The 72089-nt window shown below is 36.1% G+C and overlaps 1 protein-coding gene across 2 annotated transcripts; it reads right to left on the bottom strand.

Moving 5' to 3' along the window:
- Nucleotides 1–2686: 2686 nt before the first annotated feature.
- Nucleotides 2687–53941, bottom strand: LOC149823477 (mitogen-activated protein kinase homolog NTF6-like). Of its 2 annotated transcripts, none has more exons than XM_090018859.1 (6): nucleotides 53595–53941; nucleotides 21255–21384; nucleotides 7368–7505; nucleotides 5147–5479; nucleotides 4843–5026; nucleotides 2687–3017 (listed from the first exon to the last, which is right to left on the bottom strand). In XM_090018859.1, exons 1-6 carry the CDS (start codon nucleotides 53735–53737, stop codon nucleotides 2935–2937), a joined length of 1011 nt encoding a protein of 336 aa, XP_089874985.1. In that variant the 5' UTR covers nucleotides 53738–53941; the 3' UTR covers nucleotides 2687–2934. The 2 variants fall into 2 exon arrangements, with proteins under 2 accessions (XP_089874985.1, XP_089874984.1); XM_090018858.1 differs by lacking the exon at nucleotides 2687–3017 and adding an exon at nucleotides 3135–3488 and having other exon boundaries at nucleotides 53595–53908.
- Nucleotides 53942–72089: the final 18148 nt, after the last annotated feature.

Here is a 72089-nt window from a genome sequence, read left to right on the forward strand (position 1 = left end):
AATCGTTTATAGAAAAATATATTCTGGGGTACTGATTCAAAAACCTGCAATAAGGATATTCTTGATAAAGCAAAAGTGCAGCTTTGCAATGAATGAATTTATTTCCCACCCATTTCCAATCGGTTATTGTTGAGTCAAGATTCATGAAAGGTTGAGTTAATTGTCTTAAATAGATATCCATCCTAGATTACTCTCATCTCGTCAATGTTAGCTTTTGGAATTGTGGACTGATCCAATTCGAAGATCCAGATTGAGTCGTTCATCTCTTGATCACGTGGAGTTATAAATAAATGAATTATAAGAGAAACCCGTGAACCAAATGACTTGGTTCAAAGCTCCATTGTGGGAACTTAAAAGAAACTTTGTATGCTGCTTTCTCTCCCGAGTTCCTAATCTACGGACTATCAACGAAAGGGTGATTTCTAGACTTTTACTGGATTCAGGACGAGTGTGGCCTTCACTGAATCTGACTAATCGGATATTGGCTAATTGGGTTCGGATTAGAATGGAGAAAGGATAATACCCAAGGAATATTCACATGTAATCGGATTTGGATATCTGTTGGAATCAGATGTCCATCAGATTTGGTTAGAAAATTCTATACCAAATAAGAATATGAGTTTTAAGCAGATTAAGTTTTATTTACCGATGTTTAGAAGGTAGATGCAGGATCAACAACCAGATTAGTAATCTGATTCAGCATCTTAAATCATTTGATGGAATCATTATCTGTTTTGCTCCAAAAAAACTCAATGTTCTTGCGAGATCTCTGGCGAGTTTGGCAGTCACAGAAGACAAACAATGGTGTAATATGAACCCTGAATAACAATGTAAATATGCAGATAATCTTTCTTTAATAAACAGGTAGGGGTCTGCCTAACCCCAGCTTTCTTATGTCGAAAAAAAAATCTTTACAGAATCCGACTAATCTAGCCACATTTGGGTTGGATTTGAATGACATTCGACCCGCATCCCCTAAACCCCGCCTGTCTAACCTTATCTCATCTGCCCTCTCTCATCCCTACCCCTTTCTCCTTCATCGGCCCTCCCACTTGTCCAACGGCCATCCCATACCGCATCTCCCATCTTTCTCACAGTCCTATCTACTTTACTTCCTTTATATTTGCAATAACTATACAGAGAGCTATTCATAAGATGTAGTCACGTTTGTAACATTGATTCTTGGGTTTTGGATTTTCTCAGCTTCTTTGATTGCAAGTCACAATCACAGCACTTTGACAAGTTTTGTGAAACATGAGAAAGTGCAAGTTGTTATTGTGATTCTAAAACGATGCCGTAGTTTCTGTTTATTTTTTGTTATTCTACATAGCTCTTGGGAGTTTCATAGTGAGCATTCATCAGGGCTTTCTTACGTAAATCTTATTAAACATCTTTGATGTAAGCAACAGTTTTTTTTTTCTGTTTATTAGTAATCTAGAAGCCATTAGTGATTAATACTCTTATCTTTTACATGATGGGGCCATGGTCTTTTATTAAGGAAAATGGTCATACTGTCATTGTAAAATGGTGCGGTTTAAAAAAAAATGCATCGCAATTTGCTGAAATTCTCTTCATGCCCAAAATTCTGATTTTTGACATTTTTATCCTATGTGAACCTTTTGGCGATCACATGTGAACCTCCTGACATTCGCACTAATGCTAAAGTCAATGTGACCAGGTCTTCATGCCGAGTGTAATTTTTTTGGGTTACAAATTCAAAAAAAAAATGCTCAAACATGTGAACATCATGACATTTGCAAAATATATTGTGAACCTTATACTGTTCGCATAAATATGTTGTCAACCTCTTGACGTTTACACAAATTATGTTACGTCAAGAGGTTGACAAACATATTGTGAATCTCGCGCCGCACAATTATGTTACGAACCTCCACACAAATATATTGTGAATCTCGCAACATTGACACAAATATGCTGACAAATAAATTGTGAACCTCCCTATGTCGCATAAATATGTTGTAAACCTCTTGAAATTACACAAATATATTATGAACCACCCGATGTTCGCATAAATATGTTGTAAACCTCCAAAATTTACACAAATATGTTGTGTGAATGTCAGGAGTTTTGCATGCAAACATCGAGAGATTCACAGAGAGTAAAAAAGTTATAAAATTGTCAAGAATCAAAATTTTCAACATAGAAAAAAAATTCAGCAGGAGTTTTGCATGCAAACATCAAGAGATTCACAGAGAGTAAAAAAGTTATAAAATTGTCAAGAATCAAAATTTTCAACATAGAAAAAAAAATTCAGCAAATTGTAAGGCATTTTTAAAATTATGCCATTTTACAAGGACAGTACAACCATTTTTTGTTTTTATTAAGGATGCAACTGGGTTGAAGGTTTTGCAATTTTTGGCTGTTCTGGGTCCAAATCCTCATGTATAAGCTGTTCAGATCCAAACCATTTGCATCCCTATTTCTGATCCAATGATGGCTGTCACTATGAATGCCACTTCACGGCAAAATTCAGGCAACATTTATATACCCCAGTGCACTTGACAAAAATGAACTGTAGAAGGTCGAAACTGGATGTATACACTGACGGGCAGGGGAGACCTCAAGGATTTTACCAACCAGAGACCTACCAATGTGCGGTGGTTTAGACTTGACCTAAAAAAACTGACCATATAAAAGTCAAACCAATACTACCAATGGTTTAGGGAAAGGTTACAAAGCACTAACCTTTTTTTGGACATACCAACCAGGGCTCGCTTGTCTGGTAGGATCAGCTAGTGCATGTCACCTTGTGTTGAGATGTATAGTTGTATAACTGGTAGGGGTCTGCAAAAAAAAAAATCTTTTTTTTTTCGACAGAGTACAAAGCACTAACCTTTGCTTATGAAAATGTTATGAAAACAGTGTTTATTTTGTTTTGATAAATACTGCCGGAGGATTGCCCCCCTCTTTCATTCAAAAAATACGCAGAGTACAATCAAACTCCCCACAGATAAGGCATCCAGTCGGGCGGTTATCCTTCCATAGGAGACAGACTCCTATTTTATGAGAACACAAGAGTGCACGGAGTATATTAGGGAATGGATTACATAGTTTGCAGAGAGAGAGAGTTTCAAATGAAAAACCAAAAACATAAATTGCAAAATAGAACATACTCATCAAACGAAGAATGAACTTCGTCCATACAGAGAACTAGGGCACTCAAACAAAGTTGAGACAAATCATGTACAGAAGTTGAATCATATGTAACATTTTTGTTCACGATCCAGAAAGCAATAGCTTAAACAGTACTTCGTAGACGAGGCATTCAAAGATAGATACAATACACTATAAGGGTATTTCCATCATATCAGGGTTGAATTTTAGAGATTCTTGATATATAAGCTCCTTTATGTCTTCTTCACTGAATGATAACCGTTCAAAGTCAAAGCTGAAGGGAGTAGAGCACACGGGCTCTTCATTAATCTCGTGAAGGCTTGACAGAAACGGATGCTTCAATGCCTCGTCAACTGTGCAAGAAGCAATCAGTATTGTACTTTTGCACAAGACACTTGGGGCAAGTTTGCTTTGGTCATAGGTAAAGAAGCTGTGATTGTCAGTCAGTCATTTGCTCAACCTTGTGATGCACATTCACAAGATTCAAGGCAAAATCAATCACAGTTGGCAATCACAATCACAACTTTGTACTTTTTCATGTTTCACTAACCTTGAAAATTTAGTGACTATATTTTACAATTACAGGATCCAAGAATCGCAGGGCATAGGGCATTGCAAACATGTGTTTGGATGCGCCAATCTCAATAAAAAGTATTTGTGGGCAGTTGATTTTTAGCGTTTTAAAAAACACATCTAAACATCGAAAATCCATAATCCAAAATATGCCGCTCAATAAATGAATGATAAAAATCCGATCGATGAAAACTCAATTGTTAGAGAAAGAACGTTGTCGATTATCATCGGTTGTAGATTTTGGACCTTTTGTTGGACGGTCCCCTTCCCTATATATGAAAATAGAAACCTACAAAATTGGCACAGTGCTAAATGAAATATGCTAGGATTTTCGGTGCTTTTTTCGAAATTCTGACCCCATAGATGCATTCAGCATGATTAATTTACTAGAAAATGACACTTGCATCATGCATTCTGAATGAAAAAAAAGGTATTTAGAGCCTCAAAAAATTATGAAAATTGTAGGTCGTTGATTGTTGAAAGTTTGAAACCTTATAAAAACTTATCCAAGCATCGAAATCAAATGCTCAAAGAAGTGATTCCTATACAAACGAGCACATAGATAACATCTGTACGGTCAGAATTTCGAAAAAAAACACCGGAAATCCAATAGCATGTTTCATTGAGCACCATGCCCATATGGTAGGTTTCCATTTCCCTATATATATATATATATATATATATATATATATATATATATATATATAGAGAGAGAGAGAGAGAGAGAGAGAGAGAGAGAGAGTTTATCTAACTTTAAAGTAATTATATATCAATGTTTTCTATAAAAAAAAATATTAAAGCAATCAACTGATAAAATGACCAAACACCTTTAAAAGCAAAGGCATCTAAAAGTACATTCACCTTTCAAATTCAAGATACTAAAGCAAGTCACTTAAAAATATATTTTCACTTTTCAAATTCAAAATGCTAAAGCATACTTTGTTAAAAATGTATACTTTGTTACCTCTTGAAAAATATGTCAAACTTTTTTTCTTACAAAATAACTCACTATACTCTTAAAAATAACCATGTATTTTAAAAAATGTCATTGCTCTTAAGGGTGTGTTGGTCATTCCAATTGGTTGAACATTGACATAACTAGCTTATATATTTAGAAGAGAGAGAGATCAATACCTGTGATGCGCTTGCTAGGATCAAAGACCAGCATCTTTTCAGCAAGATCAAGAGCAGCAGGTGGTGCATTAGGAAATTTCACAGAAAATGGCTGCTTTGGGAACTGTGGAAGGCGCTTAACATACCTCCGAGCATTATCACTTCTTAAAAATCCAAGGTCTGAATCATCTGGTGACCCCAATAGCTGCCCAAAGGAAAATCTGATGGTTGTTAGGTCCTGAGATTTGAAGGAATAAGTACTCTAACTGCTTCAAAGAATTTGACAGAATCTGGCAACCCCAGATTATGCCAAAATGAAGTTTACCTCAGTTATGAGTCCCAACTGCTGAACATAGTCTTTACCAGGAAACAGTGGCTCTCGCTTTATAATTTCCATGAGTATGCAACCCACAGACCATATATCAATAGAAGAAGTATACTCTGAACAATTGAGTAGTAGTTCGGGTGCGCGATACCATCTTGTCACAACATATTCCGTCATAAAATCTGTCTCAGAGGTAGTCCGGGCAAGTCCAAAATCACATATCTTAAGATCACAATTTGCATTTAATAGCAAATTGCTAGGTTTCAGATCACGGTGCAAAACATTGGCAGAGTGAACATATTTCAGCCCTCTTAGCAGCTGATAAGTGAAATACTGCAAGAAAAAAATAAAACCATCCTTGAAAAGGTAGAAAACAGATTAGAAGAAATCAAGAACGGCTGTGGTCTTTGTTCACATAATAAAAATGAAACTCCAAGCAAGGAAGCAACCTGATAATGCAAATAAATTAACCTGAAAAGTGCAACTATATCAAATTTTATAGCTTCTTAGTAATTTTGTAATGCACATCTAGAAGGCTTTCAAGTCCACTGTTAGTCCCAGGGCTCAACCCTAAACAGATGGTGGAAACTACCAAGCTGGACTGCAGTAGAGGCAGAGGAAATTTTCGATGGAGCAGGGAAATGCGTAAAGGTCAGAAAGAAAAAAAAATGGTGAAAATGTAAAACCATGAAGAGAAAATGAAACCATCCTTGAGAACGTGGAAAATACGTTAGAAGAAGAAATCAATTTAAATGCAGTCTTTTGTTCTGTAATAATAATGAAAGTTCAAACTAGGAAGCAATCAGACAATGCATGTAACAATATCAGCCTCAAAACTGTTGTGTGCATTTTCACATTCAAACTCATGAAAGCACCTAAAGTTAGATTCCTCACTCATGCCTAAACCAAAAAGTTCAGCATTTAGATGAAATTTCAAGTAGGTTTATGTGAAGGTATCTTCCATAAATTAAGACGTTATCTTGCTCTCCTACATTGTTAGGATCACATTACACAATTAAACATCTCATCTTTCTATCTAAAGAAGACATTCACTTTCTCTTCTTGCCACTTAAACTCCTACTAAGCCCTTCCCTGTAACATCTTCACCACCCAAACACACCCACTGCATCCCTCCCCACCCCCTAGCTGAGGGGGGTCAAATGCTCAAAATCCCTCAATGTAGAGCTAAATCCATTTCTAACTAATTTCCACGTTTTTGTTCTGATAACTTTATATTGCTGACATGACCCAATTTGTCCTGTCATTATACTGCTGACATGACCCAATTTCCCTTATAAAGGAATCTGGGAACTGCAGATAGGGGTGGACAGGCTGAGCTACCCCAGATCAACCCTGGGCCTGTTAGGGCCAGACAGGCCCAACCTAGACCAATGCCCGTTGAAAGCCCAGGCTGGGTTCTTGTAGGGTTCGGGCCAGGCCCGAGTCAGATCAGTCTGGGCCCTTTAAATCCAAATAACTAAAGGGGTTTGGTTGGTTGGGACCCTTTAAGTTTTCAGCTTGGGCTGGTCCCAGTGTGGGCCAAGTCAGGTCTGACTCTTAACAGGCTTGGGATGCAAAAGGCAACCCAAGCCTAGCCTGCTTCAGGTTGTGTACCTGAAAGCCTGAAGGGTACTCAGCCTGATGTCCACCCTTAACTGCAGAGCTAAAACGAACATGTTAAATTGTAATTACGGTAATTCTAAAGCAAAGTTCATCTATCAACTGCTTTTCTTCGTCACTAGAACACCTAAGAAACAAACATGAAAAGGGAATAAACAGTTTTTGGGTTCTCTAAGTCATAAAGGAAAAGATCAATGCTGATTTTCCCAACCTCAAACAATTTCTTTTATGTTGCTAGAGTTTCAAGTTTCAACCAACAGCTATAGACTCCAAGTAAAATATAGAAAAACTCCTCTATAGTAAGAGCAGAGGTACACGAGACATAAAATTTAAATGCAGCAGAAGAAATGCCATAATGTGATGAAAAAAGCATATGGTGGACAGTTTGTATGAATTACAACATATTTGTAGGATAGAAAACCGGGAATAATCCTACACCTGATCTTTCTCATAAGGAAGTGTAGGACTTGGTTTCCATTACAGGTAATTGATTCATTTTTCTTTTAAGTGTAGGACTAGGTTTCAATTACAGGTAATTGATTCTTTTTTTTTTACACACATCAATCTGTAAGACAGAAGGAAAAGTTTTAAAAGCACATACCTGGCAGTGCTCACTTGTCAATGACTGGTTAGAACGGATGATTTGGTGAAGATCTGTATCCATAAGCTCATAAACAATATATACATCATTAAAAATTTCTCTTTGAGGTGGCCGTATGATGTCCTTAATCTGTACGATCTGATAAGTAGAATCAGGCAGCATGTGAGTCCATGTGACTCCAAATCACTATAATGCATGTTTGATAAAGTGTGAGAATAGTAGCACATTTCATCCAAACATATCCATGCATGCCATCGATAAGGTTAATGGACATGTTAAAGGCTAAAGCCCAAATAAAAAGCTAGACATGATTCTATAGCCATAAAGAGAGCCACAACCAACAAATTTTCTAGACAATTTATGTAAACTTATAGCATACCAAAAGGTGTCAGATTGAGTTAACTCGGTTGTATTATATACAAAATCCTGAGAAAAAATCTATGGAACTCCTAGAAATGCTTGATCCGCACAATGCAAAAGTGCTTTAGTTAGGAGGAAATTAAAGGCATGTTTGAATGCTTAGGTCTAAAACTTGGATTTGAATTATTAGAGATGCATGTATCTCTGGCCAAACCTCCCTCCCCCTCCCCGTCCCCCCCATAACCACAAACAACACCTTCGAGACGGGTATGTGTGTCAACTAAAATGTGAACCTCGGATCTTCATTTTAGGAAGGATCTAAGGCTCGGTTTTTGCTCACTTCCATTCTTGGTGTGGGCCCCATGAAAGTTTCAATATACAGATATGAGATCCAAGGTATTCAAACAGATCCTAAGATATGAATGTAATGAAGTAGGTAAATGAATTCATCACTTACCTATATGCATTACAAGAGCTCCAATAAAAAGCAACAGATGGAAAAAAGTATCAGAACTATTCTCCCACTAATTCACAGAACACAGAAATTAAATGAAGAAACAAATGCCACACAATGAATAGATCAATCTATTCTTCTCTTGACTATATATATATTAGAAGATTCTACTAAGTGATAGACACAAAATAAATATTTTTCCACTAAACACATACAACACAAAGAACTATATAAGAAATCTGCCTCATGTTTAGGACCCTCCATGGGAAAATGTTTTTCCATTTTTTGAAGCAAGTGAAAACATCAGCAAAAATGTTGATGATGCCCAACTTGCTCAGTATCTTCAAGTTTGGCCGTCTGTAATAGCCATGGTGGAGATAGCTTCCAAATTTCTAAGATGAGTTGAAAACTGTCTCCAATCTTTTCCTGGCCATCTTACAAAAAGAAAAAGCAATAGATTTTATCATGCTTTTGTGATTTGGTGATTTATCAAGATAGCAACAATGACGATGGTCACATTATTATTATAGTTTCATGTGAAGTTCCAGTTTCACATCCATGGCTTCAAGAACTGACTTAATTTGAGGTTCCACGTACTCCTAGCTCCATGAGTATATACTTTGCCTGGTGCTAACGTAGCTATAACATTTTGCTTCATAGTCCTCTGTATCATGAGTTTACCATATAGTATAACAAAATAGCAAGAGATGTATTTCCCATCATAAGTAGAACGAGTGCAATCAGGGTCAGTGTATTGAATCAAAGAAGAATAACAATGGGAAAAGGGTTGTTGTTTCATTCAAAACTATTTCTTTTGAGATGGTTTTTACACTATAAAGGGTTGAGCCCTCTTCTTACAACATTCATTTGACTAAACTGCCCTTATAACCTAAATAAAATACATAAAATCCAAAGAGTCCAACCCTGGACAGAAATAACCACCTAGGCTATGACTTTCATAAGTATTAATACAAGACTAATATACATGACTTCTAACACTCCCCCTCAAACTCGATATGATGAAAAGAGAATCATTTCGAGTTTGGTGAGAAGTGTTACAAAAAGAGGAGAAAAGCTGTTCGTGAATAAATCCACAATTTGTTGTGTTGAACCAATATATGACAAAGTAATAATGCCTTTCAAATGTGTTCTCCGTGTGAAATGGCAATCAATCTCAATATGCTTGGTTCATTCATGAAATTCTGGATTCTTTGCGATGTGAATAGCACTTTAATTGTCACAATACAATGGAGTTCCTTCACTCAATTTTACTCTTATGTCTTCAAGTAACCATCTTAAACAAATTATCTCAGCTGTAGTTTGTGTCATAGCACGATATTCAGCTTCAATAGTAAATAGAAATACTCTTTGTTGTTTTTTACTCTTTCAAGATATCAATGAGTCTCCCAAGAAAATGCAAAATGTTCTCTCTTTCTCTCTGAAAAAGGTGAACAGTGTTTCGGGTCTGGATCCTATACCAGACCCGAGTTTATTCATGTATAAGTCCTCTGTATTTTTACTTGTATTTTTACTTGTATTTTTACCTTTGCTCCGGGTTCGGATATTACGCCAGACCCAACCCAACCCACAATGTAAACTTAAGCATATTAATACAGTCATTAGGTCACGATTTCATTAAGAAAATCGTGACAGCCGCAATCGCCATTTTGGGCTCTCTCTCTCTCTCAATCTCTCAATACAGGTACAGATGAAAAACTTTCATGGTATCAGAGCCTAGATCCCCCTAAAGGCTGAAAAAGAATTCCGGCAGAGTCGACGATCTGAAATCCAAGGCTTTTCGTTCCTCTCTTACTCCCCTTCTGTCCTTCATCTCATTTCTTCTTTATCTATTCTCTTTTTTTTTCTGAAGTCCCCTGCGTTCTCACACCTCGCGTGGGACTACTTCTATCAATTTGTGATTCACGTGAAATCCATTCACGTGAACCCAGATCGTGCAAAAAGGGGGGCTACAGGATTTCACGTGAACCGATTCACGAGAATTACTTTTATTCATTGTTTGATCTTCTTTGGCCCTACCTTTCCAAATCTATCTTTGCATATTCGAATGCTACAGTTTTTCCCATGATTTCTCATTGCCTTGTTGTGCAATCTATCCTTTGATTACTCATTTCTACACTTGTCAAAAAGGGAGAGATATATTTAACGTGTGAAGGTGTTTTTCACACGTTGAATATCAGTTTTCACAAGTTGAATATTAGTTCCTGCATCCTCTGATTCTGACAATTTACGATCCTCTGTTCCGCAAAAAAAAAAGGGAAAGAGGGTTGAAATTTTTCGTGGATACTCCTGTTGATTCTCATTCTCAATGGATTCTTATCACTCTCAATCAAACCTTTCTTCAAGTTTTCTCAACCAGCTTGTTTCTGAAAAGTTAAACACCTCAAATTTCTTGATTTGGAAGAGACAAATTATTCCTTTCATAAGGAGTCAAGGTCTCTTAGGTCACCTGAATGGAACCACTTCAGTCTCACCAGAATTTGTTCCAAGAGAAGAAAAAAATGATCAAGGGGCGAGTTCAATCGTGTATGTCAAAAATGTTGAATTTCTCAATTGGAAAAGGAAAGATCAATCAGTTGTTGCATACATCACATCAACTCCGTCTCAAGAGATTCTTGTTGCCATTCCTGACAACTGTACAATGCTACAACTATGGGAACGGTTGGTTCAGACGTATTCGCAGGTTTCTCAAGCAAGGGTGGTTTTTCTAAAAAGGGAATTTCAATCTCAAGCAAGGGTGGTTTTTCTAAAAAGGGAATTTCAATTGCTAAGAAAAGATTCTATGACCATCATGGAATATTTGAACAAGATAAAGATCATCACAGACCAGCTTGCAGTTATAGGGTGAGCCGTTAATGATAACGATATGGTGCAACAAACTCTGAGTGAATTGGGATCTGACTACAATATGATAGTCACTTCACTATTGTGCCTTCCTGTTCTTCCTACCTTCGATGAGCTACGAGCCAAATTGATCCAATATGAAATGACTCTGAAGGGATTCTCTGAAGAAACTCATAATCATCCAAATACTCAAAAAGTTTTGACCACAGGAGTGACTTATGGTAGAGGACGGGGCCAAGGAGGACAAGGGCGAAGTGGACACGGAGGGCGTGGTCTGCTTCCCACTCCAAACATGTTAGCTCATGCGCAGGGACCAAGATCCATTCCTACTTGCTTCCTTTGTAACAAAAAGGGGCATATCAAGGCGAATTGTTGGCATAATCCAGAGAATAAAGGAAAGGGTCCACAGATAGAAACTAAAAGAAAGTTCACAAATACCAGAGACACTGGAGAGATTAAAGATTTGTTGATATCTGCCTTGTCAGAGTTAAATTCGAAGCAGAGTGATGAAGGCACATGGTTTGTCGATTCAGGGGCAGCAACTCATGTAACCGGCGATGCAGGTAAAATTTCTAACCCTATTCCTTATTTCGAAAAAAGTAAGATTGTCACTGGAGATGGATCCCACCATCTTGTTTCTCATGTTGGAAAGACTGTCATTCCCATGTCACATTCCACTCTTACTCTTTCTGACGTTCTTTATGCTCTTGACATTAAGAAAAATATTGTCTCCGTCTCCAAACTTATTGATGATAATAATGTTTCAGTTGAATTCACTCCCTTCTCTGTGCAGGTCAAGGACCTACGAACGAGGAAAACATTCGTTGAAGGAAAGAGACGAGGCAACATGTATGTCTTTGAAGAAGCTCCATGTCATGTTGTTCACCCTGCTCACCTGATTTCGAAGCCTTCATTAGAGTCGTGTTCATCCTCTTCTGCCAGTGTTTTTAGCATCTCTGAATGTAATAAGTCATTATTATGGCATAGTCGGTTAGGACATTGTGGGATTCATTTTATTGAGAAACTTGTCTCTAATAATCTCATTCCAAAAGAAAGTCTTAACGGGGATGAGAGCAGTCATAAATGTTCTAGTTGTCTTTCATGCAAGAGTCATGTATTGCCTTTCCATTCCATTAATAAGAGAGCTTCAAAACCTTTTGAGATTATTTGTTCTGATGTGTGGGGACCCGCCCCAATTGTCTCTGGATCTGGAAGCAGATATTATTTAATCTTTGTTAATAGTTATTCTCGATACACTTGGATATATTTCATTAAAAATAAGTCAGAAGTCTTCTCTTTGTTTCAAAATTTCCTTTCCTTGGTCAAAAATCAATTTTCTAAGTCCATTCAAGTGCCATGAGTATGCTTCATGACAGTAATTTTCCCATCAACCTATAGACAGAAGCCTTTCATTCTGTCGTGCATGTGATAAATAAATTGCCCATGGTCGTTCTGGAAAATAAGTCTCCTTATCACTGTCTCTTTGGAGTTCATCCTAGTTATCATGATCTGCGTGTTTTTGGATGTGTTTGCTATGTGCATATTGATCAGTCCCTGAGAAACAAGTTTCAGGACAAGGCCCAGAAGTGTAGGTTTGTGAGATACGCAAATGACTACAAAGGATATAGGTGTTATGATCCCACCAACAAACGTATCAGAATCTTAATAAATGTTGTCTTTGATGAACAAAATTTTGATGACAGAGCTGATGCAACAAATATACCAACTGAAGTTTACTATCCTTGATTGAGTTCAGAACTTTTTGTTGGCTCCAATGAAGCATGTTCATCAGATTGCGTGCAGCAAGAAAAAGAGATGTCTGAGAACACTGGGACGTCGAGGCCACAGAATTCAGAGGAAGTACCGGGCAGATACAAAGGCATTGTCTATTCTAGATAGAGACCGACAACATCAAGTCATTCAGATCATGTCTCAGTCAGCAATCTGACTCCTCATACTCTTGAGGTCAGAAAATCAAACCGCATACGACATCCCATTGACAGGTGGGTTAGCTATAACAACTTCTCCTTGGATCTTCAACTCTTTTTAACTGCCCTCAATAAGGAAGATGAGCCCACTATGTACTACCAGGCAGCCACTTCTACCAAGTGGGTAGAAGCCATGAATGATGAAATGCAAGCCTTGCATGAATATGAAACCTGGGAAGTTGTTCCCAGACCACCTGACAAAAATGTTGTCGGATATAAATGGGTCTACAAGATAAAGTACAAGCCAGATGAAACCATTGAACGATACAAAGCAAAGCTCGTGGCAAAAGAATTCACTCAAGAAGCAGGGCAAGACTATGATGAGACTTTTAGTCCGGTTGTAAGAATGGGAACAATTTGAATTATTATTTCTCTGGCTGTTGAACATGGATGGAAGTTGAGTCAGCTTGATGTAAAAAATGCTTTATTGCATGGGGACTTGAAGGAGGAAGTGTACATGGAGCAACCCCCTGGATATCAAGAACAAAATTGTAAAACTCATGTGCGCAGGTTAAAAAGATTTATCTATGGTCTGAAGCAAGCATCTCGCTCTTGGTATGATAGCTTCTCGCTAGAGATTCAGAAACATGGATTTTCACGTTCCATGCTGGACCACTCATTGTTTATTTTAAGAAGTCAGACTCTGACCACTCTGTTATTAATTTATGTCGATGATATTGTTATCACAGGAAACTCTGCGGCCCACATCCAAAAAGTAAAAGACTTACTAGGTCAGAGGTTCAAAATGAAAGATCTTTGAGTTCTACTCTATTTTCTTGGTGTAGAAGTTGATAATCAGGCTCATGGCTTGACACTCACTCAGCACAAGTACACCGTAGATGTTCTTAGCAAGGCAGGCATGAAAGACTGCAAACCTTTGGGAACTCCCAGTGTGCTTCATCAAAAACTTAGCGCTCATGATGGAGATTTGTGTGATGACCCCACCAGGTATTGAAGCATAATAGGAATGTTACTGTACCTCACATTCAATAGACCTGATATTGTTTATTTAGTCAATCAAGTGTCTCAATTTATGCATGCGTTACGTACTGGACATATAAAAGTTGTCAAGAGGATCCTTAGATATCTGAAAGGGACTATTGGGGATGGATTGATATACTCACCATAGCCATATGGCAAAAATGAGCACAGCCTCACTGTATATTGTAATGCAGACTGGGCAGGAGATCTTGATGAACGAAGATCTACATCAGGATATTGTGCTTTCATTAGAAGAAGTTTAGTCTCTTGGAGCAGTAGAAAACAAAAGGCTATCGCTAGATCAAGTACTGAGGCTGAGTATAGATCTATGGTTGCTGCTATTGCCGAAGCCACATGGATCAGGCATCTACTAACTGAAGTAGGAGAAAAGATCTCCCACACTATCTTGCTATGTGACAACCAAAGTCTATAAACATGTCATTCAATCCAGTATATCACAGTCGTGCTAAGCACATTGAGATTGACCAACACTTTGCGAGACAGAAAGTTGAAGAAAAAGAGATTGAGCCTGAGTTCGTCAATAATGAAGGACAAGTTGCAGACCTATTTACCAAAGGGTTAACAAAGGATCGTTTTTGGATGCTTAAAGGCAAGTTGTTCATGGTCCATAACCATGATCAACTTGAGGGGGGTGAAAAAGGTGAACAGTGTTTCGGGTCTGGATCCTATACCAGACCCGAGTTTATTCATGTATAAGTCCTCTATATTTTTACTTGTATTTTTACCTTTGCTCCGGGTTCGGATATTACACCAGACCTGACCCGACCCACAATGTAAACTTAAGCATATTAATACAGTCATTAGGTCACAATTTTCTTAATGAAATCGTGACAGCCGCAATCGCCATTTTGGGTTCTTCTCTCTCCCTCTCTCCCTCTCTCTCTCTCTTCTCTCTTTCTCAATACGGGTACAGATGAAAAACTTTCACTCTCGTCCCAAAAGCACTTTAATTGTCATGATTTTTTTTCTCCTTTCTTTTTCTTCTTCCTCTCGTGCCAAAAGCTTTCTTTTTATGTTCTCTCATTTTCTTCTTCTTTTGCTTTTCTTCTTTTTTTCTTCTTCCTCCTCCTTTCACCCCTCCAGCTTCTCTTTTTCTTCCTCTTCCTCTTCTTCCTCTTTTTTCCCTTTTTTTTCTTTTTTCTTCCTCCTCTCGCCCCCCTACTCTTCTTTTTTTCTTCCCTTCTCTCCTTTTTTATCTTTTTTTCTTTTTTACTTTTGTTGTTTACATGTATGCATGTGTTTTTGACACACACACAAATATAAAATCTGTTTTTTCAGCTCTCTCTCTCTCTCTCTCTCTCTCTCTCTCTCTCTCTCTCTCTCTCTATATATATATATATATATATATATATATATATATATAAGAATGGGTTCATCATATCCCCCTTTTCCTTATGTCACCGTTAAGACCCTCCAAATATCAAAATTTCAGGTGTTTTATGCTTAATTTAAACCATTAGATGTGTTTATCAATACTTATTTATTGAGAAATAAGTTTTGTTTCAAATTGATTTGATGTAAAAAATGTGAACATTTTATCATGAAATTTTAGTAAGATATCAACCGAAGATTTTTTTACCACTTTAAAATACACATCTGAGCATAAAGATGCTTAATCAATTACATGTTCTCCATTCAACAACAATCATAAACACATCTAATGGTTCATTTCGAGTATAAAACATCTAAAAACTATGATTTTGGAGGGTCATAACAGTGACCTAACGAAACAAGGGCAAGATAATCCTCTCTCTCTCTCTCTCTCTCTCTCTCTCTCTCTCTCTCTCTCTCTCTCTCTCTTATATATATATATATATATACATATATATATATATATATCGGATGGTGTGACTCAAGTTTTGGTGTATGTTCAATATTATGCAATTTCATGAATTTTGTGACATGTTACACTTAATTACACACTTTATCCATAGTTACAATCATATGTTTGTTACTAAATTTAACCATTTATTGTAATATTTTTGTTTTTATTGATATTTTATTTTTTTGGTCCCGCCTAGGCCGCCTAGTCCTTTTAGGTGTCTTCCACCTAGGCTTCAATTAGGGATTTTGACAACTAAGGAGACTTGTACTACATAGATCAGTTGAAAATTCTCTTCAGAACTTTTTGTTTTAATGTTCAAAAATTGGATAAAGTTTTGTGGCATCAAAGACTAGGTCATCCTCGCATGTATAAATTATCCAATATTACTCATCTTAGGACATTTTGTAATAAATAAATTCAATGTATTGATTGTATTCTTGATAAAATGAAATCAATTTCATATCAAGAGAGATTTTTTCCGCTTCTAAGCCTCTTAAATTGATTCACTCTGATGTTTGGGGTCCTGCCCATGTTGCTTCTAAAGGAGGATATACTTATTATGTCATCTTCGTGGATGATCACTCTTGCTTTACATGGATATATTTTCTCAAACATAAATATGAAGTATCTGAGAACTTTAAAAAATTTCATAAGTTGTCACAAATCTTTTGAAAACTAATATATCTACTTTTTGTTCTAATTCGGGGGGAATATATGTCCAATGATTTTCAAAAGTATTTAAGAGAAAATGACATTTCACCAAAGGTCTTGTGCTAATACACCACAACAAAACAGTTTAGTTGAAAGAAAACATTGACACATAATAGAGATCACTAGAACCTTGCTCATATCTAAGAGTGTCCCAAAATATTTTTGGGTTGAAGCAACCCTTACTGTTGTATATCTTATAAATAAATTACCCTCCTCAAAAATTCAAAATCGTTCACCATATGAAAAGATTTATAAAGTTACACCTGATTATCTTAGGCTGAGAATTTTTGGGTGTAGATGTATTGTGCTCACTCACAAAAATGATAAATTATCTCCCAAAGCTATCACGTGTGTTTTTGGGCTATGGAGAAAATCAAAAGGGATTTAGGTGTTATGATCTAGTAAATAACAAACTATATATCTCTAGAAATGTTATATTTTTAGAACAAAAAAATGGATTTGATACTAATATATCAAAAAATGAGGATGAATACAATTTTTTAGAGATTGACTCTCAAAACAATAACACATCAAGTATAGATATTGAAATTTTATTTAGCAATGAATCTCAATCTAACATTGAGTGTGGTAAATCCTAGGATCACCAAAAAAGTTATCCAATACCAAAGAAGAAAAGATAATGAATCACTAAATGCCTTAGAAAAATATTTAAATATAGAAGAACAAGAAACTACAACTATTAGGCACTTAGAAATAATACATAGAGCTCCAGATAGGTTTGTACCATATGAATCATTTGGGCCTCATTATCGAGCTTGTTTAGCAAAAATCTTTTCGTATTTTGAACGTACTATATATAACCAAGCAAAAGATTATCCTAAATGGAAAGATGCTATGAACGAAGATATTAGAGCCTTAGATAAGTCCAAAACTTGAGAACTATCAGACATACCAATCAATACAAAAATAATACGTTGTAGATGGGTTTTTAAGGTTAAAACTAAAAGTAATGGAACCCTAGAAAGACATAAAGCTAGGTTGGTAGCCAAAGGATATGCTCAAGAATATGGAATTGACTATGATGAAACATTTGCTCCCGTAACAAAAATGACCATTGTTCGAATTCTCATAGCTATAGCTACTATTAAGAAATGACCAATTTATCAAATGGACATTAAAAATGCATTTTTAAATGGTGAACTAAAAGAGGTATATATGGATCTACCTCCTGGATATGATGTCCCTAAGGGAAAAGTTATTCGTCTTAGAAAGGCTTTGTATAGCCTTAAACAAGCTCCAAAGGCTTGGTATGATCGCTTTAGTTCTGTTATGATTAAACTTAGATATATTTCTTGTTACGCTGACACTGCTTTGTTTGTTAAGAATTCTGCTGCAGATATTGCTATCCTTCTGCTTTATGTTAATGATATGACCATAACTGGAGGAGATAAGTAGGGAGTTGATCAAGTTAAATTTATTCTTAAACAAAATTTCGAAATGGCTGAACTTGGTTTTCTCAAGTTTTTCTTAGGGATTGAAGTTGCATATTCTTCTAGAGGATATTTGTTATCTCAATCCAAATTTGTAACTGAAATTATTGACAGGTCTAGAATCACTGATGACAAAAGAGTGGACACACCCGAAGTGATAAACTCGAAGATGAAAATTGATAATGGAATTCCATTGGATGATCCCACTCCATATTGACAGATGATTTGAGCATTGTCGTATTTGACTATTACCAGACCAGACATATCAGATGCAGTTCACACGACCAGTCAATTTCAGCACTCTCCTACCACTGTGCATGAGTGTTGTTATGCTCATTGTCAAGTATCTGAAAAATTGTACTTCTAAAGGATTATTTCTATCTTCTTCTCCTCTTGATTTAATTGCATACTAAAATTCTGATTGGGGGGAAGACCCTAGTGACAAACGCTCAACTACTGGTTTCTGTATTTTTTTAGGAGATTCTTTAGTATCATGGAAGTGTAAAAAGCAACAAAAAGTATCACTATCATCTACAAAAGTCGAGTATTGAGCCATAGCAACTACTATATCTGAAATTGTATGGTTGAGGTATCTTCTCAAAGATATCTGAGTAATTATAACAAAGCCATCACCATTATGTTGTGAAAATAAGAGCGCCATCTACATTGTTGAAAATCCTATTTTTCATTAGTGCATCAAACACATTGAGATGGACTGTCATTATGTTAGAGAAGAATTCCTAAAGAAGACTATTTTGATGTCGTATATGACCTCGTAATATCAACTTGCAGACTTTTTCACAAAAGTCTTGCCTTCCCCAAGGTTTCATTTCTTATTGGGCAAACTTTCGATGATCCCACCGTAAGTTTGAGGGGGAGTGCTAATGTAAACATATATATATATATATATATATATATATATATATATATATATATATATATATGTATATATATATATGTATATATATATATATGTATATATTTTTGTATATATGTATCTCAGGGGCATTTTGCTCTTTTTATATGTAAAAAGTTAACAAGTGTATTTTCTATTTTTTTATATTTTTATTTCATTGTAAATATTCCCAACCTCAAGGGCTTATTCGGAATAACACATAGAGTCGTTGGACCCTACCCAACGGCTATATTTCTAGCCGTTGGGTAGATCCCAACGATGCTTTTGGGCCCTCTCATTGTGTATATATAGGGGGGCAAAACCCCCACCCCATGTATGCTTTTCCTAAGGGATTCTCCCTAATACAATATACATTTTTTATATGTGTTTCAGCCATTAAGTGGCTCATTCCGATATTCTATTTGGGTTGGACCCATAAGTGGTCATCTCTCAAGTTATGTTTTAACCCATAAGTGGCTCATTGAAGAATCTTATCGGCTTGTGACAACTGAGACCTTTGTTTTGTTCTCTCTACAGGTTCTTAAAGATGCAATGGATTGGGAAAGGAATATCTTCGATGCATCATGAAGATGGAGAGAGCCGATGAAGGCATTTGGGGATGATCACCAATGAAAACATTTGAAGACATGTATTTGAAAATTCTCTGATATGTCATAAAGATGGAGATTTTCATTGAAGACTTGGATCCTTTCTCATTGATTCTTTTTTGTATTTCCAAACTTTCGGCATATCATACCGTAAGTTTGAGTGAGAGTGTTAAGTTGTGTGTGTGTGTGTGTGTATATATATATATATATATATGTATGTATTTATAATGATGTAATAGGTAAATACTCATTAGGGTATTTTGGTCATTTCAATCCTTGTAATAGGTTGTGCCCATCAAGGGCACATTAGTACTTTTACTTTATTTTGTTTTTTTTTTGTTCTTTTCTGTTTTATAGGGACTATTTGATTAAAGAGCAAATAGAGTTGGATTCTTTTTGGACTAGTCAACATAGAGTTGACTAGCCAATAGAGCTGTTGGAACAGTCCAACAACTCTATTTGAGACTACCTCATGTATAAATAGGGGCAAACCCCCCCTCTTGTTCTCTAATGCTTCTCTTAAGCATTCATACTCAATAAAATATATATTTTTTATGTTGTGTTCCTCTTTTAAATTCTTTGTTGTTTTGAATGCAATTAGTGCGTGTAGTGCCATTGTGCTCTTGTATTGTCACTTAGTTGGACTTACGTATCTGCATGTGCACTTTGTGTTTATGATCTTGTAAGCCCTTAGAGGCCCTTGTTTTGCATTTCTGCATATTTCATTACACAAGCCACTGTGCTCCCTTCCATATATCTTCTACATTATAGGACACATTTTCAACAGCCTTCTCCGACACAAGATCCACATGAAAACAAAGCCTCAGAGACTGAATCTTTTATAAACCACCTATAGATTCTCCCACAGGTATCAAATCGAAATCTTTGCCAAAAATTGTCATTTTCTTCATCAGCATAAATCCATCTGGAATTTCCAAGTAAATTAGCAAGAGTACCATCCAAATATTTATTGTGATTTGTACAACCATGCAATGAAACCTATAATCAGTCATAAAAATAGCTGGCTCATACCAGCACCATATTGGCAGTAATGCAGGAATATGTGGCAGTAAGGATTTGAGCATTGACAGTCCTTACCATAATATTTGTCTAGGAGACTTACGAGTTGGGAGAGAGAGAGAAAGCAGAATCTACTTCCAAAATATCCACTATTAGGAACCTAGCACATAAAATGGAAAAGGCTTCGACTATATTACAAGCTAAAGTTTATTAGGAATTACATCAATAAACTAGACTTTGTTTGCCTTTGGCACAACAAAAACAATTAATTTCAATAGTAGATGGAAATATTATTACGGATATCAACTTATTCATTAATGCCCATAGGAATAACAAAAAATAAGCTTATAGTTGACTGCATATCACAAACTAAGAATCATGCCAATGTAGTACAGCTGTGAAAAGGAGATCTTGAAGAACTGCTATGGCTTTACATATATGGAGGCAAACTATTATTGGGCTGATTTTTCAAACCCAATACCCAGTCATGCAATCATTCTCGAAACAGTAAGCCCACTACTATTACAATTATGTACTAGAATAATGTCCCAAATATATCCAGAAATGGCAATTAAGTCAAAAGGCAGCTCAGAGCAGTAACGATTCAAGGCCATAATCTTATAAATATAAGGTGAAAAAGATTCAGCAGGTTCTTCACCAAACAGAAAATATGAGAAAAATGAAAACAGGAAATCCTTTAGTGGGACACACATTTTCATGATCCATATGACAAAGGAGTTTTATTTCTCGAAGAGTCCTTTTAGCATCAATACTGTTGTCAAAAGCATTCCCAATTTTTTTGATAGCAACCTCTTCATTGGCCTCAGAATTTTGTGCGGAGCTGCATTAAAATAAAAAGGAAACAAAGAAATGTTAGTTTGTTCAGTAAATCCTTTAAAGAAAATCATTTTCTCAAAAAATACAACTTTTTGCAGGTTCTTGCTTTTTCATTTTAATGATCTTTTTTCCACCCTGAACTAGTTTTGGTTGCCTTCTCATTGTAATAAGATGAAAGAATTCAAAAGTGAATTCAAGAATTTGGACATCTAAGCATCAAACCTCTCTGGTAGAAAGCAAAAACCACATCCAGAAATCTGTCAGATGCAATATTTCTGGATACAATATGACAACACAATCAATTCATCCTTCTTTTTCCGCAATTAAAACTTTCAAATAGCTTGTGCAGGTGTGTATTAACATCATAAATATAAAACCTGCACATTGTAAATATGCTTTGAATGAATGAAACAGCAGCACTCAATAATCTTATTTTTCCTTTGCATTTCTTCTTCATTTTTTGTTTTTTTACTGCAGGAAATCAACGATGTTGCAAAATGATGAAAATGGAATGAGATTTAAGCAAGTTTTGGTAAGTGGGAGACCAAGGGTGAAAGAAGCTTGCTGGGAATTAGAAAGGAATAGCCTCTAGAACAAGAAAGTAAGCATCTAGGTTCTGAAAGAACAGGTGGTAGAATGGCTGTAACAAATAAATCCCCTATGGACTAATGGAAAGTAAGGTGTTCAACAAGAACTACTTCAACTCTTAATAATACTATAGACAAGATTCATCTTACAAATGTTGAGTCTGATGGAAGAAGAAACAAAAGTGCATCAACAGAAGAGTGATAAGAGCATCGAGATGAAGGCAGTGTAGAGAGGTGGGTCTACATTTAAAGAGCTTAAGTACCTCAAATGACCGTGAGAAGGAAAAGGAGGATACTTTGCTTGCTTTAGAGGAAGAATTATATGCCTGGAGAAGAGATGGGTTGAAATGGACCAATTACTGTAAAATTAGGTAAATGAAGGGGCCATGTTGGGTTCTAGTGCAAGACTCAACTGCCAAAAAAGTAAGATCTCTCTTGTCCTATGTCACAAGGGTTCTTCTTATAGCCTAATGCACCCTACAGGTGGGGTGCGACAAGGGTATGGGTGTGGCACCTGGTGCAGCAGGAAAGAGATCTTGCCACACTGGGTGCAGTAACACATCTCGTGTGCGATAAACTCGCACCCGAGACTATATGTGTCCAAAAATGGACTCGGTCAACATTGACCAAGTCCATTTTAGTCCTTTTTAGTATTAAGAAAAGTTAAAAGAAAAAACACCACAAAAGGTGGGGGTTAGGGCATGCCCGATGCTCTCCTCCTCCTTGTTGCTCCCCTCTACCCTTCTCCTCCTCCTTGTTGCTCCCCTCTACGCTTCTCCTCCTCCTCCTATGCCCTCCTTCTCGGCATGGGCTCTTTTGACGCTCCTCTATACAAGCTCCCTCCATCATGCAGTATCCAGCAAGGTAACTCTCTCTCTCTCTCTCTCTCTCTCTCTCTCTCTCTCTCTCTCTCTCTCTCTCTCTCTCACATCTGGGTTGGGGGGAACCCAGGCTCATGCAGCTGGGCCTAGGTTCAAGTGATAATGAATTGATGATAATTGTTTTTATTTTATTAGTGTAAAATTGCATGTCTAACATAAGACTATATATATTATATTTATACTTATATCCTCCCCGTACCCCTGCACCCAAGTTTTTTGAAAGTGACGCATCGCTGCACCCACACCTATGTGACATAGATCTTTGTCAAATTAAAACGCTTCTTCAAAAAGAGTGCAGAAAGTGAAACAATAGCCAACTTAAGGAAGAGAGTCAAAGAATTGGAGAAGAAAATTAGAGGGTGGTCCAGACCTACATCCTCACACTCTTATTTACTATGAAGAACTAGATTATAGACTCCAAGGCAGAAAATCATATTACAAGAGAAAAAGACATCTTCATCTTATATCCCATGTCCTACCAATGGTCATATAAAATTGGTGAATGTATTTACCGTTCCTATACTTGCAAAAGGAGATGTAACTACATTGGGATTTAATTTGACAATTTGTCCATTCTCCAGTCTGTCACCAGCTGAAAATGGGCAGTAAATCGGAGGGAGAGGGTGTTAAGTTGTATGTATATATTATTATGTATATATAGATACTAATATATATATATAATAGGTAAATACCCATTAGGGTATTTTGGCCTTTTATATCCTTGTAATTAGTTGTGTTCACTAGGAATACTTTATGTAACGACCCCAACTCATACCCCTTGAAAATGCAATTTTTTTTTTAAACCATTGTAGAAATATTTTCAGAGATCCGGGGTCTTTACAGTTCTACTCCCAATTGAATAACCACACGCACCACAATAGAGCTTACACTTATCATCCATACCAAACCAAACCATTATTCATTTATTTGAAAGAAAAAATGGTTAAGCAATATTTACAATAGACATATCAGAGTTATTTAAATGACATAAAAGTAAATAACGAAAAATTGAGTCACACTGTCCCTCTGTGAACCATCCAGCAAGAATGTGACACTCGTAACTCTCCCAGAAACCAGTCGCTTCACTGATCATTTGCGGCTGCGAAAAACCATAGAAGTGAAAAGAAGTCGTTATTGGGTCTTGGACCCAACTTGTGTATGTACAGGACCCGACCCGATCCATGTATTGAACCGGGTCAAGATCTAATAATTATGTAATGTAATTTAAGATGTTGCTAGAGGGTATTTTCGTACCCTAAAATTATGTTCAGAATATATTATTAATACATTGATAGACGCAGACTGAGTCTCTGACGTCTTTTCTTCCTGCAGCCACTTCTTCCATTATTTCGTTCCTTCTTTTCCTACACAGTTGAACGTGAAGACTCCTTTTCTAATATGGTATCAGAGCAGCGTGACTTCTGGGTGTGAAGAGCTGTCTCGGATTCACTCTGTCAACGTGAAAAGTCGACTTTCTCTCCTCGTCGACAGGTTATTCTCCTTTTTCTTTTTCTGTCAAGTTATTCTTCCTCTTCTCTAGCTTCCATCGCAGATCTGAATCATATTCAGTCTGTTGTCACCTAGTGGATTTTGTTTCTAACTATCTTCCCTTTTTTTCGCAAAAGTCAAAACCGAGTCCTATCCTCTCACGTGATCTGCCTAATCACGTGAACCTGGCCCTTCCCTTGTTTTACTTTCTAACTCTTCACGTGATTTGCTTAGGCACGTGAATTTGATTCCCTTTCTCCTGTATCACGCAAAAGTCAAGCTTCACTTTCTACTCCTTTTATTCTTTATACCCGTTGGTTATTTGTCTTTTCTCGTCTCTTCTGTCCACACGAGCTCTTTATTATTTGCCTCACATAACTGAATATTATTTCAGATCTACTGTGTGCCTTACACAGTTCTAAAATAGTATATACGATCATCTATTTCATTTTCTATCTGAATATTATCTCATTCCCTGTCAAACCTTTATTCTCTGTCATAACTTTCTTTCATATCTCTTTCATATCTCTGTGTCGATTTTTGTCATAATTTGCTCTCCTCTCAAATGGATTCCCCTCATCCGCAGTCAGGCCTCTCTAACTTTCTCGGTCAACTAGTCTCTGAAAAACTGAATAATTCCAACTTCTTAACCTAGAAAAGACAGATTGTTCCGTTTATAAGGAGTCAGGACGACCTCTCTAGTCATCTGGATGGATCGGTCCCACCTCCTCTAGAGTTCACTTCGCAGGAAAAGACGGACGATAAAGGGGTGCAATCTATTGTTCTTCTCAAGAATCCAGAATATGTTACTTGGATGAAAAGGGATCAATCGTTAGTGGCCTACATCACTTCAACTCTCTCACAAGAGGTTCTTGTAGCCATTCTTGATGATTGTTCGGCCAAAGAGTTGTGGGACAAGCTAGTTCAGACATATTCGCAGATCTCTGAGGCGAGAATCATGTTTCTCAAGCGAGAATTTCAAATGTTGAAGAAAGATTCCATGTCTATTATGGAATACCTGAACAAAATGAAAGGCATCACTGATCAGCTGGCTATTGTGGAGTGTCTCGTCAGTGAAAAGGATAAGGTACAACAAACTTTGAGTGGGTTGGGGTCAGATTATCATGTTATGACGACGACTTTATTATGTTTACCAGAACTTCCAAAGTTTGAAGACCTTCGTGCCAAACTATTGTAATATGAAATGACTCTGAAAGGATCTTCTAAAGACATTCATGGACATTCAGGAACCCAAGATGTGCTGGCCACGGGAATGACTTATGGTAGAGGTAGAGAAAATTTCTTTCGAGGAAAGGGAGGCAAAGGGAGAAATACTTTTGGAGGTCGTGGTATACTTACAACGCCCAATATACAAGGACAAAGGCCCATTCCCACCTACTTTTTATGTAATAAGAAAGGAAATATTAAAGCAAATTGTTGGTTCAACCCTCAAAACAAGGGAAAAGCTCCACAAACAGAGGCTAGGAGGGATGGAGAAGTAAAAGAGTTGTTGTTGGCAGCCTTGGCAGACTTGAATATGAAGCAAAATGATAAAGGCACTTGGTACGTCGACTGTGGAGCAGCGACTCATGTCACGGGTGATGCGGGTAAACTCTTGAATCTCTCTCCTTATGTTGGTAAGAATAGCATAGTCACGGAAGACAGTTCTCATCATTCCATCTCACACATTGGAAATGCCATTATACCCATGTCCAAGTCCTCTCTTAATCTTCCAAATGTCATTCATGCTCCTAATATTCAGAAGAACATTGTTTCTGTCTCAAAACTTGTTGATGATGTTAATGCTTCAGTTGAATTTACTCTCTCTTCCGTTTATGTTAAGGATCTTCGCACGAGAAAGACATTCGCTGAGGAAAAAAGATGGGGCAACATGTACATCTTTCAAGAAGATCCTTCCTCTGTTCATTCTGACTATTCATCCTTGAAGCCTCACCAACATCAATTTCTCGCTCCTTCTGAGTTTGTGTTTGCCATTTCTGAATGTAATAAGTCAAGACTTTGGCATAGTCGCCTGGGTCATTGTGGTCGTCATTTTATTGAAAAACTTGTCTCGAATAATCTCATTCCTAAGTCCAGTCTGAGTTCAGAAGTTATTGATATAAAGTGTTCTAGTTGTCATTTATGTAAGAGTCGTGTTTTGCCATTCAATTTCATTAATAAGAGAGCTTCAAGGCCCTTTGAGGTCATATGTTCTGATGTCTGGGGTCCTGCCCCAATTGCTTCTCTTTCTGGCAGTAAATATTATCTCATTTTTATTGATAGTTATTCACGTTATACTTGGATATTTTTCATGAAGCACAAATCAGAAGTTTTTAGATTGTTTCAGAAATTTCATTCATTTGTTCAAAACCATTTCTCTACCAACATTCTCAATTTTCAATGTGATGGAGGAGGTGAATTCGCCTCTAATGACTTTGTTAGTTTTTTTCAACATAATGGGATAAAGAGAAGAGTGTCTTGCCCACATACACCTCAACAAAATGGGATTGCTGAGATGAAGCATCGACATATTGTTGAGAGTGCAATGAGCATGATGCACGGGAGCAATCTTCCTGTAACACTAAGGACTGAAGCCTTTTATTCCACAGTTCATGTGATAAATCGACTGCCCATGACCATTTTAGAAAATAAGTCACCATATTTTTCTTTGTTTGGCATACAACCTGATTATAATGAATTACGTGTGTTTAGGTTTATTTGCTATGTTCACATTGACAGCTCATTGAAAAATAAGTTTCAAGACAAAGCCTTAAAGTGCAGGTTTATGGGATATGTTGAAGACTACAAAGGGTGTAGGTGTTATGATCCATTGAGTAAACGCGTCAAAATATCGAGAAATGTAGTTTTTGATGAAATGAATTTTGATGATCAGTCGCCTAATTCAAGTCTTCATGTTGTTAACTCAAGTCTCAGTGTTGAGGTATACTACCCATGGTTAAATTCAGAACTCTTCTCCAGTGCTAAGGAAGATTGCCCAGCAGACTGCAGCCAAAAGGAGATATATGAAGGATCAGCAAATGCAACTCAAACAGAAGAGATTGTCACACAAAACTTGGAGCCAACAAGGTATAAGGGTGTTGTATACACCTGGCGAGAGAAAGAGCCCTCATCCATTCCTTGTACAGATACGGGTCCTTCTGACCCTGCTCCACAGATGATGGATATCAGAAGATCCTCACGGATTCGACATCCGCTTGACAGGTCGGTAAGCTATAAAAAAAATTCATTGGATTTTCAGTTATTCTTGATGTCCATAAATAAAGAAGATGAGCCTCTCATGTTCTATCAAGCTGCAAGTTCTAGAAGATGGGTCGAAGCAATGAATGAAGAAATAAAAGCCTTACATGAATGTGAGACATGGGATATTGTGCCTAGACCACTAAATAGAAATGTCGTTGGGTCAAAATGGGTATACAAGATAAAGTATAAACTAGATGGAAGCATCGAAAGGTATAAAGCTAGACTTGTAGCCAAGGGATTCACACAAGAACAAGGACAAGACTTCGATGAAACTTTCGGTGTTGTGGTTAAGATGAGAACCATTCGTATTGTGTTGAGTCTAGCCATTGAACATGGATGGACATTGAGCCAGTTAGATGGAAAAAATGCATTTTTACACGGGGATTTAAAAGAAGAAGTCTACATGGAACAACCCACTGGGTATGCAGAACAAGACACCAAGCAGTATGTATGCAAACTAAGAAGGGCACTCTATAGATTCAAACAAGCTCCTCGTTCCTGGTTTGAGAGTTTTTCACTAGAGATACAAAGGCATGGCTTTTCTCGGTCCTTTCTGGATCACTCATTATTCATTCACAATGAACGAGATGTCACTACTCTTCTATTGATATATGTAGATGATATCATCATCACAGGGAACTGCAAAAGTCACATTGAGGAGGTAAAGAAGTTATTAAATCAGAGATTCAAAATGAAAGATTTAGGGGAGCTGCGGTAATTTCTTGGGGTGGAAGTTGATAAAAGATGTGATACACTCACACTTACTCAACACAAATACACGTTGGACATTCTCAGCAGGGCAGGCATGACAAATTGTAAGTCATTAGCAACTCCAAGTGCCATTCATCAGAAACTGGGTTTTAAAGAAGGGGATATATATGAAGATCCCACTAAGTATCGTAGCATAGTTGGCATGCTACGATACCTGACTTTTACTAGACCTGATATAGTGTATTCGGTTAATCAGGTGTCTCAGTTTATGCATGAACCTCATACGTCGCATATGGAGGCAGTCAAACGAATACTTCGTTATCTGAAGGGTACCATTGGTGATGGGCTGGTATACAAGAAAAGTGAATTAGATTCAGGCGGCGGCTATGAGATCATTATTTATGCTGATGCTGATTGGGCAGGTGATCCAGATGAACGACGATCAGTATCTGGTTATTGCAACTTCATTGGATCGAACATGGTATCTTGGAGCAGTAGAAAACAGAAGGCGGTTGCTAGGTCAAGTACTGAGGCTGAATACAGGTCGATGGCAGCTGTCATTGCTGAAGCCACATGGATAAGGCATCTCCTAAATAAAATGGGAGAACCAATTGCTCGGTCACTGCTACTGTGTGACAATCAAAGTGCCATCAATATGTCTTTCAATCCCATTCATCATAGTCGAGCAAAGCATATTGAGATAGATCAACATTTTGTTAGGAAAAAGGTTGAAGAAAAGGAGATTAAGCCCATATTTGTGCGAACTGAAAAGCAAGTTGCTGATATTTTCACCAAAGGGCTGACATAGGATAGATTTTGGTTTCTAAAAGGCAAGTTGTTCATGGTCTAGGACTATGCACAACTTGAGGGAGGCTGAAAAAAAGTCGTTATTGGGTCTTGGACCCAACTTGTGTATGTACAGGACCCGACCCGATCCATGTACTGAACCGGGTCAAGATCCAGTTATTATGTAATGTAATTTAAGATGTTGCTAGAGGGTATTTTCGTACCCTAAAATTAGGTTCTCAATATATTATTAATACATTAATAGACGCAGACTGAGTCTCTGACGTCTTTTCTTCCTGCAACCTCTTCTTCCATTATTTCGTTCTTTCTTTTCCTACACAGATGAACATGAAGACTCCTTTTCTAATAAGAAGTAAGGGTCAGAACCAAAATACTGAGCACAGGTACTTCTAATGAAACAAATGAGCTAAAGAATACGGATAAGATCTCATGCAATAATTTAGAGGAATGCAATGATGACAATTACATAATTCAATTTAAGCATTCATGCAACAGGGAACAATTTCTAAGCATGAAGAATCATTTAAGCAATAGCAGATATCACAATTTAAGTAAGTGAAACATTAAAGATTAAACACCATGCATCCACCAACATGTAACAATTAAGGGAACATATAACATATGCATGTTCTAATGCATAGCAGAAATATGCATGATTTATGTGCAATGCATGAACATTTCATTATCTTTCATTAAAGTTTCCTTCTTTCATATGCATGCCCTATTAAATGCATACAATTTAAGTTCATTTTTTTAATTACTATTGCCCGCGGATACACCAAACAGGTAAAATCCCCGGGGTCAAGTTAGGTTCTCAGGGTAGCTTATCACACAATTTGTATTTTATTATTGGGTTTCAAACCTAACCCTCGACCGATATCAAGAAACAGCACCATCCATCAGAACATTGGAAAACAACATCCAATGTCGGGGACACCATAGAAAACATCATCCAGTGACGCCACTTTCTTGGTATACCAAAACAACAACAACTGTGTCAAACACACCACCCCCAGGCAAAGTGGCGGACTCTCCCTAAAACCGTGGCTAGGAGAAAGAACCTCAATATCGGGTTCATGGGCAATAACAACGCACACAGAGTTTTTGTATCCTCACGGTTTCACCAAACCGCAACATCCAAGATTCCTACACTAAAAAAGGGACATTAAGGAAACATAAATTACAATGTTCTTTACTTTCTTTTATCCTGTTATTAATTCATCTCTTTTACATTTACAATCAACATGCAAAATTAATAACCATAAGCTTGCAAATCAGCATGCGCAGCTCTTCACGGTCTACTATCCATGGCAACAATAGAACATCGCAATTAAAACCATAATATAAATGTGATTTTTGTGATACATTTAAACAATTAAAGAAAGAGAAACCAAGGCTCAAGGCTCTCCAGGCCTATGATGATTCATTTAAACCATTGATGCATCATACGCAAAAAACATAACTTGCAATGTATGCAATGAGGTCAACATGCTTCTAAATGCATATTTATATATGTCAATTTAACCATGTGCATGATATGTCACATTCATATGCATATGTTCACCATTCATATGCATGTGCCTTTACGAAATCATTCCACATACATGCATTCACTCATGAATCATCTCAATTGGGACAAATGAACAACTCATGCATTTATGTACATGTGAAACACACATCAATGCATGTATGCACATGCATTTGAAACAAACTTCATATAGTATGATGTTTAAGCACGTCACATCAAGTCAAAACATATAAATAATTCCAAATCTTGACATGTCTCAAGAACCAAAATACATGCACATGTCCATACATTCACGTGTAGAAAGAAAAATTAAATCTTTAACACATGTAAACCAGGGAATAACATGAACACTTTTTATATAAGAATTTGTATATAGCCATATGCAATTTGCTGAATCAATGAACTTGAAAACAATTTTGCAAATCTAATCACCACCTACGCATTGATCTTAACTATGCCTAAACAAAATCAATTTTATAAGCATCGATCAAGCCATTCAAACTATATCCAGCATGAACCCAATTCAAGAACAAGTAACGCAAATTAAGGTATATATATACAAGCATAAATCTTGATCATAACAAACATATATAAATCTCAATCATAACCCAATATGAGTCTGTTTTTGTATAAAACCTCATACATAGAATTTTTTTTTATTTGTAAAGAACCGAAAACACCCATATAAAAGAGGATCTATGGATCCTCATCCATGTAATCTAGAGTGAACACATAGAATCACTCTTTAACCATGGACTTGCACTAAATATTGCATAAAAATCGAATCGGTATTCTATTTCTCACATGATTTAAAAGAAAGAACCCGTACCTTGAATAAACTATGAAAATAATGGTGAAGGAAGCTTGGGGCTGGAGGAGAATGACTTCTTCTTCCTCCTTCCTTTCCTCTCTCCTTCTCTCTCTTTTTCTCTTTTCCTTCTTCCTTCTCTTTTTTTTTTATAAAGTGAGGGAGAGGGGGTCACGTTCCCCCTTCTCCAGCCCTCTCTCTTAAGAGAGTTTTCAAAAAAAGAGGGACTCTCTCTCTATATAGGTTTTTAAATTTGTTTTTCAACTCTTCCATTATGTTGACTTTTCCTCTTTTATGAATTTCAACTTTCCTAAAACTCTCTTAGGTAAGCATAGGGACTCTTTTAGAGAGTCTCACTCAGCCCAACAATTAAATTTCGGAATTGATATTAATTAATTAATTAAAATTATTTATAACTTTCCAAAAATAACCAAATTAACCCTAGAGGCTTTTTAATTATAATTAACCCCAAAATAAAACTTTAAATTGAATTTAAAGCTAGGAAAGACATTGGGCATGGATTTGGATCCAGATCCAGATCCGGATTCAAGATCCAAACCCATACCCAAAACGAAAATGGATCAAGACTTGGATCAAATCCAAATTTAAGTAGGACTTAAATAAGACCCAAATCCATATTAGTTCGGATCGTAGGCCTTGGATCCAATCCGATCCAACTTCGGATTTGTCTCGACAAACTGCTCAATTTTTAGAAAAACGCAATTTTCGGCTCAATTGTAGCCCGAATCAAGAAAAATAAAATATCGTTGCGCTCAGAATTTCGAGACGCATCCAATGACATATAACACGAATATCAAATTTCGAATTTCGTCAGAAAATAACCCGAATTTCGCTAGAATTTCACTTAAATGTAAAGGTCGAAAATAAAACTTTTTCTCACGTTTTGATTGGCTTGTTTAGACCTAGTTGATGAGATCTGGGTCAAACCCAGACTCAAAAACATCAATCCAAAATCGAGGTTCAAACGATTTTTCTCCCAGACTTAGCCAAAATTTTGAAAATCTCATATTTAACTAAGTGTGAAAATACACGATATTACACTTTAGGGTTTTCTATCCTTTTTATTTTTTTCCTTTTTTCAAGGGCATTGCAGGCTTTGTAATGCCCTTATCCAAATAGTCGTTGAGAGTGTCCCCAACGGCTGTATTTCTAGTTGTTGAGAGCACTCCCAATGGCCCTCTTGGGTCCCCATTGTATATAAATAGGGGATGAATCCCCTTGTATTTTTATACTTGTTTAAAACACTCATTGGAATACAATCCTATATTTTTTATGCTCTTTGTCTTGCCCATTTGTGGCTTTGTTCTTGTATGCTTCTATTTGACCCATGAGTGGTCCTTGTTTATTCACACCCTTTGTGTGTTTGTAAGGCCCATAAGAGGCATTTCATTTTCTTTTTGTATTTCATTACATGGTATCAGAACAAGAAGTGAAGGAGCATTAATTCAAGAGTACGTGAAGGAGGAACAAGTGATTGTGAACTTCATTGCCTCGAAAAGCTCATCATTAACGCTCTCTTCTACTTTCTCTACCTATATTTTTTCTCTTCGCTTCTCTCTTCTCTTGGTGTGATGGCCGAAAAAAAATAGTTACGGTTGTTCCCATTAAATTTGATGGGAAAAACTATAATGTGTGGGCTACCACCATTAAAAGGATTTTGATTGGCAAGGATTTTTGGGAATATGTTTACGGTTCTTTATCAAAACCTCAACCTATTATGACCAAATCTATTTATGGGGAAGATGAAGTAATTAAAGAAGAAACTCTTAAGGTCAATGAGAGAGAAAAGGCACTTTTGGAATACAAAAAAACATTTATGCATGGGAAGTTGGACATGCCAAAGTTTTATCCCTATTTATGGGAAGTATGTGTGAAAAAACTTATGAGAATATTTTAGAGTTTGAAAGGGCCGATGAAGCGTGGGTTTTTATTAAACAAACCTACACTCAAAATGATGTTGCCCATAAATGGGAGTTGTAAGAGAAAATACACAATTGTAAACAAGGAGAGAAAAGTGTGAGAGAGAATTATGGAACTCTCAAGAGACTATGGGACCAAATGGCTAAATGGAGCTTATTCGGGATACTCCTAATGATGCTCACCAAAAGAAAAACCAAATACTTGGGGAGCAATTTTTTCAATTCATGAGAGGGCCTAGGCCTGAGTTTGAACATGTTCGGGGTTCTATTATCCACCGCAAGAAAGAGGAGATCCCACCTTTACATGAGATTTTGGCCCAAGTTTGCATGAAAAAACTAGGCTAAAATCTATGACCAAATCTAAGGAGCTTAAAGACAATGTGTTGGTGGTTTCTAGACCCGGTGCCAGCACTTATTCCTACAACTCTCCCCACTTTTTTAGAAATAACTTTGAAATATAATGCAACAATGATGGGAGAAAGGAGAAAATTATTTGTCATAACTATGGAGAACCAAGGCACATCCCAGAATTCAAAAGAAAGGACGAGAAAAGAGTGGTGACCCTAGAAGCTTCTCAAGAAGACAAAACTGCAACAATATAGATCCAAGATCTTTTGGAGGCATGTCATTGTCCAAACTTGCAAAAGCTCTACAACTGCACCTCAAAAACTCATCATCTTTAATCAGTGTTGCGGTATCTTCTTCCTTACCTCTCGGTAAAAATTTTTGGCTCCTAGATTATGGTGCTTCCTTTCATAAGACCCCTAATAACTTTGTACTATTCAATTGTAGTATTAATTCAAGTAAATCTAAGGTTTTTGTAACATATTACCGCAGACAATTCCCCTCTTGATATTAAAGGTGTTAAAAGAGTAAAAAGAAAATATTGTTTCAGTTTGGGTAGCAGTATGTAATTAGTGAAAAATAGATGGATTCTTTTTGTAACATATTATTAACTAATTCCTTTAAGAAGGGATTAGGGCCTAATGCAGAAGAATGATTTTCTTCCTCTCTCTCTCTCTTTCTGTTTTTCCAGAAACCCCAGCTGACGTTAACCCAACCAACTTCAACATGGTATTAGAGCCACCCATCCTGGGTGACTAACATCGCCGACGACGACGCTGCTGCAACCGCCGCCTCAGGACATCGCTGCACGAAGACGTCTCTGCAGTCGCCACCGCAGTCACCTCTGTGTGCAGGTGTCGACGTTGCTGCGACAGTCGTCGCTGCTGTTGCAACTGTGATGCTGACGCAACTGCTGTGAAAGCCATTGTTGTTGTCACGTCTGTGCAAGGGTTGGTGCTACTGGTGTCGTTGCCGCCACTGCTACCGCTGGGATCGCCGTTGTGTCTGCCGTGACTGAACCATCTTGTGGAAGACAGATCTGGGTTTTAGATCTGTATCGAGATCACCGTCGAAGTCTGAATGCAACAGGTCGATAGGTGATGCAGCCAGGTCTGAATATGGCTGAAGTTGTACTTGATGGAGCAGGTTTGCAGCCTACATCATGATGCAGTCGTGATGATCGTGGAGAAGACCAGATCGAGTGGAGATCTAATGCAGAGAAGTCGTGGAATCAGATCTATTTTTTTGTGTCAGACGCTGATCTAGAGTCAGATCTGGTTATGGATTTATCGTGGTGGGGGGCTGACCAATATCAGATCTAACGAGTCCCTAAGTCAGATCTGACGTGATTTCCTATTTCTTTCGTGTCGCAGATCGGATCTAGGTCAGGTCTGGTGGTTGTTGTTTTTTTGTTTGAGCCTAAGTCAAGATGTCTAAAGATGGTGATAAAAAAGGGGAGCTGATTGGAGAATATAAAGCCTTTGCGAATTCTTTTTCGTATGGATCCTTTGTCATGCTAGATGACTCTAACTATGCGAGGTGGTCCCGGACTTTTATGATGTCCGTTTTTTGTCATAAAAAAAACATATTCTTTTAGAACCGAAACCACCCGATAAATCTAGAAAATACAGCACATGGAATGAAGATAACGACACTGTTATGTCGTGGATGATGAACAGTGTATTGCCTCATATCGCTGATGAACTTATTTACTACACCACTGCTAAAGAGATGTGGGGCAACCTTCGAGATACGTACTCTCACGAGACCAATGTAAGTCTCATCTTACAAGTCGAGCAGGAGATTTATCAACTGCAATAAGGAGATCAGACGCTGGCCCAATATTATGCTTCTGTCAAATCTACATTTGAAAGACTGAATGCACACAGACCTCTATGTTGTACCACGCAGAAGTCCCATCAGGAGCAAACCATGGTTGCAAGATTCCTGACTGGACTATCATCTGAATTTGCGGTTGCCACGGTTCATATGTTGACAGGATCGGATGTCCCAACTCTTGTCGAAGCCTACAACCACTTGAGTAGATTGGCTATCACTCTTCTACAAACTCATTCTGATTCTCAAACATCGGTGCTTGTAGTCATCCCAAGTCGGGGAAGAGGAAATTTCCTAAATACGCATGGCAGAGGTCGAGGCAGAGGTACAGGAGGAAGAGGTAGATTTCAGTGTACCTACTGTGGCAAATTGGGACATCCTGAGGACAGGTGTTGGGATAAAAATGGTAGACCCCCCACTTCTTCTCAGACATCAAATGTGTCCAAAGCTCAAACTGTGAAGCTTGACATGGAGATTCCCACTGGCTCCTCCAATGACTCGGTCACTCTTAGTTGTGCAGATTATGAAGAATTGATGTTTCACTGTCCTTCTAGTTTGAACGCAGTTACTCCCATTGTTAATATTGCTCACTCAGCAGGTGAAGGATTGAATCACCAAGGTAGTAGATGGATTATGGATTCAGGTGCCTCTAGACACCTATGTGGGTCTTCACAAAATTTTTCTAAGCTAGACCCCATGTGTGATCATCACAAGGTTGTCCTTGCCGATGGGAGTTCATCTCCCATTGTGGGACAAGGAAATGTTTTCGTCTCTCTGTTACTTCAGCTGACAGATGTGCTTCATGCTCCTTCCTTTCCTCAAAATTTATTGTCAGTTAGTCGTATTGCAAAAGAGCACAATTGTAGAGTGATTTTTGACCCTTTGTGTTGTATGTTTTAGGATTTACTGATGGGGAAGAGGATTGGTGGAGGCTATGAAGAAGGAGGTGTCTACTATCTTCATCAACCAATGGGAGTCGTGCATACCGTGTCTGAGTCATCCACCAGTTCTTATCAATGGCACCTTCATCTTGGTCATGTGTCGTTGCCAAAACTTCGTAGAATTCTTCCTCAAATTTCACCTTTTGCCTCGTTCCAGTGTGAAGCCTGTCAGCTGGGTAAAAACCACAGGAGTTCCTTTCCTTCAAGTCAGAGTCCATCGAGTCAAAGATTATTTGAGCTTCTTCACGTTGATGAGTGGGGACCTAGTAGAGTTCCCAGTAGGTCCCAGTGTTGTTATTATTTAGTCATTGTCAATGATTTTTCCAGATTATCATGGGTATTTTTAATAAAAGACAGATTGAAAGTTCCTTCTATCCTTATGTCTCTCATTATTGAAATAAAAACTCAGTTTGATTCTCTTGTCAAGATCATTCGCACTGACAATGCTCTCGAGTTTAAAACCAATGAGTTATTATTGTTTTATAAGAATCGTGACATTCGACCTCAAACTACTTGTGCCCATACCTCTCAACAAAATGGGTTAGCTGAAAGGAAGCATAGACACCTTCTAGATGTTGCTCAGAGTCTTATGCTACAATCATGTATGCCTCTTTCATATTGGGGAGATGCCATTCTTACAGCTTGCTACCTTATCAATCGCATGTCGTCATCCTCATTGGGAGAACAAATTCCTGTGAAACTCCTATATCCCAACGGTACAAAGCCAGGTTGGTGGCAAAAGGGTACACACAGACGTATGTGGTAGACTTCTTTGAAACCTTTTCTCCTGTGGCACGCCTTGGCACTATTCGGCTGGTCATATCAGTGGCTGTCCATAATGGATGAAGCTTATGCCAGTTGGATGTGAAGAATGTACTTTTGTATAGGGATTTGTCTGAGACTATGTATATACAGCAACCTCCGGGGTTCGAAGTTCAGGGAGAGTGTTACCAGGTGTGCAAGTTAAAGAAAGCGATATATGGTCTAAAGCAAAGTCCACATGCGTGGTTTCAGAAGTTGTTTGAGAGTGTCTTCATTTGGTTTTAACAGGTTGGCATCAGACCACTTATTGTTTGTTAAGAAACTCCCGCGGGGGTTGTGGTTATGGTTGTGTACGTGGATGATATTATACTCACAGGAAGCAATAAAAAGGATATCTCAAATACCAAAGCTCATCTACAGAAGCACTTCGTTACCAAAGATCTTGGTCCTCTTAGATACTTCTTGGGTATAGAGGTGGCTCAAAACAGTGAAGGGTTAGTTCTATCACAGAGGAAAGTATGTACTTGATTTGTTATGGGAAACAGGAATGTTAGGAGCCGAACCTACCAACATTCCAATGGATCCTAAACTTCACATGTTTGAAGAAGCTGAACTTGTTGATAGTAGAAGTTTCAGGTCTCTAGTTGGTAAACTCTTGTATGTTACAGTGACAAGACCAGATATTTCCCTAGCCGTGAGCAAGATTAACCGGTTCATGGATAAACCAAACCAAGTACATTGGCAGGCAGCAATGATGATTCTCAGATACTTGAAGTCTTCTCCAGGTAAAGGACTACTGTACAAACCAAGCTCTTCTCTTGATATAGTTGCTTATTCGGATGCTGACTATGCGGGAGACATTAGTGATAGAAAGTCCACTATGGGGTTTTGTGTGTTTATAGGCAAAAATTTAATAAGCTGGAGAAGTAAAAAACAGATCGTAGTAGCCCGATCGAGTGCTGAGTCAGAATATAGAGCCATGGGTCAAACTGCAGCCGAAATGATATGGGTTAGATCAGTTCTCAAAGATCTACATGTACAGACCTCAATGCCGATGGTGATGAGATGTGATAACAGAGCAGCCACCTATATTGCAAATAATCCAGTATTTCACGAGAGGACGAAACGCATTGAAGTTGATTGCCACTACATAAGAGATCTAGTCCAGACAGGACAAATCTCTACTTGTCATGTTGCTTCAGAGGATTAAGTTGCTGATGTATTTACTAAACCTCTTGGTAGTGTGGGCTTTCTTAGATGCTGTGACAAGCTGAGCATGATAGGTATATATGCTCCAGCTTGAGGGGGAGTGTTAAAAGAGAAAAAAGAAAATATTGTTTCAGTTTGGGTAGCAGTATGTAATTAGTGAAAATAGATGGATTTTTTTTGTAACCTATTATTAACTAATTCCTTTAAGAAGGGATTAGGGCCTAATGCAGAAGAATGAATTTCTTCCTCTCTCTCTCTCTCTCTCTCTCTCTCTCTTTTTCTGTTTTTTCAGAAACCCCAACCGACGTTAACCCAGCCGAATTCAACAAAAAAGAATTGAAGATTTTAAAAATTCTTCGGATTTTTTATTTTAAAAGTCATAATTATTCCAAAACTTAACTTAAATCTTTTTTTTGTTTCCCAAATAACCGATCATGGTTGTAGTATCTGTTAAAATGTATATATATATATATGAAAATATATATATATGTAAGTATATGTTTGTAATTTATCATAACCTTAGGGGTATTTTTGTCTTTTTGTCTTATGTAATTAGATCAATCCGTTTTGTATTTTTCTTATTTTATTTTTTACTTTTCTTTTTATTTATTGACCAAGGGCATTGTGGTCCCTTGACATAGAGTCATTGGGACACTCCCCAACGGTAAAAAATATGACCTTGGGGAGCTCCCAACGGCTCTATGGGAGCCCCCCCCCCCCTTGGTCCTCTATGATGTATAAATAGGGGCCATTGCCCCCCTCTCCATTTTATGCTTTTTGGCACTCTATAAATCAAATCATTATTTATTTTATGTTCTTATGTTGTGATCTTGTGCTTAAGCACTTTGTGGTTTTATGTATCTTGCCCATTAGTAGCTTCATTATTGTGTGGTTGAGATCTCTCTTAGCCTCTTGAGATATATCTCTTGTGAGCTTGTATTTCATTACAGTATCTCCTTCACACCTAATCGTTGTTTAATACAATTTGGGAAGCAGATTGCAGAAGGATACAGGGAAGGAGATATCTACTACATGGATCGGTTGATCACAGAGTTGCCGAAAGCGCCTAGGTAAGTGGGGAAGCGCGCTTCGGAAGTGCGAAATGTCGTGCTTTAGAAACGCGCATGGAAGCGCCATTTTTTAATGGGAAGCATGCTTCCCTTTTATGGGAAACGTGCTTTCCTTTTATGGGAAGCGCACTTCCCTTTTATGGGAAGCGCGTTTTCCATCGCTTCCCCCATTTTTTCATATTTTTTGTTTTTTTTTTCCTCGCTTCCGAGACGATTCCCGATTCGCTCCTAAGTGGTCCCACTCTTCCCGCTTCCTAAAATTTTGAAAGTGCCTCGCTTCCCGTTCCCACTTCCCGTATCGCTTCCCGCTCCTACTTCCTCAACTGACAACCATGGTTGATCATTTCCAAATATATTTTTTCTCTCAATGTACAAAAATTGAATATTGTTTTGTGGCAACAAAGACTAGGACATCTTAGCATTTCTAAGTTATCTAATGTATCTCATTTGAGAAAATTTTGTAATGAAAATTTTTAATGCACTGATTGTATTCTTTGAAAAATGAAAGTCATTCCTTATCAAGAGAGGACCTTTTTTTCATCCAATATTGTCAAGTGAATAAGGTGAATCATTAATAAATATAACATAATAGGAGAATCTTTCATTAGAAAAATATTGTCAGTATCGAAATCAGAACTGTATCATTTGGCCAATGATTCAGGTGAATCGGCCGATACAGATTCTCAAGTGAATCGTTTTGAATCAGCCAAAAAATAATTAAAAAATATTACGTGTCAATCAAAACATGACACGTGTTAAAGCCATTAAAATAATATTAAAAATTATTTTAAGCTATTTTTTATATTTGTTAAAAAATAGTTGATTCAAGTCAGTATTGTATCGATTTTCTGGCGATATGATATGTATCGGCCGATACGCACCGAGACTAACAACACTGCTTTAGACATGACCGAAGCGGGTTCTCACACATTCGAGTGCATCAATTCAAAAGGTCTTTTACTTTCGCAAGATTTAGAATAAAAAGGAAGAGTTTTCATTTTTTTAGGTATACAATCTTCGCATATAAATTCTCTCTAATTACAATTTTTTTTCAAAAAAGAACAAAAAAAATTAAATACACTTGGATGACCTAGTCTTCTATGCCAAGTTTCAATATCCTTTTCTTGGGTAAACAACAACAACAACAACAACTATGCCTTCATCCCAAAACAATTGGGGTCGGCGATATAAACCAAAAAAGAAAATCATTCTGGGTCTTCCACATGAATCCTTCTCCTCTAATCATTTCTATCCAATGTCATGTCCTCGGTGAGGTTCAAAGCATTCATATTCTTTCCTATCATCTCCATCCAAGTCTTCTTAGGCCTGCCCCAACCTCCTTAACTAATATATTTTCCCATTTCTCCATCCTTCTAATTGGAGCATCATTAGGCCTTCGCCGAATATGTCCAAACCACCTCTCTCATCTTATTTTCAATGGATGTTGTTGAAACATGCTATAAGGGCATTTTGGGTTTACGTGTTATTATATATTGTGTGACGGTTATTTTTGTAATTTGGTGCTTTTGTTTAATCTTTATTTAAATAGAGATTAAACCCTAATAGAGGTAAGACTCTCTCTCTCTCTCTCTCTCTCTCTCTCTCTCTCTCTCTCTCTCTCTCTCTCTCTCTCTCTCTCTCTCTCTCTCTCTCTCTCTCTCTCTCTCTGTTCGTGCGTACTCAATCGTGGTTTCAACATGGTATTAGAGACTGGCATATCTCTGGGTAGCGAAAGATCATCATCATTGTGGGTGGCGTCTGGAGAACATCAAAGTTGCAGTCGCCGTCAACGTTGTGGACCTAATACCGATCTGGCTTGTCGCAGATCTGAAAGTTGTTGATGTTGTAGATGTGATTCAGATCCATCATCTAATCTGAATCTTGTGGTTGAGGTTGAAGTCGTAGATCTAGTCTCAGATCTGAGTGCAATAGTCGTGAGTTGTGTGGTCGTGAAAAGGTCTTGTCGCTGATCTGAAAAGTGTAGAAGTGAATCAGATCTGGTCGCAGATCTGACTTTGCAGTGGCATGACATATGTCATTGATCTGAATGGGGTGTGGGTTTGATTGATTGGTAAGGTAGTTGTGGGCATAAGATCCACACAGATTTCTGTAAAGATATGGATCGTCGTGATTTGGCATGCTGCGATCAGATCTGATCTGGTATGGTCGTGAGTTGCTGCTGTTAATATCGTTGTTGTGCTGGCGATCAGCGGTCTCTGAGTTGACGTGGGTTGTTGTTCATGTGGGTTGACGTGGTGATGTTTGTTTTTGGTGTAATTGAAGTCATCTACTGCAGACCAACACCTAGGTTCCCATCTTGATATGCTTGCTCAAATATTGATTTGCTGGAGTATAAGCATCTCAATAGTTTTGCTAAGATCATCCAGAAAGGGGTTTAGTTGTTTGCATCTTCTGATCATATCTATGGTGGTAGTGTGGATGTCGAACAAGTCTGCAAGTTCCGTCATGAACCAGTCGCATCACGGTCTTGGTATTGTCTATGGTAGCAATTGCTGAGTAGATCAGTTCGGATTCGTATTATTCAGTTATGAATTGGGTCGTGATATTCAGTCTATTGTTGTGGATCTGATCTGAGTTTATATCAGATTGACTGTTGTGGTGGAGAGTGGAGTCTACCATTGTCAATTAGAAGTGTCGCAGTTTCAGGTATGAACCAAACACATCTTTATCACGTTGGATGTGTGGTATTGATATACATTCTATAGCAATCCTTTGTTGAGGTGGAAGGTTTTGGTCAAGTTCCTTTAAAATTATACTTGAAGTGTGGATCTAATCAGGCGGCAATCGTGTATCTCATATTTCATTGGTAAAATCCAATCGCGATATAGTCGGTTTCATAGTTGATTGTTGGTGTGCGTGTGTGATTGTACCTGTTCGTTTTTAACCCATTACTATTCCTTATGGCTCAAGTGGTTAAATCAGATGCAGATTACTCCAATGATTATGTAACTCTTAGTCGGGCTGAATATAACAAGCTTCTTGCTTTATACTTATCCTCTTTGAAGTCTTCTGTTGAGAAGGTTGCATACTTGGCAGGTGATGGCCTATCTGGCCAAGGTGGTAGGTGGATCATTGATTCTGGAGCATCCAGACACTTGTGCGGAAATTCGAGTAACTTTTTAAGTTTAAATCTTGTGACTAATCAAAAAGGGGTAGTTCTTGCTTATGGGAGTTCTTCCCCAATTGTAGGGCAGGGAAACATATTTATTTCCCCTATCCTTCAATTGTCGCATGTTCTTCATGCTCCTTCGTTTCTACAGAATTTATTATCCGTCAGTCGAATGACAAAAAAGTTGAATTGTAGGATGATTTTTTATCCTATGGGGTGCACAGTTCAGGACTTGCTGACGGGGAAAAGGATTGGTAGCGGCTATGAGAAAGGTGGTTTGTATTATCTACATCAACCAGAGGTTTCGGCCTATTTTGTTGTTTCATCATCCTCAAGTCCTCTATTGTGGCATCATCGTCTGGGTCACCTTCCAGTGACAAAACTTCGTCGTGTCATTCCTCATATACCTCCTTCAGTTTCCTTTCAGTGTGAAACATGTCAATTGGGAAAACATTGTCGAAGCTCTTTTCCCTCCAGTCAAAGTCCGTCAAGTCAAGGATTACTTGTTCTTTATGTCGTTGTGTGGGGTCCGAGTAGGATTCCGAGTAGAACTCAGTGTCGTTATTATCTAGTTATTGTTGATGACTTCTCAAGGTTATCGTGGGTGTTCCTGTTAAAAGATCGGTCTCAAGGTCCTGTCATTCTTAAATCTTTAATTGTCGAGATAAAAACTCAATTTCACGTGTGTGTTAAAATTGTTCGCACTGATAATGCTTTTGAGTTCAAATCTAAAGACTTGCTTCAATTCTATTCTGCTAATGGGATTCAACCTCAATTTACATGTCCTCATACCTCCCAACAAAATGGTGTGGCTAAGAGGAAGCATAGACAAATCTTCAATGTTTCTTAATACGAAGCAACTAAACCTCAACATACATAACTCCTACGTAGTTCGAGATTTGCACACACGATAAAAGTCATATGCATTTTTCACCACATGAATCGATATATCACCTTAGATATAATTGTGTAAGAGTTGGTCAAAATCTCATTGACCATCCTACCGTAAATCATACGCATATATTTCTCAAGCAAACAAGACATACAAGTTCAAAACAATTTATAACATTCGCATACATTCTTCTATAAAAAAATAAATGAATCTATCACATGACAAGACAATATATATAACATTCACAGTATGCATCGAACACGACTTATACATATCCATAAGAGTTATATGTGCACCATGTATCAAATTCATACAAACACACAAAGCAACATAGTATGCGCAAACCAAAGTATGATGACACACATTGCCTACATATTATACATTCATAAGTGCACGGGCATTCAAACTCACACACAGGTGTACCTGCAATAAACACACTCCATATTCCGCTAACTACAATCATGACAAGCATGATCTCCGAACTACAATCACAACAGTCCTAGATATCTACAACTAAGTAAAGTGTGTGAGCATAACTTGTATTTTCAATTCATTTAGATATTCAATGCAACATCGTGCTTACACAATTAGTGCCTAAACCAAGGTTGCCAAACTAAGAAGCGGAAGCGGGAAACGATACGAGAAGCGGAAGCGAGAAGCGAGGCATTTTAAAATTTATACGAAGTGGGAAGCGAAGTTTCAATTTAAAAGCGAAATATGAATAAAAAATGAAGCAATATGGAATCAAACAAGAAACAAATAAAAACTAAAATAAAATTGATCATTCTTATATTTCATGATTTTTCTGTAAAAGAGTTAAATTTTTATTAAAATCTAACGATGATGGTTACCAATTTAAAGAAAGTACATGGAAAGTGAGTGAAAGTGTGAGAGAAAATACATGAAAAAGATGAAAAGAAACGTGAGAAAAGTATATAGTATGCATAGACCATGTGTATGAGAAGCATAGAAGAAGCGTGGGGGAATCGAGCTTCCCATGAAGTTTCGGAAGCGAGGAGTACCGCGCTTCCGAAGCGAGTTTCTGGGAAGCGAGCTTCCCACCTACCTAAGAAGCTTCCGGTAACTCTGGCCTAAACATGCTCTCTATAAGTTTAGTTAAGGTATCTTACCTTAATAATGTGAAGAACAATGAATCGAAACTCAAAAGACCGAGGAGTTTCGAAATCCGCAAAAACCGCTACCCAAGCAATACAACGAACCCTTCGTGTGCGATCACAAATGCCAAAAAACTCAAAAAATGTCAATTATAACAAGATTAGCCAAAAATAGCAAATTACCCTATAAATCATTACCAAGAGCCAAATAACACACAAATACACTCCAATAATTTACAAACTCCATCAAAAATATATTTAAATATAATATATATAGTGATTTATAGCCCAAAATAGATCTATAAATGCAAATTATACCCTGATTGGCTTGAATGAACAAATGAATATGTAAAAAAATAAATAAAAAAAATTCAAAAGCTATAAACACATTTCTAATTTAGAGATTAAAAAAATGAGTTCTTTATTTATTAATAATCCTTAAAAATTACGGGTTTTACATCCTACCCCCCTTAAAAGAAATTTCGTCCTCGAAATTTATACAATCATTTAAAAAGGTGGGACTATTCATCAGGTCATTGACCCTTCTTACCCAAACCATCTGGCGAAGAAAATATCACAAAATAAATATGAGTCGTAGGCATATTTTTAAGTTAACATCAACAACATTTCAAACATCACAAATCATACATATTGACACATTTCATATATGTGCATCTACAGGATTTAGAAACGAATACCTTACTTGCGACGGTCGTCTTACTCGCATCTCGTGGCCACTGTTACCAAACTGCTCTGATACCATTTGTAACGCCCCAAAAATTTTAACCTTAATTATAGTTCAAATATTGAAATTTTGAGACCAAATTTTTTTATTTTTTTTATAAGTATAAGTAAATCAAATCTTATAATGCGGAAACGATTTTTAAAAACGGTTAAGACTTTGGGCGCGGTTACACTAAAAATAACAATCAAATCAAAATGTACGAAATATACATATTTCAAACCACGTACAATATAAGACTGAAATATGAAGAGTTTCAATTTCATTTCAAAGTATGAAAAATACTTCAGTCTCTACATGATCAAGTACTTAAAACGAAAAGATCATGAATACCAAGATCGCAAGGTAAGAGTGGACCCTCGAGGATGCAGCTCGACCAACCCTTCGCTCCAACTACTTATCCTACTTTACCTGCATTACCTGTCCCCCATAAAACGGGGTCAGACTCGCTAAAGTCTAGTAAAGCAACTCAAACTCAAACTTAAAGAAAACATAACAAGCATTTAAAGGTAAAGATATATTATTCATCCATTGTCAAGTGATAGACAAGGGAACAACGTCCTATGAGTCATTCATTTCAAGCATTCGAACATAAAGCATTTAAAAGCATTTCATCACTTAATATTCTATTCAACCTTAACTCATGAAATAAAGCAATATCTATATGCATTCAAGTCATACAAGTTATCGCATAAATAAATATATATATATATGCATCTAAGACATTCAGATCATTGCATCATTTTCATACGCATTCATAATTCTTATAAACAATAAGTCAAATCACATTTGACTATTCCAACGCAAAACAGACGCACATACCTTATAAGTAATTTAGTTAGATATTCATGATACACATCAATCGTGATACATAGGTGTAATATATTTACTCAGACAATCATAATGCAATCATTTGCAATGAAACTATGTAAGCGTGATGTATCATTCACCTAATAAGTCAAAACTAGTCATTTGTAGGCATGATGTGTCATGCACCTATACGCTAACATAAGCGTCATAATCATAACCTAATAACAAGATCTAAAATCAATAAGGATCTGATTATCATATCTGAGTTCAATATATAATCATGCTATAATAGAAAAGCCAAATCTATAGATTCATAATGGGTTATCTCAATCAACTCAGAAGATCATCACAATTCATTATAACATTTCATTTATTCATAATAAAGATTTACAAAATTCACACCGGATCACTTAGTTTGGGAAATGTACGACCTCACAAAGAGTTACCGCCCTAGACGGATGGTCTACCTGTCTTGGACAATGCACTTCCTCACAGGAATATACCGTCTTCGCGGGTACCCGCTCTTTGACAATGCACTTTCTTACAGAGACTTACTGCTCTAGCCGGATTACCTGATCTGGTCATGCACACCCTCACAGGGAATTCTTTAGGAACAGTTCTTCAACGGGTACCATATCCAGTGAAAACTATTGTGATACATGCATCAATATAATTGACCACTCTCAAGGTCGATAGTCATCAACACGGGCATAAGCATGTATACAATCAAAGCATCACATCATACATCACTTCATATGGCATTAAAATTATAAAATCACACATTTAACCAATAAGGCTTTATGAACCAAAATTCACTATTGAACTTAAACATTTATTGCATGCATTCATAATTTCATTTCATGTGGCATTTAAATCATATCATACATAAACATATTATCCTACGCATCATATCATCATCACAAAGAACATTGCACTTCGTAAATTAAACCTCGAAGGATGTGTAAACAAAACATGAGTTCTATGCATGCATACGTGAACATGCACATTTCATAATACGAAGCAACTAAACCTCAACATACATAACTCCTACATAGTTCGAGATTTGCACACACGATAAAAGTCATATGCATTTTTCACCACATGAATCAATATATCACCTTAGATATAATTGTGTAAGGGTTGGTCAAAATCTCATTGACCATCCTATCGTACATCATACGCATATATTTCTCAAGCAAACAAGACATACAAGTTCAAAACAATTTATAACATTCTCATGCATTCTTCTATACAAAAATAAATTAGTCCATCATATGACAAGACAATATATATAACATTCACAGTATGCATCGAACACGACTTATACATATCCATAAGAGTTATATGTGCACCATGTATCAAATTCATACAAACACATAAAGCAACATCGTATGCGCAAACCAAAGTATAATGACACACATTGCGTACATATTATACATTCATAAGTGCACAGGCATTCAAACCCACACACAGGTGTACCTACAATAAACACACTCCATATTCCGCTAACTACAATCATGACAAGCATGATCTCTGAACTACAATCACAAGAGTCCTAGATATCTACAACTAAGTAAAGTGTGTTAGCATAACTTGTATTTTCAATTCATTTAGATATTCAATGCATCATGCTTACACAATTAGTGCCTAAACATGCTCTCTATAAGTTTAGTTAAGGTATCTTACCTTAATAATGTAAAGAACAATGAATCGAAACTCAAAAGACCGAGGAGTTTTGAAGTCCGCAAAAAACCGCTACCCAAGCAATACAACGAACCCTTCGTGTGCGATCGCAAATGCCAATTATAACAAGATTAGTCAAAAATAGCAAATTACCCTATAAATCATTACCAAGAGCCAAATAACACACAAATACACTCCAATAATTTACAAACTCCATCAAAAATATATTTAAATATAATATATATAGTGATTTATAGCCCAAAATAGTTCTATAAATGCAAATTATACCATGATTGGCTTGAATGAACAAATGAATATGTAAAAAAATAAATAAATAAAATTCAAAAGCTAGAAACACATTTCTAATTTGGAGATAAAAAAAATGAGTTCTTTATTTATTAATAATCCTTAAAAATTATGGGTTTTACATGAATATTGGTTTTAAATTGATTCTTTACGTAACCATAAAATTTTTTAAAACAATCAAATACTTTCGATTTGTGTTTTAAAAAGAATATCCAAGAGTGTCTACTATAATCGTCTACAAACACAACATAATAAGAAATGCCTCCTTTGGATACGACCAGTGCGAGCCCCCATACATCCGGATGCAATAATTCAAATGAATTATTAGTTATAAGATGTCTTGTTCCAAAAGGTAAAGACTTCATTTTGCCAAGAATGCAATCTTCACATGTAAAATTTTTTCTTTTATAATTTGAAAGATATGGAAACAATTGTAATTTGGTCACACTAGGATGTCCTAGTCTTTTGTGCCAAATTTCTATATCTTTATTTTTTCCAAAATTACAAAAAAATTGTTTTGGCAATTCAAGATTGTCCATAACATAAAGGTCTCCTCTTCTATGGCCTTGCCCAATCGGCTTCTCGGACTGGAGATCCTGTATTAGACAATCATTAAATGAGAACACTATTTTGCAACCATAGTCCGCAATTTGAGAAACCGATAAGAGGTTTAAATTTAATTTTGGTATTACTCTAATATTTGGTATGTGAAAGATAGGTGTTTTTTGATAAATACCAAAACTTTTGATTTTCAAAGATGTGCCATCGGCAATGGAAACACAAGATTCATTTAAGTTAAACTTGCATTCGGTCAATATGGACTCATTAGGGGTCATATGAAATGAAGCACCGAAGTCTAGGATCCAAGAGGTCTTACCATGATTGTAGCTTGTCGCTATAGTCGCTCTCGAATAAGGAGATTGAGCTTTGGGCATAGGTTGCAATGCCTCCATTAATTGAGCTAAGGAGAGCGAACCGATGCACTTGGAGTCATCCACTTCACTCCTTTCAACCGAAGCTACTCTTTTATCTTTATAGTCCTCTTTTCTTTGGGGACAAAAAGGCCTAATGTGTCCTGGTTCATAGCAATGATAGCAAATTATGATCACCCCTCTTTTCATAGTTATTGGGGTTTTTACCATTCTCATTTCTTACAAAATGAGGTGGTTTGTAATTCTTCATGTGATTTCCGGGCTTTGACACAGCAAGCACAGATTCTTCATCCTTAGAAGTGGATGGTCTTTTCAATCTATTTTCTTTAATAGTTAATTCTTCAAGTGTCTCAGCTATGGAATGAACCCCTCCTCTATGAAGAAGAGCGGATTTAGTTCTTTCAAATTCGGGCCTAAGCCCATTTATGAATTGATAAAAATGTTCCGCTTTGATTTGATTCTCGTGGAGCTCAACATCTTGTGGACAATGCCACTTTGACTCAAGAAGAGTCAATTCACCCCAAAGGAGATAGAGTGCATTGTAGTACTCCCTTACGTTTATCTCCCCTTGAGTCATTGTCCTTACTTTATTTTGGACATTACATATATGCGCAATATCATTAAGACTATACATGTCTTTAAGGTATTTTCATGCATCACTAGCGAAGTCAAACTTTACCAAACTAGAACATTTATGAATGTATACACTATTGATGAGCCATCCAATAATTTTGAAATGACTCATCCTCCATTCCTTCCATCTTTTCTCATATTCGAAAATGGCCCTAGCCATTTCCTCTCCTTGAAACACAACTTCTTTTCCATTCTCCAATTTAGTAAGGATAAGTTAGGGCTCTTTTTCGGTACCATCAACCAACCCCCAAAGTCCCTTTTGTCATATTTTATGTTTTACTATGGATGCCCACATCACATAGTTGGTGTCATTTAGGCGTACTGGAATGAAGACTATCACTTCACTCTCATTCTCCATTTATAACGAGAAAAAGTGAAGAAAAAGAAGAGGAAAAGAATGCAATACAAGACTTTTTTTAGATGGTCTGCTTCCCGATGCACTAATCGAAACTCTTGAAGTCCACGATCCTCATCTTTGATCACGATCTCTCTTCTAACAAATGCCCTTTGGAACACCAAAGCTCTAAAAACATGTAATGAAACAGATAGAATCCAATACACATGCAAGAACACACTTTCAATCAAGTAGAATACTTGATTGAATCACTGATCCACCCACACAAGGGTCTAAAGAATTGCTATTGCATATACACTCATGAAAAGGAGTTGAGTTTACAAGGGCCACTAAGGCCTATTTATAATACAAAGAGAAGCCATAGGGTGCAGCTCCATATGACTGTTTGTGACCGTTGGGGAAGCTCCGACAGCTATATGGAGTTGTCCCTTTCACAACAGTCAAAAAGAAAAAGGTGTAAAAGGCAAAAGTAAATAAAAAAGAAAAAGTAAAAATGTCAGCCCATTAGGGGGGCTGACGCCTATTGAGTAAAAGGATTGAAATACCCCTTATGGATATTTCAGTTTATAGTGGAGTATATATACATATACGTATATGTATATCTTATCATATTTTAACATTCTTATATTTTTCCTAGGGATTGAGATTGCTTACTCTCCTAGGAGATATTTACTTTCTGAAACCAAGTTTGCTAATGATATTATTGACATGTCAGACTTTACTGATGAAAAAATGGTGGATACCCTTGAAGTTATTAATGCCAAAATGAAGATTGATGATAGGACACCTCTAGATGATCCTACTCTGTATCGCCAAATGATTGGCACCTTTACTTATTTAACCATTATTAGGCCTGATATTGCACATGCAGTTCATACTGCTAGGCCAATTTCAACATTCTCCCACCATAGTTCACATGAGTTTTATGATGAGAATTGTTAGATATTTACAAAACTCTACCTTTAGAGGTCTTTTGTTATCCTCCTCTTCTTCTCTTGAGTTGATTGCTTATTTTCACTCAAATTGGGGAGGAGATCCAAATGATTGATGCTCAACTACTGGTTTTTTTGTGTTTTTAGGTGATTCTCTAGTGTCGTGGAAGTGCAAAAAAAAAAAAAAGTATCATTATCATCCACTAAAACTGAGTATCGTGCAATGGCTACTATAACATCAAAGATCGTTTGGTTGTGAAGATTACTTGAAGACATAAGCATTCATCTTCAGACATCCTCCAAACTGTGATGTGACAATAAGAGTGCAATATACATAGTCGACAACCATACATTTCATGAAAGAAACAACATATAGAAATAGATTGTCACTATGTGCGTGAAGAATTCCCGAAAAAGACCATTACCCTACCATATGTTACTTCGGAGTATCAATTAGCGGACTTCTTCACCAATAAGCTTCTGTCACCTAGATTTTATTTTCTTCTTGACAAACTTTCGGTTATCACACCGTAAGTTTGAGCGGGGTGTTAAAATGTATTAAATATAATTATATATATACTCAAATATATATATATAATTACATTTTATGGTATTTAGGGATATGAGTAGGGGTATTTTGGTCATTTCACATATATAATAGAGGTTGTCCACTAGAGACAGTTTAGCTTTTTTTTATATGATTTATTTTTTATGTCTTTTATGTAATGGTGTAAGGGCACTATGGTCATCATGACCATAGAGTCATTGGGATAGCTCCCAACGGCTATAAATATAGCCATTGGGACCCAACGACTCTTGGGAGCTCTCCAAGGCCATATGTTGTATATAAAGAGGGCCTTCCCTCTCTTTTGGTTTAATGATTCCTTAAGCATTTTGGAAATAATATTTATTTTTATATTGGTGTTCTTCCTCTCTTTTAAGTTTATGTTCTTGGCCCTTTTGAGGCTTTGGTGTATTTGGCCCATTAGTGGCATTTGTATTGGTGTATGCACATTTGTAGCCCTTTGTGGCATTGTTGTAGTGCATTTGTTGTTTCATTTCATGGGTAAAATAAAACCTTTACTACTACATGATTCCCTCTCTATACTCAAGTTATCTTTGTGTCATGGGGTTAATTGGTACCTAGGTGCCCAAAGGCCTTGGTATGTGTAAATATGGCATTTTCCCTACCAAAACTTTGACTCATAATGATATCTGTATATGCATAGAAATGCCTTTCGGTATAAATCTGGTTAATTGTAATGTAGAGAGGCCATAACTATCAATAAAATATCCATCACCTTATCAAAATCTTTTAGCGCTAGAAACATGTCTTGCATGGCCAAAGGATAACCACCTCTACCAGCACTATATTCACTAGGGAGGATGCCATGAATTGTAATCAGTGGCTGCAGTAGATCAACGAACAAACAGGTGTGCTGTGGTCCGGACAAGCTTAGACCAATTAAATGGATCTTGCCTATAAGTTGGACAGGGTGAACACACTAACCTAAACATTGTGTTGATCCAACCCAAAAACCTGAAGCTGGTCATTCCCATTAGAACTATTGGGCTAAATTGGCTTTCATCAAGCATGAGTTCTAACAGAAGAAGCCCAGTCTAAGAAACAAGCAAACAATCAGTCCTGAATATTAGGATAAACCAAAGTCCTTGAAAGATACGTAAGCTAGGCAGTTTGGTTGACAAAAGTCAATTCGCAATACTATGCTAGATGGAGTAATTTGATGGTAAGGTACACGTATGGACCATCTGAGGCTTTTTAGCTTTATGTTCTACAATTAATTCATGATTTCCAACGTGTAAAGAAATTTATGTAAATCAGCTAAAAGGCATAATGCAACACTCTGATCTGCTACCTCAGGTAACACATTTCACTTCATTTCTTTGATCTTCAAGTTTGGACAAAATCCCAATAATCCATCTTAAGGAGAAGATATTAGCATAACACAAACTGCTCTCAATTTGGTAGTCAGCAAACAACAGGCCAATTGAAATTTATCATAGGAAAAAATGACAAAAGAGACATGTTCCTTTATCTGAACACAAGGCATATTCTAAAAGCCTTCTCACATTCTAAAGAGAAGATGCACACAAAGACGGACGAGACCAAAATCCACTGCCCATTTAGCATTTTCCAATATTTGTTCGGAAATACGTGTTACTACTTAAGGTATAAATTACAAGCAGATATCGCTCGCCCAGTAAAATTCAATCTCTGACATTAACTTTCGAGTCATACAACAGCAAAACGTGAATAAATATTCCGTAGAAATACCCAAGAAAAAGCATTCCTCCTTCCCCAAATCAGAACTCATCAAAAACGAAACGAGGAAACAAGACACGAACCAGGTATGAACACATCAACAACTGAATTAAATCAAACAAAGATCAAATACACCATGCAGAAAAGTAAAGCAAGAGCCAAATATAACCTCAAATTTCCAAGAAGCAAAAGCATTCACAACAGGAAGTGCGTTCAGAAATCATACCAAACGATACCATAAGCGCCACGACCAATCGGTTGCAAGGGAGGAACGTACTTCGAGGAGACCTCAAAGAGATTCCCAAGAATATTGTACTGCACATACTTCCCACCGTGAGTGAGCACTCCCCTTGCCGAATTGGGATCCATCTCTCCCTTCCTTCTATTACCCAATGAATGAACAAAACAACCCCCCTTAAACCTTAAACCCCACAACCGATTTCCAGAATTGGGAAAGGAAATGGAAATCTAGCCATTTGGCACGTGGGATGGGAAGATTTGTATGGGTTTCAGACACGGCAGTGAGAAAGAAAGGAAAGCAAAGCAAAGGGAAGGGGAGAAAAGACGATATTTGGTGGTGTGCATTAATGGTGGCGCTTCTCTGTGACGTACTGCTCCATAATAGTCAACACGGTTGTGATTAAAACCAGGTCGTTGACTCGAATGGGAAGAGTTTGGTTTGGGTTGGTGGCTGGGTGTCGTTTTGTTTTCTTTTTGGGTCGACTATCTTGATGGATCGAAGAAGAGAGGAATTATTTTGACTTAACAAAACTCGGTCATCGGCTTGGCTCGGGGCTGCTCTGTGTTGGTTATGGGTCCAATGTGGCGAGCATTTGACCACATTGACTTCTACATTTTGGTGGAACAAAAGGGGAGCGGGCCTGGCCCCACCAAGAATTAACAAAAAAAAAAGACTATATATATGGGGGTAGGGGTGGCAATCGGGTCGGGTTGGCGGGTCAGCATACCTCAACATGAACCCCACCCATTTATTAAATGGGTCGACTGTGGCAAACACGAACCCGACCCATTTATTAAACGGGTAACTCAACACGACACGATTAACCTGTTTAATAAACGGGTCGGGTCGGGTCGAGTAAACGGGTTGGTGGGTCGAGTTCGGGTAAACAGGTTGGCAGGTCGGGTATGAGTAAACGGGTTGGCAAGCGAGTCAGGGTCAGGTAAACAGGTTGGCGGGTCGGGTTTGGGTAAACGGGTTGACCCGCTCGCCTAACCCGTTTATTAAACGGGTCAGCCGGGTTGGCGGGTTGGCATACCCCTAACACGAACCCGACCTGTTTAATAAACGGGTTAGGTGGGTCGGCCAGTTTACGACACGAACCTGTTTAAGTCAAACCTGAACCCGGCTAAGAAGCCGGTTGGCGGGTAGTGTCAGGTTTTGCCACCCCTAATATGGGGGATGTCTAATGTACGGATTGAGAGGGAGAGGAAGCCCTACCTCAAATACCTACCAATATTATTTTTTCACTCATTGAGTGAGAGGACATACAGCTCGTGTATATATATTAGAGAATCCTATTATTTAAAAGAAAATGTTATCTTCTTAATAATATCATATTTAAAATTATAAAACCTTACCATAACAAATCCTTAACTTTTCGCATTCTAATCCATCTTCAAGTTTCCTATCATAAGCCTTTGAGATCAACATTTCTTAATTTGCCATTTACATTAATAGGATTTTCAGACAAAGATGTTGACACTTTATTGAAAATACCATTAGCAGCCGCATACTAAAAAATATAACAAATATGACCAATTTACTATTTGCTTGACACTTTTGCCCTTTTGTTGCCTCAATATTGAGGCACTGTGTTCTAAACTCGAGAGGGTGTTGTGTGTTCTCCCCGGAACACAAATTTGCGTGTTCCGGTGTGTACGAAGGAATATTTTGGGACCCACAATAATTTGTATGTTAATGTTACCCACGATGACTTTATAATAAAATAACATATTAAAAAGGTAGATATGCTTTTGACGAAAATGTCCTTCCATATGATAGATATGTGTTGGACAAAAATGTCCTCCCGCTCCCCGTATATAGATTTGCACGCTCTGCCTTTGTTTTTAGCTTGTGTTACAACACATGGTCACCTTCTCATTCCTAGCTTGTGTTAGAGAGAAAACTTTTCTGGGTTCGTTCCTACCTCATGGAGATAACTATAAATCGAATGACTGGTTCGATCATTAGTGGGGGTCATAGGGGGATTTGTCGACCATCTCTTTGTACAATCTTTTCTTCTTTTTCATTTTCGTTAGGCAGTATGGAAAAAAGCAATGATGCACAAATATTCCAACAAGTGCCATTAAAGCGTGGTGAGTACCTTTCCATGTTATTGCAGGTAGATTTTATCGTTTTGACGGTTTGAAACTTAAAGATATTTGTAAGGCAGTGGGATCTGTTGACAAAAATGCTTGGTTACAGATGCGAGCAAGGGCCTCTACCCCATCCGGTATCGTCCATTCACTCAGTATATGCAATATAACGCAAATTGCTGTTGTAGTAAAATATATATCGATTTGTGAGATATTGTTTTGTTTGTTAATATCGATTTGTAATACATTACACTGAATTATCGTATGTCGATTTGTAAGATATTATGTGTTTTCTAGTGTCGATTTGTGAGATATTGTTTTGTTTGTTAATATCGATTTGTAATATATTATGTTGAATTATCGTATATCGATTTGTAAGTTATTATGTGTTTTCTAGTATTGATTTGTGAGATGTTGTTTTGTTTGTTAATATCGATTTATAATATATTATGCTGAATTGTCGTATATCGATTTGTAAGATATTATGTGTTTTCTACTGTCAATTTATGAGATATTGTTTTGTTTGTTAATATTGTTTTGTAATATATTATGTTGAATTGTCGTATATTGATTTGTAAGATATTATATTGAATTGTTGTATACCGATTTGTAATATATTATGTTGAATTATCGTATATTGATTTGCAAGATATTATGTATTTTCTAGTGTCAATTTGTGAGATATGGTTTTGTTTGTTATCATCGATTTGTAAGCTATTATGTTGTTGCTTTGATATTGTGATTCATTCAATTGTTTCTTTGACTTGCTTAACTAATCGGTAGTCATTGTTATATGCATCATGAATAAATCATAGTAAACGTATGTGCTGGCTAACAGAAATTGATATTGTGCTCATGACAGTGTTGAGCATATCGACTAGTTGCAGTGAAGATGATGTATCTCAATCGTTGGAAAGTCATAGATCAACGGACATCCGTACTATCGACACACCTGAAGAAGTGAATATGTGCACTAATGATGTGCATGATAAGAAGAGTGCAGGCATTGGATTCACTCTTAACTTGAATATTCCAGCAGACGAAATGCAATTCGATAATGAGGTAGACGATCATGACAGTGCCCTTGACAAGGGTGCAGACACCTTAAGTCTACATAATAGTACACTTGACTCTATTCCCGTAGAGGGAATGCAATTTAATAATGAGCAAGTTGCATACAAATTTTACAGTGATTATGTCTTAAAACTTGGCTTCAGTGTTAAAAGGTATTCTTGGGCAAAAAATGCACAAAGTGTCGTGGTGAAAAAGGCATATGTTTGTTCTAAGCAAGGTTGGAAGAAGCCAAGTGAAAATCCAACAAGGAGCAAGCCAGATTCAAGATGTGGTTGTCCATCGAGAATGGTGTTAAGAAGACTTCTGAATGAAAATATGCAATTCGTACTTTAATCAATGATCATAACCATGAATTAGCTGGTTCATTTATGACTCCTATGTTAAGGTCACATCGTAAAGTAACTGAAGTGCATGTTGTAATTGCTGAAATAGCTGATAGCGCTGGCATTGCACAAAGGAAGATATATAATTTGTGTGCGCACATAGATGGTGGTTGCGAGAATGTACCATTCACATCTATGAATCTAAGAAACCACTTGAGAAAGAATTCAAGCAATGACTCTGGTTTCTTTAGTGCAATGCAACTGGATGAAGATGGGTGTGTTATTAATATGTTTTTGGCGGATTCAAAGTCAAGAGTAGATTATGAATTCTTCAATGATGTACTTATTTTTTATACGACAATAAAGATTAATACAGAACAATGGCCATTCGCACAGTTTGTCAGAGTGAACCATCACTCATAGAGTTACATATTAGACGACACTTTTTTGTATGACCAGACGGAGGAAACCTTTGAGTGGTTGTTCAGAGTATTTACACAGGCAATGAATAGGAAGTACCCTAGAGTTATACTTACAGATGATGATCATGCAATTGCGGCTGCAGTGTCTCGTGTATGGTCATATGCACATCATCGCCAATGTTTGTAGCATATCTTTCAAAATGTAACAAAGAACATGGGACACATTTTCAATCAGAAGATAAGGTTTGATAAAAAGTTTAGAAAGTGTGTACTTGAGAGCATAGACGAGGTCACCTTTATGTCTGATTGGGAGCAAATGATTCAGATGTACGACCTTGAAGTCTGTGTGTGGTTACAACATTTATATGAAAACAAAGATAGGTGGGCATTGGTATATGGAAGATAATACTTTTGTGTAAGTATGATAAGCACACAAAGAGTTGAATCTATATATGTCACACTGAAAAAAACCTTGTATTCATGTTTAATAATGTTTTGCTTCATGGAATAGTATGAATTATTTATAGACGGTCTTAGACAAAATGAGCTTGAACAAGATGTGAAATGCTTCAACACCCGCCCTGTAACTTTGGGCATGAAAATATTGACGCGACCTGCAGATATGTATACACTAACTGTATTTGAATGGACTAAGAAAGATGTTATACAAGTCATGAATTACAATATAGAAGGATGTATGCAATATGAGAATATGCACAAATATCATGTTGTATGGGAGGGCGAAGAGCATCCAAAAAGGAAAGAAGCACATGTTATGTATAATGTTGATAACAAAATAGTTGAATGTACGCGCAAAATGTTTGAATTTAAAGGTATTTTATGTCGTCATACATTAAAGTCACTTAATCAAGAGAAGATATAAGAAATACCTCAGTCATATATAATGCGAAGATGGATGAGACAAGCAAAGATTAAACTGTTGGATACAAATAATGTCAGTCCATCTGGTGTTGATAAGAAGTGTCACATAGCATCTTGTTACCAACAACTATGTAGGTCACTTATGCATGTTGCAGATTTGGCATCGAAAAGCGAAGAAGCCTATGCATATATGAGAAAATTGTTATAGAAATTACTTGAAAAGTGCAGTTAATTCACCATGAGTCCATTGCAACTCATGAAGACCAATCTAAAAAAATGGGATCGAAGAGCGTAGGTGAAAATCATGCATCTCCTGACCCTTATGATAAGTTGCGTCGAAGCGTCAACATCATCTTCGATAAGTCAGGAGTAAACCTTGTAGATTATGATGGAAATATTCACTTAGCGAAGGGTATAAAAAAGAAACTTGTCTCTGATCGCAGTCGTCAGAGGACGAAGGGTGAACTGGAATTGGTTTACAAGAAAATGTCTAAGCAATAACCAACCACTAAGCAATCAAGCCCTTTGCATGAACATGTATGTAATACAGTATATTGCTTCCCATGTAAATTGTATTATGTTCAACTTATCAATATCTAACTTGTGTAATTTCCAACATGCAGTAATACCCTACACACATGCACTACAACGTTGAAACCTGCAATCCTCCCAACCTGTTTGAGTGGAACGATGGCATGAGTTTGACAAGTCTTTTGGTATGTAACAGTTTTGGGAGGATATTTGCATTTCTTGTTGAACTTAATGTAGTGCATGATATTGTTCTATTTAATGACAGACTCAGTTTAATTCAAAAGTGAGCAACGCAACACAGGAATCATGTGTGGATTCTTCAGCCACAAAATAGTTGTAGCATTTAACTTTCATTAGTGTAAATCATTGTAATGTTTAACATTCTATAATTCTATTGTAAATCGATAATTCTTTATTGTAATTCTATAATTCTTTATTGTAAATCGATAATTCTTTGTTGTAATGTTCTAATTCTTTGTTGTAATATTAAAATAGAAATCATACTACAAATATCATAAAAATCGACACTAGAAAACACATAATATGTTATAAATCGATATACGGCAATTCAACATAATATATTATAAATTGATATGGTGATTCAACATAATAGCTTACAAATCGATATTAACAAACAAAACAATATTTTACAAAAATAGGTATAAACGATTTGTCCTATCGCGATTTACACAATGACTGATAAAAGGCAAAAAAGTGAAAGAAATAACAAATCAACACGATGTTTATTGATAGCAATATCTTAAATTGATTTGTAAGCTATTATGCTGAATTTCTGTATCGATTTGTAATATATTATGCAATATGTATATCGATTTATAACATATTATGTGTTTTCTAGTGCCGATTTGTAAGATATTTGAATTATGATATTGAAACGTGTGTGTGCGACATTTATATTGTTGCGTGATTGCAGTGGTGATTTATGTATTCAAATCGTTGTTCATTACATCATTGTCACGTGAATCGCTATCATCAACACACATATACGATAAGACGTTTCTTTTATTGGCACGATAAATAACAACTCGATGCATAGTATAGTGCGATGTAACTGATGATCATGACAGATAACATGAATAATGATGTTTATGTAGATTTAATTTTGCATGGTCGGCAAGAAGAAATTTGTTTGCCTCATAAGTGTGTGTAGTTTTCATTCTCCTCCTTATTCTTCCTTTGCTTTTCTTCCCTGCCAGTTCAAAATTTTGAATTGATGTCATGTTCTCAACTGGCAACTGAAAAATGATGTCATCTGTCGTGTCAATCGATATAATATCCTATAAATTTATAGCAGACATCGTGTTAGGAAGCAATATATGCAAATCGATGATAAAATATCATAAAAAATGAGAGGGAAATTCTTATTAATAGCTTAGAAATCGATATTAAGAATAAGCATATAAATCAATATTAAGAATCGATTTGTAATATATTATGCAATATTATATCGATTTGTAAGATGTTATTTGTTTACTAGTGTCGATTTACAAAATATTTGTATTATTATTTTGAAATGTGTGCTTAAGGAATTTACATTGTTGCAATTTGCGCGCTTGAGGTGGCGATTTTTGTATTCAACACATGTGTGCTAAGTGCATAATTTTGGTTTTTGAATCAATGTGAATTTTGTACACAGCCTTACAAAATTTGTATTCAGAGTCTACAAAATCTGTTACAAATGTTTGTACACAAAAAATTTGTTATGTTCGGCAAATTGAATGTTGAACGAAAAATTGTTATCTCTCTCTCAGCAGTAGAACGTAACCCTCTTCACGCTATCCTTGAGAACAGGTAGACGTTTAAAATGACTTCCACTTACTTCTACGGGCCTCGCATCCTTCGTTGCTTTCTAGGTAATCTTATAGTCTGAGATTTTGTATCTTTCGCATTTAGAAAATCCATCAATTTTTTCACATAGTTCTGTGCAGAATCCAAGTATATCATCTTGCAAAAAAAAAAATGGAAGTCAGACCAATATAAAAATGTAGTCACCAATAAAATAGTATAATAAAACATGTTTAAGTGTACAATATACAACAATGAATTATGGTTCTCGTCCATAGTATATTGCTTCAATATACTTTATTACAAAGACACCATAATCGAAGCCATTATTTTGTAAAGGATCATCCTCTGCGACGTGAAGCCTCCACGGGCTAATGTCGACACCCAACATGTCTCTGAAAAATCCAACGTGTGGTTTATGCAAAAGCAAGTAAATTTTGGGCCATGATACAAGATACAATAATCTTATAAATAGAAACTTACCAAATGCACAATGTCACAATCTACACCAATGTTATAATCCAAGGAGTTATATAAAAATATTTTTTGTTTTCGTACATCCAACATATATAAGACCCAATACTTTTCTGATTGTCACAATGTAGAATCAATACTTGTAAATCGATTATAAAATATCTTACAAAATCGATATGAAAATGCATATTGATAACATAAAAATCGATGCTAAGAATCATCATATAAATCAATATTATGAATCAAAACAATATCTTAAATCGATATTAGGAATCAACATAGAAATCAATATTAAGAATCAGAACAATATCTTAAATCGATATGGAAATTCCTATTGATAACTTAAAAATAGATATTAAGAATCAACATAAAAATCAATATTAAGAATCAAAACAATATCTTAAATCGATATTAAGAATCAACATAGAAATCTATATTAAGATTCAGAACAATATCTTAAATTGATTTGGAAATTCGTATTGATATCTTAAAAATCGATATTTAGAATCAAAACAATTTCTTAAATCAATATTAAGAATCAAAACATCTTAAATTGATATGGAAATTCCTATTGATATCTTAAAAATTGATATTTAGAATCAAAACAATATCTTAAGTTGATATTAAGAATCAAAACAATATCTTAAATCGATATTAAGAATCAATAGAAAATTTGATATTAAGAATCAAAACAATATCTTAAATCGATATTAAGAATCAACATAGAAATCAATATTAAGAATCAAAACAATATCTTAAATCGATATTAAGAATCAGCATAGAAATCGATCTTAAGAATCAAAATAATATCTTAAATCGATATTAAGAATCAACATAGAAATCGATATTAAGAATCAGAATAATATCTTAAATCGATATAGAAATTCCTATTGATAGATTAAAAATAGATATTGAGAATCAACATAGAAATCAATATTAAGAATCAAAACAATATCTTAAATCAATATTAAGAACCATCATAGAAATCAATATTAAGATTCAGAACAATATCTTAAATCGATTTGGAATTTTGTATTGATATCTTAAAAATCGATATTTAGAATCAAAACAATATCTTAATTCGATATTAAGAATCAAAATAACATCTTAAATTGATATGAAAATTCCTATTGATATCTTAAAAATCGATATTTAGAATCAAAATAATATCTTAAGTTGATATTAAGAATCAAAATAATATCTTAAATCAAATTAAGAATCAAAATGGTAATCTTAAATCAATATTAAGAATTAGCATAGAAATCAATATTGAAAATCAAAACAATATCTTAAATCGATTTGAAAATTCCTATTGATATCTTAAAAATCAATATTTATAATAAGCATAGAAATCGATATTAAGAATCAAAACAATATTTTAAATCGATATGCAAATTCCTACTGATAGCTTAAAAATCAATATTAAGAATCAAAACAAGATCTTAAATAGATTTAACATCTTACAAATCGACATGGTCACAAACCTTTTCACTTGACCAAAAGTTTGCCATTTGGTCATCGTTATTTCAGTATTGTAGTCAATCTAGAAATTCAACCGCGTATGTCATTCGACGGACAATACTATGTTGAACAAAACAGTAATAATAGTAAGTTTAAAACACGAAGGTACATTAGTAAATCAAAAAAGAAAATAAACATATAAGATAACCAATATACATTAAAATAAGGGGTGACGATGCAGGCCAGCATGGTTGTTTCCTTGATTTGAATATACATGACAAAATCATGTATAGTCTGTTTACAACAAATATACACTTGTTAATATACATACCCATGGCATACGTAAATGTATAACTGATAGTGGTTTCATACGTGCAAAATTACTGATAGTGTTTCCTTCTGCAAATTCATCTCGCATCTGATCGATGTTCTCTTCGAGCACTTTGCTGAGTTTTCTGACACCTTGTTTTGTGGATGTTGCACTAAAATTAGCTGAATATTCAGTAAACGGACTGTAGCATTATATTCAGTAAACGAAATATAAATGACATAAAAAGATGAAGCAGGTTAAAGGAATCGAGGGTACCCTTTTTTGTGGACGTTCGACTGAATCACAACGTCCTTCGACATCGATGTAGCTTTTGCGATGAAGGAGGTTAAAGGAAACATTGGTTTTTCTGTTCGTTGCTCACAAAGCAGGTTATAGTAAAGGCTTCAGTTCTTCTTTAAATGAAATGTCGCATGTTCCTTGCGGAACACACTACTGAAGTTATGCGACACTTCATTCATTTATTCTTCACGTTGTTTCACATCATGCCAGTTTTCAAAAATCATGCCCAAAGAATATTAACAAATAAATAAATTACATTGCGCATTAATTAAAAGATGTTGTTTCATTTGCTAGTATAATCAAATTGACGTTAGTACGTGTAAATGAATGACACATCGCATAACAGCAGTATCGTGTCAGATGACGTTTCCCTAAACTCTAGACCCTAAACCCTAAACTAATGTTATGCGACGTTCCTTGCACTTAAAGGAAACACTACAAATAATAAACCCTAAACCAGTAATCCCTTAACGATTGAGCAAACCTAAGTATAAATCGTGGTAACTTCATAATCACTATACCTAGTAATCGCTATTATAAGAATCACTATACAAAATAAACTCAAAACTAGTAATCGCTATACGATTTAGCAAATGTAAGTACAAATCATGGTAACTTCATAATCACTATACCTATTAATCGTTATACTAAGTAATCACTATCACAGAAAACACTATAAATAATAAACTCAAAACCTGTAATTGCTATATGATTTAGCAAATGCAAGTACAAATCATGGTAACTTCATAATCGCTATACTGAGTAATCACTATATTAAGTAATCGCTATCACAAGAAACATTATAAGTAATAATCTCTAAACCAGTAATCGCTATACGATTTAGCAAATATAAGTACAAATCATGGTAACTTCATAGTCGATATATTGAGTAATTGCTATTACAGGAATCACTATACATAATAAACTCAAAATTAGTAATCACTATACGATTTAGCAAACGTAAGTACAAATCACGGTAACTTCATAATCGCTATACGTAGTAATCACTATCACATAAATCATAATACATAATAAACCCTAAGTCAATAATTGCTATATAATTTAGCAAATGTAAGTACAAATCATGAAAGAATTCTATAATTACAAACCTAAGTTTATGTAGTCTTGTCGATTTTTCAGTGGCACTTTTGTGTTACACTTATTAAGAAAATAATTATATAATTACAACAAAGAATGATAGAATTACAACATAGAATTATCGGGATACACAAATCACATAATATGCTTAGTCACTAGCACTTGACGACTCAGATGGACACACAAATCGTCTCTTCCTTTTCCTTGGCAGAGACTCTTTATTTGGTAGCCTTTTTGTTCCCTTGCTCTTATTAAACCCACTGGTAATCATCTCAACCAGTGACCCAATTTGTCTCCCCAAATTCTGCATGTCCTGCCGTAACTCCTTATTATCCCTCTTCAGCATCGTTAACATGTCGAATAATACCCTCTCCTTTGGGAGCTATGTTTGCTCCTTATTGTGTACTGCAACAGAGGGAATCATAGTATCCGCCAAAGAGACACGATGGACGTTACGTCTATGCTGGAAGATGACATGCTCAAGGATAAAAGTGTCCTTACTTTCAGGTTGTTTCTCCTCAATATGTCGATTTCGATGCATGGGTAGCCAATATTGTTTAAAATATTTGGGGTCATATTGTCATTCTTTATAATCATATGGTATGGCACGAACAACTCCTTTGTTCCAGCTATTCAATTGTTTCCATAAGCGTTCGTGTCAATTCACGTTCCTGGCCCCACCACTATTCATCTTTCTTCTCAATAGCACAGGCACTTTTGGTATCGACTATCCTAAGCCTGCTTGTAGGAGTACCCGTCTACCATGCTGCAACTCGGCTTCATATTTGCTAATGAGCCAAATATCACAGATAGACAGTCTTGCAGACACAACAACAACTTCTTCGTCCTCGTCCTCCCCTTCTCCATACAGTCTCCACACAACCTGTATAATCGAGATTGTGGTTTAGATATAGACATAATTATTCATGCAAAATGCTGAATGCGATAACGATTTGTACTAAGAAAGACAAAATCCTAAAGCAATGATTACTTAAGAATGCTAAACATTATAACGATTTACGCTAATGAAAGTTAGATGCTAAGAAGATAACGATTTGTACTAATACAGACAAAATCCTAAAGCGATGATTACTTAAGAATGCTAAACATTATAACAATTTACGCTAATGGAAGTTGGATGCTAAGGAGATAATGATTTGTACTAAGGAAGACAAAATCTTAAAGCGATAATTACTTAAGAATGCTAAACATTACAACGATTTACGCTAATGAAAGTTAGATGCTAAGGAGATAACGATTTGTATTAATACAAACAAAATCCTAAAGCGATGATTACTTAAGAATGTTAAACATTATAATAATTTATGCTAATGAACGTTAGATGCTAAGGAGATAACGATTTGTATTAAGGAAGACAAAATCCTAAAACGATGATTACTTAAGAATGTTAAACATTACAATGATTTACACTAATGAAAGTTAGATGCTAAGGAGATAAAGATTTGTACTAATACAGACAAAAGCGTAAAGTTACGATTACTTAAAAATGCTAAACATTACAACGATTTTAAACCATTTACCTCATTTAATTGCAGTCCATCTAAAATAAACTGAGCATTTTCCTCCTTGACATTTATTGAAGCCCACTTGCCGATCTTGGGAAAACCACAAAGCGTAGGGCCACACTGAGGACGTAAGGCAACAATATGCTCCCACGTCCAGTCCTACAAAAATAATATATTAGTAAGACTACAACCTTCGATGAGCTTAGTCTACAAGTACTAAATATGTAATAAACAAATACCTGAACAAATAACCAAAACCCTCTGATGGTTTTCGTACCCTTACTTGCATGGTAAAGTTGGTGTACAAGTGTGCGAGCATAACAACAACCCATGCCCAGTTGTCGACTTCATCTAAGTCTTCAAGAAACTGCAGCCACAAGTAGCTTATTCTCGAACCAGAACAATCAGAAAATAAAGTAAGTCCAAAAAAATAAAGAATGAAGCCGCACAACTCTTGGTCAGCCTCTTCAGATGCACATGCAGCGGACTGACCTTCCCATTTATTACGAAAAAAAATGAACTTTAATCGATGAAGAATTGCTTCTACTAGAAATGCACTGACGTCATTCCTCCATCGACATTCCTAGAAGGGCCGTGCAATTGTCCTTTGGGTTATAGTTTGAATCTCGTGTTAGGACAACACTTCTATGGCACTTAAGACCCATAATCCGTGCCTCATTTTCTTGGGTCATGGTGATCTCAAAACCCCCAAACTGGAACGTGTTCATCTTATGGTTTCACTTATTGACCAGGTAGGTCATGGTGTTCCAGCAATTTTCAAAATAATGTTGGTCCAGAAGGCCACCAAAGTGCATCTTTCGTAATCGGTCCTTTTGATATTCACTCAGCTTTTTGTACCACGACAGAACTACAAACCACTGACACTGCCCCTTCAGCTTTTCACCTGCTGCTCTGCTTCTCTTCTGACCTACCTGTAAAACAAAATATCAAATCACAATTAATCGCTATACATAGTAATTGCTATCGCAGTAATCGCTATACTGAGTAATCACTATATAAAGTAATCCCTATACAGAGTAATCACTATCACAATAATCGTTATATAGATTAATCAATATTCATAGTAATCACTATACATAGTAAACACTATACATAATAATACATACCATTGTACATCATGACATCTAGTAGCGATTAACGTACCTTGGTCACACTTTTCTCCTCTTTATCCCCTCCCTTCCTCTGCTTTTGTACTTCTTTCTTCCTTCACTCTTTCACATCCATCCTTTGCTTTTTCCTTTCCCTTTCATTCTCTTCCTCCTCCTGCTTGTTCCTTTCCCTTTCTTTCTCTTCATCTTCTTGCTTCTTTCTTTCTCTTTCCTTCTCTTCCTCGTCATGCTCCTTCCTTTGTCTTTCCTTCTCTTTCTCGTCCTCCTTCACCTTCCTTTGCCTTTCCTTCTCTTCCTCGTCCTCCTTCTCCTTCATTTGTCTTTCCTTCTCTTCCTCATTCTGAATCTGCTTCATTCTTCTTCCTTCTTCTTTAATTGTCTTTGCTTCTCTTCCTCCTCCTCCCTTTTCAACTGTCTTTGCTTCTCTTCCTCATTCTTCTTTAATTGCCTTCGATTCTCTTCCTCCTTCTCCTTATTCTTCCTTTGCTTTTCCTTCTCCTCCTCCTCCTTCTTTTGCCTTTGCTTCTTTTCCTCCTCCTTATTCTTTCTTTGATTTTCCTTCTCCTCCTCCTCCTTCTTCTGCCTTCACTTCTCTTCCTCTTTCTCCTTATTCTTCCTTTGCTTTTCCCTCTCCTCCTCCTCCTGCTCCTTTTGCCTTCGCTTCTCTTCTTCATTCTTCTTATTTTTCCTTTGCTTTTCCCTATCGTCCACCTCCTCCTTCTTTTGCCTTGATTTCCTTTGTTTTTTTTCATTATCCTCCTCCTTCCTTTCCTTTTGCTTCTCTTCGTCATCATTCTTCTTCTTTTTCATCTGTACTTCTTCCTCATCATTCTTCTTTGGATTATCATCTTCAATATCTGATGGATTAGGCTCCGCTCTATATTTTACTAGGAATTTCTCCCTTTCTTTATCATTCTCAATCGTCATTATTCTGTAGTACACTTTTAATTGCTCATACAAAGCTTATTGTTCAACGATTTCATCAAGAGATTTCTCCTCTAACGCTGAAGTGTTTCTTCTCTTACGAATGTAAGCCATTAGTAACCTGCACAACACAAAAACACGCCGAGACGACAAAGGGTGCTCCGACGAAAGAAGACGAAGCATTAGATTTTTTTGTGAAACGTTTATGGGAAAATATTGCAAGGATCTCCTTTTATAGCAATGGAGTTTAATGCTTATGGGACCCACCAAAGATTTTATAATAAAATAACATATACTTTTAAGCGGTTCACGTTTTAGGCAGTTTATGTAATGACATATTTGTCGAACACAAATCGATATGGAAATTTCTATTGATAGCTTATAAATCAATATACAGAATCAGGATAGAAATCAATATAATCAAAACAATATCTTAAATCGATAACAAAAATCAACATAGAAATCGATATCAAGATTCAGAACAATATCTTAAATCGATTTGGAAATTCGTATTGATATCTTACAAAATCGATATTTAGAATCAAAACAATATCTTAAATTGATATTAAAAATCAAAACAACATCTTAAATTGATATGAAAATTACTATTGATATCCTAAAAATTGATATTTAGAATCAAAACAATATCTTAAATCGATATTAAGAATCAACATAGAAATCGATATTAAGATTCAGAACAATATCTTAAATCGATTTGGAAATTCGTATTGATATCTTACAAAATCGATATTTAGAATCAAAACAATATCTTAAATCGATATTAAGAATCAAAACATCTTAAATCGATATAAAAATTCCTATTGATATCTTAAAAATTGATATTTAAAATAAAAACAATATCTTAAATCGATATTAAGAATCAAAACAATATCTTAAATCGATATTAGGAATCAGTATAAAAATTAATATTAAGATTCAGAACAATATCTTAAATCGATTTGGAATTTTATATTGATATTTTATAAAATCAATATTTAGAATCAAAATAATATCTTAAATTGATATTAAGAATCAAAACATCTTAAATCGATATGAAAATTCCTATTGATATCTTAAAAATCAATATTTAGAATCAAAACAATATCTTAAATCGATATTAAGAATCAAAACAGTATCTTAAATCGATATTAAGAATCATCATAGAAATCAACATTAAGATTCAGAACAATATCTTAAATCGATTTAGAAATTCATATTGATATCTTAAAAATCGATATTTAAAATCAAAACAATATCTTAAATCAATATTAAGAATCAAAATAATATCTTAAATCAATATGAAAATTCCTATTGATATCTTAAAAATTGTTATAATGTTTAGTCGATTTGCCTTTGTTACAAAAATATTGTCATAGTATAATACAAATCGATGATCAAATATCATATAAATCAATATAAAAATTCTTGTTGATAGCTTATAAATTGATATACAGAATCATCATATAAATCGAGGGTTTAGGTTTAGGGTTAGGGTTTAAAGTTGAGGTTTAGGGTTTAGGGTTTTAGGGTTTAGGGTTTAGGGTTTTAAGGTTTGGGGTTTAGGGTTAGGGTTAGGGTTAGGGTTTAGGTTTATGGTTTAGGGTTTGCAGTTTAGGGTTTAGGGTTTAGAGTTAGGAAATAGGTTTAGGTTTAGGTTTAGGTTAGGGTTTAGGTTTAAGGTTTAGGTTTAGGTTTAGGGTATAGGGTTTAGGGTTTAGGTTAGATATTATAGTATGTAATTGAAAATTGTGCGTGAGGAATTTACATTGTAGCGACATGAGGTGGCCATTTGCGTGTTCAAATTGTTGCTCATTTAGCGATTTCTATGGAAATCGCTTCAAAGCTTTGTACATGTAATTAAATAGCTGTCACGTGAATCGCTATCGTCAACAAGTATAATTTGCTATTTTATCAAATGTATAAATTGTTCCTACTTTAAACGTATAAATCGTTGCTTCAAACATATAAATCGATGTAGAAATCATACCTTCATAAGTACATATCATTGTAACGTTTGGGCTTCAACAGTAAATGTCGTTTCACATCCCGCTCGTTGTCAAAAATTGATATGCCTTGTGAGACCTAGATTCCGGTTGATGATTTATGCAATTTACGCAATGACATATATGTCAGCCACAACTTACGATCATGACAGATAACATGAAGAATGATGTGCATGTAGATTTAATTTTGTATGGTCGGCAGGAAGAAGTCATTTTGTCTCATAAGTGCGTGTAGTTTTTATTCTCCTCCTTCTTTCTTTGCTTTTCCTTCTCTTCGTCATCCTTCTTCTTCCTCATCCTTAGTCCTTCCTCATCTTTCTTCATTTGCTTTTCATCTTCAATATCTGATGGATCAGGCTCCACATAATAAATATCCAAGAATTTGTTTGTGTCTTTTTCATTCTCAATGTTCATTATATTTTGGTACTTTACATAACCCTCATATATATCAGATTGGCGGATGATTTCTTTAAGAGTCAACCCCTCCAACGACGAAGGCTTTCTCGGCTTATGAACTGTAGTCATTGCTAACCTGCACAATACATAAATTTAACCGCATCATTATATGTTACAACTGCCTCCCAAAGTTTATATTATTACAAATTATCACATTCATTACACAATCACCAACATTACAAATCGTCACAATATTTGGCTTCATAAGTAAACATTGTAGTACGATTTAGCAAAATTAAGTACAAATCAAGGTAACTTCATAATTATACATCGCTACTGCATCAAACGTATAAATCATTGATGCTTTAAACATACAAATCGTTGTACAAATCACACTCTTCATAAGTACATATCCTTGTAACGTTTTGGTTTCATAAGTAAACATCGTAGTACGATTTAGCAAACTTAAGTACAAATCGTGGTAACTTCATAAATCATAAATACACATGGCTACTACTTCAAATGTATAAATTGTTTATGCTTTAAACATACAAATCGTTGCTTCAAATGTACAAATCGATGTAGAAATCACACCCTTCATAAGTACATTTTGTTGTAACGTTTGAGCTTCAACAGTAAACATCATTCCACATCCCGCTCGTTGTAAAAAATTGATATGCCTTGTGAGACCTGGATTCCGGTTGACGATTTATGAAATTTATGCAATGACGTATATGTCGTCCACAACTGACGATCATGACATATAACATGAAGAATGATGTGCATATAGATTTAATTTTGCATGGTCGACAGGAAGAAATCATTTTGCCTCATAAGTGCGCGTAATTTCCATTCTCCTCCTTCTTCCTTTGCTTTTCCTTCTCTTCGTCATCCTTTCTTTTCTTCATCCTTAGTCCTTCCTCATCTTTCTTCATTTGCTTTTCATCTTCAATATCTGATGTATCAGGCTCCGTATAATAAATATCCAATAATTTGTTCCTATCTTTTTCATTCTCAATGTTCATTATATTTTCGTACTTTACATAACCCTCATATATATCAGATTGGCGGATGATTTCTCCAAGAGTCATCACCTCAAACGGTGAAGGCTTTCTTGGCTTACGAACTGTAGTCATTGCTAACCTGCACAATACATAAATTTAATCGCATCATTATACGTTACAACCACCTCCCTAAGTTTATATTATTACAAATTATCACATTCGTTACACAATCACCAACATTACAAGTCATCGCAATATTTGGCTTCATAAGTAAACATTGTAGTATGATTTGACAAAATTAAGTACAAATCAAGGTAACTTCATAATTACACATCGCTACTGCATCAAACGTATAATTTATTGCTGCATTAAACATACAAATCGTTATACAAATGGACCCTTCACAAGTACATATCCTTGTAACGTTTTGGCTTCATAAGTAAACATCGTAGTACGATTTAGCAAACTTAAGTACAAATCGAGGTAACTTCATAAATCATAAATACACATGAGTACTGCTTCAAACGTATAAATCGTTGTTGTATCGAACATACAAATCGCTGCTTCAAACATACAAATCGTTGTAGAAATTGAACCCTTACCGTTGTAAATCATAAATCGCTACTGCATTAAATGTATAAATTGTTGCTGCTTTAAATGCATAAATTATGAATCATAAATCATAAATCATAAATCGCTATTGCTTCAAACATATAAATC

Source organism: Nuphar pumila, chromosome 10 (assembly GCF_984573655.1).
Source record: "Nuphar pumila chromosome 10, dmNupPumi1.hap1.1, whole genome shotgun sequence".
In the NCBI taxonomy this organism is placed as follows: domain Eukaryota; kingdom Viridiplantae; phylum Streptophyta; class Magnoliopsida; order Nymphaeales; family Nymphaeaceae; genus Nuphar; species Nuphar pumila.

What these genes read in the sequence shown, in the direction of transcription:
- LOC149823477 (XM_090018858.1), bottom strand. Translation starts at nt 53,737, where the DNA reads ATGGATCCCAATTCGGCAAGGGGAGTGCTCACTCACGGTGGGAAGTAT. An exon ending in AGTTGGGACTCATAACTGAG is followed by an intron (nt 5,027 to 5,146) that starts GTAAACTTCATT and finishes TCCTTTGGGCAG; the next exon opens with CTATTGGGGTCACCAGATGA. An exon ending in TCCTAGCAAGCGCATCACAG is followed by an intron (nt 3,489 to 4,842) that starts GTATTGATCTCT and finishes CTTCTTGCACAG; the next exon opens with TTGACGAGGCATTGAAGCAT.